The 72,089-nt window shown below is 32.5% G+C and overlaps 1 protein-coding gene and 1 long non-coding RNA gene across 6 annotated transcripts; both read right to left on the reverse strand.

The window, feature by feature from the left end:
* Nucleotides 1-20,779: 20,779 nt before the first annotated feature.
* On the reverse strand, nucleotides 20,780-47,058 carry LOC116110798. Of its 5 annotated transcripts, none has more exons than XR_004124965.1 (6): nucleotides 46,429-47,058; nucleotides 46,151-46,325; nucleotides 45,108-45,316; nucleotides 44,493-44,590; nucleotides 44,302-44,395; nucleotides 20,780-20,828 (listed from the first exon to the last, which is right to left on the reverse strand). It is a non-coding gene; the product is annotated as an uncharacterized LOC116110798 (long non-coding RNA). The 5 variants fall into 5 exon arrangements; XR_004124966.1 differs by lacking the exon at nucleotides 20,780-20,828 and adding an exon at nucleotides 29,171-29,467; XR_004124969.1 differs by lacking the exon at nucleotides 20,780-20,828 and adding an exon at nucleotides 29,171-29,467 and having other exon boundaries at nucleotides 44,473-44,590.
* A 13,036-nt stretch (nucleotides 47,059-60,094) lies between these two features.
* LOC116110815 (protein PHLOEM PROTEIN 2-LIKE A1-like) lies at nucleotides 60,095-61,289 on the reverse strand. Its single transcript, XM_031397034.1, has 2 exons — nucleotides 61,124-61,289; nucleotides 60,095-60,749 (listed from the first exon to the last, which is right to left on the reverse strand). Exons 1-2 carry the CDS (start codon nucleotides 61,247-61,249, stop codon nucleotides 60,291-60,293), a joined length of 585 nt encoding a protein of 194 aa, XP_031252894.1. The 5' UTR covers nucleotides 61,250-61,289; the 3' UTR covers nucleotides 60,095-60,290.
* Nucleotides 61,290-72,089: the final 10,800 nt, after the last annotated feature.

Below are 72,089 nucleotides of genomic sequence, written 5' to 3' on the forward strand. Positions count from 1 at the left end.
TGTTGTAATTCCTTTTTCGTTTACTGTAAAAGGGTAAATTTGAGTAATAAAGGGGGTACCTAATATAACATCTTGATTTAAGTCTTTTGCTAGAATAAAGGTATTTTTAATACAAAATTTTTGTATACATACATGAGCATTGGATAATTTATAATTAATGTTTAATTGTTGACCATTAGCTCCATGCAATATTTCTTTTGTTTTTTCATATTATTTTGTTGGAATTAATCCTTCTATCATACAATTTTGATTTGCTCCTATGTCTACTAAAACTTGTGTAATAATATCTAGCTCATGATTAATGTTGATTCCAATATAATCGTACCATTTTTGAAATTGAATTCTAGAGATTTCATTAATAAATGATTCTTCAGTTTCTTCAGCAATTTTTAATTCTGATTTTGATGGTTGTCCTATAGTTTCTTTAGAAGCTTTTAAACATAATAAATCTGTCTTAATTTCAAAATTATCTTTTTGTAATTCTTTAACTTGATTTGTTAGAATATTAATTTCTTCTTGCAAGTCACTTAGAGTAACTTGTGTGGGTTTGTCAAATCTTTTAATATGTCTTTTAAATTATAAGAATCTACGTCTTTTTGTTTTTCTTCAGATAAAGTTAATTCTTTAAGTTTTAATAAATATTCTCTCTTAATATCTTCATCATGAATTTTATCAATAATATCTAATAGAAATTCTTTTGATTTAGTGATAACATTTATTGACTTAGGTCTAGAGGTTGATATCATATTTATTGATTTCATTGCACAGTAGCAAGGCCCCATGTAATCATAATCTTCAGAATCTTGTGAAGACTCACTTAGGCTTCGTTTGGTTCGCTTTTGGGAATACTACTATTAGTATTCCCAAAAAAGTTAAACATTAAAATGTCATTATTCCCAAAATATTATTCTATATTTTTCAATTTCTTTTAAACCTCCTAAATTTTTTAATTTAACTAAACACCCCCAAATATTTTTTTTAGAAATTGTAAAAATACTCCGGCCACCCTCCGGCGGTGGTAGCCGGCTGTCCGTATTTAATGGGTGGGTTGAGGGTGTTTTTGTTAATTTTTAATATTTTATTATAGGAGTGTTTTGTAAATAAACAAACATAGGGGATATTTTTGTTAATTTCCAAATCCTGCATCGTAATATCCGCCCAATTTAACTTTTTTCAAAAGATTATTATAAAAACTATCAGAATAATGAACCAAACAGAGCCTTAGGCTTCGTTTGGTTGCATTTTGGGAATACTACTTTTAGTATTCCCAAAAAAACAGTAAAATACAAAAAAATTCACAATATTATTCAACTTTTTTTAAACCCCCTAAATTTGTTAATTTAATTAAATACCCCTAAATATATTTTTAAAAATTGTAAAAACACCTCAACAATCCACATTTACTAGATTCCGGCCCCCACTACCGAAAAATGGTCAGAATCTGGTAGGATGGCGCACTACCAGCTGAATCTGGTCAGTAGTGCACTGATCTAGCCTTTTCCGGCCAGATCCACCGTTGACGGCCAGATCTTTGGCCGTAACCAGTCGGTAACGACGGCCAACAAATGGTCGTCGTTGACCATCAACGATGACCGTTTATTGGCCATCGTTGACGAGCAATACGGCCAGATCTAGCCGTCAATGGCCAGATCTAGCCGTAGATCTGGCATTTGCCCTCCAGATCCACCGTGGATCTGGCTGGAAAAGGCCATATCGACGCACGACTGGTAAGATCCAGTCGGTCATGCGCCGATACGGCGACTCCGGCCACCTTCCAGCGGTGGTGGCCGACTGTCCGTATTTGAGGGTGGGTTGGAGGTGTTTTTTTTAACTTTTAATGTTTTATTATAGGGGGTATTTTGTTAAAAAACAAACATATGGGGTATTTTATTAATTTGTAAATCCTACATCGTAATACTCGCCCAATTCAACTTTTTTTTTTAACTTTTTTCAAAAAACTTTTCCCAAAAACACAAAATTGTGAACCAAACGGAGCCTTATTCTTTCAGAAGAGTTTTCTTGAATTTGATAAATCATATCTTCATTATCTGTATTATAACTAGATTCTTCTTCTGAGTCTGTTTGAATAATATTTAATAATTGCTGTTTTAATTTTGAATCTATTTCTAATTCTTTAATTTGATCTTTTATTGGACATTTGGTAGCATAATGACCTTGTTGTTTACATTTCCAGCATGTGATAGGTTTTTTAGATATTTTCTTATTGGAATGTTTTTTCTTTTTATAAGGCTTATCATAAGAATTTTGTTCATATTTATAATCTCTTTTGTAATAAGGTTTTCTATATTGCTTTTGTTGTATCTTTTTTATATTTAACAGAGGGAGGTAATATTTTTTCATAACCATATTGACTACAAAATCCACTTAATTCTGTTTTCTTATGTTTTAATTTATTTTTTAATTTAGCTTTTAATTTTAAATCAGTGCAAATTATTAAAGCTTCATTGTTAATAAAACTAATTAAATCTCCATATGTTAATTCTTTATAAGGTATATTTCCATCATATTTTCTATATAATGCATTTTTAACAGTTTGACTAAATAATCTAGGTAGACCGTCTAGGAACCTTTCTTTCCAATAGGGTTCCCTATAGTCTGTTCTTGTGAATACCTTTTGTAAAAACATATCCATATACCATCTAAAATCTGCCACAGTTGGACATCTTAAGTTTGATAATATTTCTTGTGATTTTTTCTGAAAGCTTGTTGGGTCTCCTACAAAGTTTTTGGTTATGGCATAGATTAATGTAGCTATAGCGTCTCGTTCTTCTTGTTCATACTCCATTTGACTAGTACCTTCTATTTTGACTTTCCTAATCTTTTTTGTTGAGTGTAATATGTGATATTTATGTGGCTCTGGTAAATCATTATCCCACCAATTTTTAAGCATTCATGTAAATCCTGAGACTAATATTTTTGCTATTTGATGATCAGTGCTGTCATGAGATTTATAAGCTAATGCTGACATGGTCATTTCTTGTAAAACGTTTAATATTTGGTGTTCAACTAATCCATCTATATTCCATTCATCTATTCCTGTTCCATTATCGGAAGATCTTGCCATTTGTGTTACATCTTCAAATTGCATATTTGGTAAGGAAGGTCTTGGGTAATAGTTTCGAGTTTTAGGATATTTCATATCATTTCTCAATAGATAAGTTTTGAAAATTTTGATTTAATTCTTCTATAGGTCGGATTCTGTAAGAGCATTAATGTTTGATTTTAAAGGTGCTAATTCATTAAGTTTTTTGCTAAATAATATTGTGATTATTAAATTTAACAATTTCTTCTTTTGGTATATCGAAGGGTTCAAAAAATGGTTTTACATATTTTTGTGAATAAAGGGGTGATGAATATATGGATGTTGAATTTCCTGTTTCTACTATTTCCTTCCCGGGGGTTTTTGAAAATTTTGTGATTATGTGTGTAGTGTTATCTTCTATTTTATTCATTTGCTGACTAATAGTGTGGAGAATTTGATTAGAGTAATTGTTTTGATGTTGAATATTTTTAATATCTCTTAAAGTTGATTGTTTTTTATCATCGTCAATTTTATTAATTTTTTTAAAGGGTGATGCTATTATTTCTGCTTGTTGATGTTCTATTTTAATTTCTTCTAAAGGTTGATGTATATATGTAATAGTTTTATTTGTTGATGTTTGCCAATTTTTTGTTGTATTAGTGGTTACAAAAATAGTTTTCTTTTCACTTAAATTTTGATCATATTTCCTATTTTCTAGCCAATTAAAGAAATAAATATTTTTATTTTAATTTTTCTTGTGTAATGTACCATTCAGATCTAAGGATATTTTGTTCTTTTGGTTTAAATGTTGTATAGAAAAATTTGTTTACAGATCTATTTTAGAAACTATTAGCAAAGTTATATTTTAGAAACTATTCATAATTTTTCATAATCTGTCTGCCTTATATTCCACAAAACACTATTGTGTGTGATAAACAGAAAGTATAAAACCAGACTTTTTCATAATCTTTGTATGAAAATTCTTGAGGAATAAAGGCTTGAGAAAATTGGCATTTTTTATAAATGCCAAGACACCAATCTTGTGGTCTCAAGACTTTTTTTATTTTGCTTTTTGAAAAAGTAATTTAATTTGGATCATTTTTATCTGGATTATGGGTAATTTCAACTAAAATAAATTCATAAAAGGTTCTTGTTTTTAATAGATCATTAGGAATAAAATAAAAATCTGGAGGGAAATTTTTTGATAAGGTTTCTTGGAAAGTTTGTCCCCAGAGTTCGGGTTCAATAATACAAATTGATTGGGTTGTTTCTTTTTCAATGTATTGAAAAGTTGGATTAATGTTAATAGGTTTTGATATAGAAGGTGAATGAGATGTTGGTATTGTAAGAGCTTGTTGGTAATTTTTTGGTGGTGATGAAGAAACAGATTCTTCATCTAGAAGAGTGAATCGGTTTGGTTGGGTAATAATGGTTTTCTGTTTATTGGGTTTTGAAGGTTTTGATTGTGCGGTAATAGGTTGTTGAGGTGGTAGGATCGCATACGATGCTTTTGATTTTGGATTATTTTGGGGTTTGATGGGAGTGCCCATCTTTTCCTCACTTTCTCTCAAAAACTTCTCGTCCTGAAAGTTNCTACTAAGATTCCAAATCTTATTTAAACTATTAAACTTAATCTGATAAGGTCAAGAAATCATATTTCTTTCTTGATAGGGATTATCTCCCGAAAAAGAGGACTCAATGTCCTACTAGGATTCCAACCCCTTGGGTTCACTATAAAAACAAAGGCTTGCCCTCTCATTAAGGGGAAATCTCTCATAGTTAATCTACACTACTCAAAACCATCTATTTGCTCCTAAAGTTCTTGCTCCCAAGAACCCGATGCCTCCGCCGTAGTCCTAGTTTCCGACAAGACTCGTGGTAATTCTTCATCTCTTTAATTCTTATCAAATAATCTCTTTCAGCCTTGCTGACTTGGGCGTCGGAGTACCTATGGCAAACACCACCCCGGTGTTTTCTGGAAGCTTCACGCTTGCCCTTTCATGTGTGAAGGTCTAGCGGATTGTCAGTGACCTCAACCTTACGAGATCAGACCCTATTTTCATGACGGTAGATTTTTTGCATCTACAGTTTGGCGCCCACCGTGGGGCCTTGACAATCATTGGCCAACGAGAACTTGCAACATGAGAGGAGACACAGAACTCCCTCTGACTGGCATCGTTAACCCGAAAATCTCATCACGATAACAAATTTTTTCGTTAATTTTCTTCATTTTAAATCCATTGAAAGTATCTAAGAATAATTCACATGTCATATTATGTCTATTAAGCATGAAATGTGATAACTTGAAGCATTAAAACACATCTTCCGTGTTCATAATTTGTTTATGCATTAGTTAGAATATTGCTCACTTTTCGTATGTGTTTAATTTCGTTTTGGAAGGCATTTCATGTCCTAAAAACTCTCACATCTCTTAGGCATGTTATCGAGTGTTTAAAAAAAAAAAAAAAAAATTCAATAGAAAGACAAAAATGTGATCCACCTCATTTAGGTCCATGAAGTAAGATATACTTAATTTTTACTTCTACGCGTTTTGCAATATCGAACATGAAAAAAAGCAATTGCCGTACTATTTACTGTTTACTTTGATCTGCAAAATATATGGCCAACATTTTGGGATTGATAATGAAGTACCTTTATCTTAGTTATAGATATATTGATACTCAAGACCATATACTTTTTGTTCAGAGTTGATCCTTTCTCCTCGTAGATCAAGTGTTTAACACCGTTATGTGCAGCTCTCTCTCTCTATCTCTCTCTGTCTCTCTCTCTCTGTCTCTCTGTCTCTGTCTCTGTCTCTGTCTCTCTCTGTGAGTGCATATGTGTGCCTATCTTGACACTTGTGTGTGTAATNCTAAAAGTTATTATGAGAGAGACTATTAGAGTAAAAACCTTTTGACTTTTGCATTTCATTGAAAACATAATTTTGAAACTTTTTAAGTTTTAATGCAAAAAGTTGAAAACACTTTTTTGTAATGTAAGCATCCAATATTTTTCTAGTATCGAGCCATTCTTTTGTGGGAACAATTTCTAGACTCTCTAATTTAATAATAGTATTTATCTTAGATATTGATATATTTTTTAAATTACTAATGTCTTTTACTAATGGCAGATTAACGAATTCAAATGTTATATCTTGTCCTAAAATATTTGTTGTAATTCCTTTATTGGTTATTGTAAAATGGTAGATTTGAGTAATAAAGGGGGTACCTAATATAATATCTTGATCTAAATCTTTTGCTAGAATAAAAGTATTTTTAATACAAAAATTTTGTATACATACATGAGCATTAGATATTTTATAATTAATGTTTAATTGTTGACCATTAGCTTAATGTAATATTTCTTTTGTTTTTTCATAATATTTTGTTGGAATTAATCATTCTCTCATACAATTTTGATATGCTCTTGTGTCTACTAAGGCTTGTGTAATAATATCTAGTTCATGATTAATATTGATCCTAATGTAAACATGCCATTTTTGAAATTGAATCCTAGATATTTCATTAATAAATGATTCTTCAGTTTCTTCAACAATTTTTAATTTAGATTTTGAAGTTGATGGTTGTTCTATAGTTTCCTTAGAGGTTTTTAAACATAATAAATCTGTCTTAATTTCAAAATTATATTTTTATATTCTTTAACTTGATTTTTCAGAATATTGATTTCTTCTTGTAAGTCACTAGAGCAACTTGTGTAGGTTTGTCAAATCTTTTTAATATATCTTTTAAATTATAAGAATCTACATCTTTTTGTTTTTCTTCAGATAAAATTAATTCTTTAAGTTTTAATAAATATTCTCTCTTAGTATCTTCATCCTGAATTTTATCAATAATATCTAATAAATATTCTTTTGATTTAGTGATAGCATTTATTGACTTAGGTCTAGAGGTTGACATCATATTTATTGATTTCACTGCACAGTAGCAAGGCCCTATGCAATCACAATCTTCAGATTCTTGTGAAGACTCACCTATTGTTTCAGAAGAATTTTCTTGAATTTGATAAATCATATCTTCATAATCTGTATTATAACTAGATTCTTTGTAACGCCCCACTTGAGGTACGTAGCTAATGTTTCTTCNTTGTCTTTTTCTTTCTCTATTTGGCTTATTATTTCATTTGGTTTATTACAAATGAACACCACGCATATTAGCTCTCCATTTGGCTCTTTGCTTAAAACATGCATGCCATGCAAGTCACTGCTCCAGCTTCAATCAAAAGGTTTCAACTACAAGTCGATCACGCGGACTCGACCGCAAGCTCCATACAAGATCTACTTGGCATACATTTTCGAATCGGCCTTGCCCGATTCATGGATTTACACCTTCGGATCGACCTTGTTCGATCCACGGATTTACACCTTCGAATCAACCCTACTCGATCCACAGATTTACACCTTTGGATCGACCCTGCCCAATCCACAGATATACACCTTTGGATCGACCCTGCTCGATCCACGGATTTACACCTTCGGATCGACCCTGCTCGATCCACGGATTTACACCTTCGGATCGACCCTGCTCGATCCATGGATTCACACCTTCGGATCGACCCTGCTTGATTCACGGATTTACACCTTCGGATCGACCTTATGCGATCCATGAATTTACACCTTCGGATCGACCCTGCTTGATCTATAGATTTACACCTTTGGATCGGCCCTGCTTGATCCACGGATTTACACCTTCGGATCGGCCCTGCTCGATTCATGGATTTACACCTTCACATCGACCCTGCTTGATCCATGGATTTACACCTTTGGATCGACCCTGCTCGATCTACGGAGTTACACCTTCGGATTGACCCTGCCTAATCCACGGATTTACACCTTCGGATCGGCCCTGCCTGATCCACGGATTTACACCTTCGAATCGGCCCTGCCCGATCCACAGATTTACACCTTCGGATCAACCCTGCTCGATCTGCGGATTTACACCTTCGGATTTACCCTGCCCGATCCGCGGATTTACACCTTCGGATCGACCCTACCCGATCCACGGATTTAGACCTTCGGATTGGCCCTGCCCGATCCATGGATTTACACCTTCGAATCGACCCTGCCCGATCCACAGATTTACACCTTCGAATCGACCCTGCTCGATCCACGGATTTACACCTTTGGATCGGCCCTGCTCGATCCACAGATTTACACCTTCGGATCGGCCCTGCTCGATTCACGGATTTACACCTTCGCATCGACCCTGCTTGATCCATGGATTTACACCTTTGGATCGACCCTGCTCGATCCACGGAGTTACACCTTCGGATTGGCCTTGCCCGATCCATGGATTTACACCATCGGATCGGCCCTGCCCGATTCACGAATTTACACCTTCGGATCGGCCATGCCCGATCCATGGATTTACACCTTCGATCGACCCTGTCCGATCCATGAATTTTACACCTTCGAATCAGCCCTGCCAGATCCATGAGTTTACACCTTCAAATCAGCCTTGCCCGATCCACAGATTTACACCTTCGGATCGGTCCTACTCGATCCACGGATTTACACCTTCGATTGGCCCTGCCCGATTCATGAGTCTACACCTTCGATCGGCCTAGACCGATTTATAGATTGACACATTCAATCAGCTCAGACCAATTAAAGGACTTGCACCTCAAATCGACGAGTCATCGACCTAATCCACACAACGATCGATCCGACCTAACGAGCTGCTATCACTAATCTGCTCGGTTTGCAGTTATTCGATTAAATTACTCTCTAAGCTAAATACTTTTTAACTTAAAGAGTGGGGGGCTAACTGTTAGGGCCAAAAATGATCTTGGGCTTGACGAGGGCCAATAACGAAATAAACATGTCTTGACCCAAGGCCTTAACTCAATCCCGATTGGGCCAACGCTTAAAATCACATTGCGAACTACCCACTCTATGAGTTGGGCTATCCTATAAGTTAAGCTAAATTGGGTTTCAGCCCATTAGCCTGCAACAGTTTATAAATAGGAAATCAGAATCCTATTCTATTTCCTCTTCTACTAAGATTCCAAATCTTACTCAAACTATTAAACTTAATCTGATAAGGTCAATCACTCAATCAAAGGTCAACCAAACAATGATACTAATAAACCAACTCAAATAAGAGCAAAAGAAGAAACGTTAGCTACGTACCTCAAGTGGGGCGTTACAAAATTAGTTCACTCTTCTTGATGATCACCACCAAAAAATTACCAACAAGCCCTTACAATACCAACATCTTATTCACCTTCTCCATCAAAACCTATTAACATTAATCCAACCTTTCAATACATTGAAAAAGAAACAACCCAATCAATTTGTAATGTTGAACCCGAATTCTGGGGACAAACTTTTCAAGAAACCTTATCACAAATTTTCCCTCTAGATTTTTATTTTATTCTTGATGATCTATTAAAAACAAGAACTTTTTATGAATTTATTTTAGTTGATACTGATTCAATTGAAATTACCCATAATCCACATAAAAATGATCCAAATAAAATTGCTTTTTCAAAATGCAAAATAAAAAAAGTCTTGAAACCACAAGATTGTCGTATTGGCATTTATAGAAAACGTTCATTTTCTCAAACCTTTATTCCTCCAAGAATTTTCACATAAAGATTATCAAAAACTCTAGTTTAATGCTTCCTGTTTATCACATACAACACATTATTAGTTTTTTATTAGTTTTTTATATTTGGCAAAAATTGTCCAAAAACTTTCCAAAATGGTTTCAACAATGGTTCAACTTTTTCGGTTTAAATAAAAAAATTCTTCCACCTTCAGTTTGGTAAGGATATCGATTATTTGCCAAAAACTTCAATAACAGTGAAGAACCTTTGCTACATTTTCCAACAATTTCTTAATTGCTTGGATAATAAGTTGGCAATTTTACATCACTACACATTCTCCTCCAAAATTGAAAGAGTTACAAAGAAAAATCTTTATTAAATGGTGGCCTAGCTTTTCCATCCAAAATGTTAGCCCACTAGCCGTGCAGATATGGAATTCTCAACACCCTCATTTATGTCAACCTCAACAATCAACATTTCTGACGCAAAAATTCAAAACTTCTGGCTGAGTTGGCTCAATGCCAAACCCTCAAGATATGGACAAAATAATTATGGCCATTGGATCTTCCTCATCTCAAAAAGCAGATTCGGACAATACCAAGTCACCAAGTGATCTAGATGAAGATGACTATTTTACAATGTTCCAAAATCAAATCAATTATGATTTCAATAAAGGACAATGACTCAGCACCACCTTTTCCTGATGTTCAAAATTTTCGACAGGTTTCAACATTTTCAAGATTCTCTTTACTTACTATATCACATGCCTTCTGCAGAAATTAAGACTTTCAAGATTTCCCTTATCAACAAGAAGTTTTTTCAAGATTCCCCTTATCAACAAATCGTTTTGTCGGCCAAGATCAAGACAAGTCCTCAATAATTCAAGATACATATCCAAGACAGCTCATCAAGTTATCAACTACTTTATTTTTATTTTGTATTGTAATTAAGAAGACATATTCAAATGTATTTGAAATCCTCTCCTTTGTAGTATGAATTTGTATCACTTAGATTGCAAGAGTAGAATGCAAAAATAGAGAGAAAAACAACAGCACAAAAAAAATGAGAGAGCAGAAATTTATAGTGTCCTTTGTAAACATTATCAAAGCAATAAAACATTTCTTCATCAAATTAGAACTTGTAAGTTTTTCTCATTATTCCTTTTCTTTTCACATTTATTACACTATTTACATTATTTGACTCCTTTTGACTTGACTTATCATTACAATAGCATTTGCTTTTCAATTTCCATAAACATCAATCATTTACTTTTCAAATACTTTATTTTTGTTACTTCCCTCAAGATTTTAACGATCCTGTTTTTTATGGTATCAGAACCAAGTAGTGTCAATAGAAGTAAGCAATTAGAAATTAAAAACTGCTGTACAAATTAACATCCATTACCGTAGTTACTGTAGCAAAACACTGTTCAAAAACACTGTTCACAATTACTGTTCATACTCTAATTGACTTGTACCTTATGTTTTAATTTTTCTAATCCTTTTTGTTGCATTTAATATTAATTTTCGATGAGCTTCTGTTAAATCATTATCCCACCAATTTTTTAACATTCCTGTGAATCCTGAAACTAATATTTTTGCTTTTTGGTGATTAGTATTTTCGTGGACTTCATGGGCTAATGTTGACATTGTCATTTCTTGTAAAACATTTTTTATTTGATGTTCAGCTTATCCACCTATATTCCATTCATTTATTCTTGTTCCATTCTAGGCAGATCTTGATATTTGAGTTACATCTTCAAATTGTATATCTAGAAAGGAAGGTCTTGGGTAAAAATTTCGAGTTTTAGGATATTTCGTATTAGTTCTCATTTTATTAATAGATAAGTAGTGTCAATAGAAGTAAGGAATTAGGAATTAAGGAATTAGGAATTAAAAACTGCACAAATTAACATCCATTACTGTAGTTACTATAGCAAAACACCATTCAAAATTATTGTTCACAATCACTGTTCATCACTATTTACTATTACTATTCACACACTAAAACAGTTTACTGTTCATCCGTAGCCTTGTTCATTTCTTGGTTGAATTAAGGATTAGATAAATCTAGAAGGTTTTAATCTAGAAGAACTCTAGAATTGGTTCTAGGTTGCGCTTGGTCAGCCTAGAGGGTACGCTTGGTCAGTCGTAACCATTGGTCAGCCATGTGTTAGGTGGTCCCAAAGATGGTCCGGTGATCTAGGAGAAAAACTGAAACTTTTAGGATAGAATTGTTTTAGAGATGTTTAATTTCTTAAGGAAATGAGGAAGTAGCAGTAGATGAAATGATGGTAGTAGCAGTAACGCTATTAGGATTAACAATCAATAACAAAGTACAAACAATAATTAAGAATTAATGAAATCTATTAACACTCAAGAAATTAATATGGCAAAAATCGATCAACACTTACATAACTGGAACATAACACTAGTTAAAAAAGACACAATATATCAAATAGGTAGTTTTGAATTTACGTCAGATTACTTTATTAAAACAACAGAAGACACAATAATGATAACCGAAGAAAGGGTTAAAGAAATTTGACTTCTTTCTGAAGAAGCAATACATAAACACAGACAAAACAATTATAAATTTTTACACATAGGATTAGTACAAGTAGTAGTAAAACCATTATTTAGATTAGGACAAAACATTCCAATATTAGTAATGTTAAGAGATGCAAGAAATTTAAATTTCAATAACTCTTTATTAGCAGTATTAAATTCTAATTTAGAAAGTGGTCCAGTATATTTTGATTGTTATCCAAACTTTACAATAGGTTTATATGATCCAATAATATTGTCTGCATTAACTATTAACTTAAAAGCTTCTAATCTTACTTATCAAGATAAAGTCTAACCAATAGCATTAATATATAGGATTTATTACAAAGTTATGAAAACCACAATTAGTCCAAGAGCCATTAGGATGTCCCCACCAGGACACACAGTTATTATGGAAGCCGATAAAACAAAACATAAAACTTTTACACCAAAAAGATTAGCTTGGGATGAAATTATCAAACAAACTGTAATATATTCTCTAGCTAATAATTCTTTGAAAAATATAAAATAAAACTCACTAAATATTTTTTTTTTAGAAAACATATATGTGTATGTAATATAAAGTCCAAAAACACTAACTTTAATTTATACATATATATCTCTACGTAAAACAACTAATTTACATAAATAAGTACAAAATATATTTGGACAGTGCTACCAAACTCCTCCGCTGATTGACGCATCACCCGATCGTATTTCATCTAATACATGCAAAACAGTAAAATTAACGGAGTGAACATTAATTGCTTAGTAAGTAAACCAACTACACTACTGTTCTTCCTCTGTTACTCATATTCTGGCTTTCTTTTCTCACATCAAGCTTTTCTATTATTCTCCGTTCTTTTCTAATATTCTAATTTGTTACTTATCGACGTGCAAGAATGATTAATAAAAACCGAAATGTCACTGAGCACATAAGAAATTATGGCTAGTGGAAGTACATAATACATATGCAAAAATAAATAAACTTTCTCTATTAAATAAATTTTCTTTTCTGCTTTCTATTTCTTATTCTGTTTCTGTTTCTGTTTCTTTTTCTTTATTCTATTTTGGTTTGCCGATTGGACTAGATTGAGGCATGAATTTGGAACCCTGGCCGTGTGAGTGTATTCTGAAATTCTTTCTGGGTATAGTCCTCATCCACATGCACTTCTAACGGACTATACATATTCTGTTTTTCTATTCTGAGGCCGCTCACTGATGACGACGTGCATGTAGGAAATTTTCTGCATCTCTGTCACTCACAGGCTCCCCATTGCCACAACCTTCTTACATAACATTTTATATCTCTGAGAAAGATTCTGTATAGAAGTCTAAATAAAGTCCAGGTTATAAGTATCCTTCAGTTGTATTCTTTAATAAATGAATCTACAAGAAATTTCTTTTCTTTCCTTCTCTCACTTTTTTGCTCACATTTTTCCTTAATATTCTCTACCATCAACAACACCATATCAAAGTAACAATCTAACATATTCATGCATGCAATTCTCTTTGAATTTTCATCAAATAATTTACATGCACATGCAAATACTAAATTGGCTACACTTCCACACATCTCTCCCAATCTACCAAAATTGGAGCAAAGACTCCCTAAAGCTAATCTCTAACCTGGCCGAAAATCAATACTCCACAATTCAACAATAATTCTTCCATATCTCATCCAAAACTCTATCAATTCACCACATACAAATGAACCACTTCTCATGGCTGGATTTTCACATCATTCAACAATAATTCTCACCATACAATCATATAAAAACATACAAAAATTACACTACACAATTATTGGTCAAATCAAAACTAAAGTTGGATTTACTTACCTTAAATTTGACCAACACTAGTAATATAACTCCCCTTTGTTAAAACTCTCTTCCTCTTGAACCTAAATCATATAAAACCCTAAGAGTTTAAAACTTTAAAGTTTAATCTCACATCTTGGTGTTAGAATCTTACCTATGGATGGTCTAGGATTGAAAATCTACAAAGATTAAGCCAAATCCTATGAACTTTCTTTGGAATTTGTTGAAGAAATTTGAGAGCACTTGGGTGAAGGTTGGCGTGTACAAGAGGTGGAATAACTAGGGTTTCATCTATTGAACCCTTAATATGACATAATTATAAATATATTCCCATTTTACCCTTGCACTTTCTAAGAAATCCCATCTATGTCCTTTAGTCAATTACATAATTACCCTCATTTCAATGATCATCTTCATATTATTATGTTTCCTTTCACTCCCCACTCTTTCATCTAATTATAAGTGAAATGATCATTTTACCCCTAATAAAGTTTTAAAGAATTTTCTTCACATTTGTCAAAGATAACTCCAACGAGATTCAATTAAAGTGATTCGGGCATAAATAAAATTACGTACCTTGATGTGAGTGTTACACAAACAGATTGGAAATTAGAAAAATTATGCCCTCAAAAACCTTTATATGACCAAAATGAATCTGAAATATAACAAATAATACAAGAATGAGATTGTACAATAAGATTAGAATTTAATGAAACTCCCTTAGAACAAAATCAACCCATAATTACTAGTAAAAATCATCACAACCCTAGAATTGAAGAAATTACTACACCTAGGCCCTCATCAGCAAGTTCGACAAGTAAATTATTCCATTCATGTACCAAAACCTGCATATGAAAACACATCAAGTCCACCTAGTTCACCAACACAATCAAAAGTATTAGGAAATTATAGTCAAATTAACACAATAAATAAACCTTTTGAAATTAGCAAAGAATTATTAAAACAAGAATTCTTACAAAACTATAATAAAGAAAAAAGACAAATTTTCTTTCCAACATTTAAACCAGAAGAACAAAATACCCTTAGATCTGAATGACCCTTAGATCTGAATGATACAATACATAAGAAAAATTAAAAGAAAATACTTTTTTCTTTAATTGGTTAGAAAATAGAAAAAATTATCAAAATTTAAGTGACAAGAAAACTATTTTGTAACCACTAATACAACAAAAAATTGGCAAACATCAACAAATAAAACTATTACATATGTACATCAACCTTTAGAAGAAATTAAAATAGAACATCAACAAGCATAAATAATAACATCACCCTTTAAACAAATTAATAAAATTGATGATGATAAAAAACAACCCACTTTAATAGACATTAAAAATATTCAACATCAAAACAATTACTCTAATCAAATTCTTTACACTATTAGTCAACAAATGAATAAGATAGAAGCTAACACTACATACATAATTACAAAAACTTCAAAAACCCCCAGGAAGGAGATCGTAGAAATAGGAAATTCAACATTAGGAAATTTAACATCTAATTCAATATCTCTTTATTCACAAAAATATGTAAAACCATTTTTTGAACCCTTCGATATACCAAAAGAAGAAATTGTTAAGTTTGATAATCACAATACTATTTTAGAAAAATATTAGTAAAAAAACTTAATGAATTAGCACCTTTAAAATCAAATATTAATGTCTTTTCAAAATGAACTCCAATCAAAGAATGGAAAAGAACATGTTCTTAATTATTACAATAATAAAAATAAAAGAAAAAAATGTTGGAAATGCAAACAAGAAGGACTCAATGCTCTCATGTGTCCAATATAAGACAAAAACAACAATCATTAAGCATAATTCAAGATAATTCTAACGAGGAATTCAATAATTCATTTGTAGAAAACTCTCCAGATATTAAAAGTAAATATCTACAAAATCCTAATAGTTTAATGAAATCAATAAATATGATATCAACATCTGGACCTAAGTCAATAAATGTTATCACTAAATCAAAAGAATTTCCATTAGATATTATTGATAAAATTCAAGATGAAGATATTAATAGAGAATATTTATTAAAACTTAAATAATTAATTTTATCTAAAAAAACCAAAAAATGTAGATTCTTATAATTTAAAAGATATATTAAAAAAATTTTACAAACCCACTCAAGTTTCTCTAAGTGACCTGCTAGAAGAAATCAATATTTTGAAAAATCAAGTTAAAGATCTATAAAAAGATAATTCTGAAATTAAAATAGATTTATTATGCTTAAAAGCCTTTAAAGAAATAATAGGACAACCATCAACCTCAAAATCAGAATTACAAATTATTGAAGAAACAGAAGAATCGTTTATCAATGAAATCTCTACAATTCAATTTCAAAAAGGGCATGCTTATATTAGGATTAATATTAATAATGAACTAGATATTATTACATAAGCCTCAGTAGACACAAGAGGATATCAAAATTGTATGAGAGAAGGATAATTTCAACAAAATATTATAAAAAAAAAAAAAAAAAAGATTATATGGAGCCAATGGTCAACAACTAAACATTAATTATAAATTTGGAGCCAATGGTCAACAACTAAACATTAATTATAAATTATCTAACGCTCACTTATGTATACACAATTTTCCTATTAAAAATACTTTTATTCTAGCAAAAGATTTAGATCAAGATTTTATATTAGATACCCCCCTTATTACTCAAATTTACCCTTTCAAGTAACCAATAAAGGAATTACAACAAAGATTTTAAGACAAAAAGTAACATTTGAATTTGTTAATCCGCTATTAGTAAAAGATATTAGTAATTTAAAAAATGTTTCAATAGCTAAGATAAATACTATTACCAAATTAGAGAGTCTAGAAATTGTCCCAACAAAAGAATAGTTCGATTATCACAAAATTTTGGATGCTTGCATTACAAAAATGTGTTTCCAACTTTTTGCAATAAGATTTAAAAAGTTTCAAAATTTTGTTTTCAATGAAATGCAAAAGTTAAAAAGTTTTTCTTCTAATAGTCTCTCTCCTCACAATAACTTTCAAGACACAAATTTTTTGAGAGAAAATGAGGAAAAGATGGGCACTCTCATGAAACCCCAAAATAATCCAAAATCAAAAGCATCGTATGCGATGCTATCACCTCAACAACCTATTACCCCACAATCAAAATCTTCAAAACCCAATAAATAGAAAACCATTATCACCCAACCAAATCGGTTCACTCTTCTTGATGAAGAATCTCTCTCTTCATCACCACCAAAAAATTACCAACAAGCCCTTATAATACCACCATCTTATTCACCTTCTCCATCAAAACCTATTAACATTAATCCGACTTTTCAATACATTGAAAAAGAAACAACATAATCAATTTGTATTGTTGAACCCGAATACTAGGGAAAAAATTTTCAGGAAACCTTATTAAATATTTTCCCTCTAGATTTTTATTTTATTCCGGATGATCTATTAAAAACAAGAACCTTTTATGAATTTATTTTAGTGGATACTAATTCAATAGAAATTACCCATAATCCAGATAAAAATGATCCAAACAGAATTGCTTTTTCAAAATGCAAAATCAAAAAAGTCTTAAGACCACAAGATTGGCGTATTGACATTTATAGAAAACACACATTCTATCAAATCTTTATTCCTCAAGATTTTTCATATAAAGATTATCAAAAAACCTGGTTTTATACTTTTTGTTTATCACATACAACACATTCTTGGTTTTTTATATTTGACAAAACTTGCCTAAAAACTTTTCCAAAATGATTTCAACAATGGTTCAATTTTTTTTGTTTGAATGAAAAAATCCTTTCACCTTCAGTTTGGGAAGGATATCAATTACTTGGCAAAAATTTCAATAATAGTGAAGATCATTTGCTAGCATTTTCTAGCATTTTCTTAATTGTTTGGATAATGAGTTAGCAATTTTATATCACAACACCTCCTTCTCCAAAATTCAGAGAATTACAAAGAAAATTCTTTATTAAATGGTGGCCTAGCTTTTCCATCCAAAATGTTAGCCCACCAGCTGTGCAGATATGAATTTCTCAACACCCTCATTTATGTCAGCCTCAACAACAATCAACATTTCTGACGCAAAAATCAAAACTTTTGGCTAAGTTGGCTCAATGCCAAACCCCTCAAGATATGGACAAAATTATTATGGCCCTTGATCTTCCTCATCTCAAAAAGCAGATTCGGACAATACCAAATCACCAAGTGATCAAGATGAGGATAACTATTTTGCAATGTTCTAAAACCAAATCACTTATGATTTCAATAAAGGACAATGACTCAACATCACCTCAATGATTCAGCATTACCTTTATCCCATATTCAAAGTTTTTGATGGATATCAAGACTTTTCAAGATCCTTATCAACAAAAAAATTTTCCCAGTTCCTCTTTATCACATGTCATCTGCAACAAGCAAAATTGTCAAGATTCCCTACAGAATTGAAGACTTTCAAGATTTCCCTTATCAATATTATTATTTTGTCGGCCAATATCAGAACAAGTCTTGAATAATTTAAGACACGTTTCCAAGACAACTCATCACCTTATCAATAACTTTATCTTTTATTCTGTATTGTAATAATGATAATCAAATGTTTTTGAAATGCGGTCTGTTGTAGTATAAATCTGTATCACTTTCTTTGTTAACGGTAGAGTTTGAAAGAAAGTTTCAAGAATAGAATTTTGTAAGCAAAAGTTCAAAACTTTGTGAGTAAGCAAAAATTTATAGTGTCCTTTGTAAAAGTCATCAAGCAATAAAACGTGTTTTCTTCATCATTCCTTTTCGTTTCACATTCATTACACTATTTGATTTCTTTTTACATTGACTTATTTCATAATATCTTTTGCTTTTAATTTTTCTAATACTTGACTTGGCTTACATTTCATTCATTTATTTGATTCATATTACATACTTTTATTATACTTGATTTGTCATTACATCTGTCAAGATTTTAACGATCCTGCTATAAATGGTATTTTCATTAATGAATGAATGATTGTTGACATAAAATTATGAACAATAAGACTGTAGGATGTAATGGTATAAAGTTCAAAAGACTATTTCAATAGAAGAAAGATTACATGGAGCTAATGGTCAACAACTAAACATTAATTATAAATTATCTAATGCTCATGTATGTATACGAAATTTTTGTATTAAAAGTACTTTTATTCTAATAAAAGATTTAGATGAAGATGTAATATTAGAAACCCCCTTTATTACTCAAATTTACCATTTCACAGTAACTGATAAAGGAATTACAATAAATATTTTAGGACAAGAATTAACATTTGAATTTGTTAATCTGCCATTAGTAAAAGATATTAGTAATTTAGGGTTTAGGGTTACATCTTCAAATTGTATTGTGATTATTGGATCACAATAATAACAATAGTATTGTGAATGAAATGTAAGTCAAGTCAAGTATTGGAAAAATTAAAAGAAAGCAAAAAATATTGTAAATTAAATCAATGTAAAAAGAAATCAAATAGTGTAATGAATGAAGAAAACTTATAAGTGATGAAGAACGTTTTATGAGTAATGCTAGCTTTACTCACTTCTCTTACCCACTATGTGGGAGCTCAATTTTCTTCCTATCAATTCATCTTCATGAGCTCTCACATAAGTAAGTGAGTAAGAGAAGTGAGTAAGGCTAGTATTACTCAAGTTTTATTGCTAGATAACTTTTACAAAGGACTATAAATTTTTGCTTACAAAATTCTATTTTTGAAACTCTCTTTCAAACTCTACCGTTAACAAAGAAAGTGATACAGATTTATACTACAACAGACCGGATTTCAAAAACATTTGAATCCGTCTTCATAATTACAATACTTAATAAAAGATAAAGTTATTGATAAGGTGATGAGCTGTCTTGGAAATGTATCTTGAATTATTCAGGACTTGTTCTAATATTGGCTGACAAAATAATATTATTTATAAGGGAAATCTTGAAAGTCTTCAACTCTGTAGGGAATCTTGACAATTTTGCTTATTGTAGACAACATGTGACAAAGAGGAATTGGGAAAATCTTCTTGTTGATAAAAATCTTGAAAAGTGTGTTGATAAAGATCTTGAAAAGTCTTGGACATTTATTGAAAGCTTTGAAAATGTGATAAAAGTGATGATGAGCCATCATCCTTTACTTAATAATCTTCAACTTAAGATCACCCAAAAGAAAATTATCTCTTCAGAGTTTTGGGAATTATCTAGTACTTAAGAATTTAATAAATCACCAGAAATATGGAATGATTCCAATTGTATATGTGTTGATTAATCAAAACCCTAGTAGAAACAAGACAATAATGTTATTGTTTCTAGAATAGTAGTGAATCAATTTGAATCAACATTAATTCTTGATTATTATAGTGTCCTTTGTAAAAATCATTAAGCAATAAAACGTTCATTCATCACTTGTAAGTTTTTTTTTATCATTCTTTTTCGTTTCACATTCATTATATATATATACATACCAAATGTAAACCCCCCTCCAGTCAGGTATCCTCTGAATATCCCTCAATGAGAATCTCGAGGATACATGTCTAGAGAACAAGTTGTATTTAGAAAAATCTGTGTGAGGATAATAATAATAATATCCAAAACATGCATATAAAATGTCACGCAGGATCCAAACTTAAAATTTCAAAACTTTAAGAATTTATCCATAAAATACACATTCGAAACATATTTACAGGGTAGACTATTCAAAAAGGTGTTTCACAAATATTTATCATTTATATTATTTACATCAAGATAAAAACATTGAGATGATAATAAATCATCTCCCCTCACGTGTAGCCCCGACGTCTCTAGCATCCCTTGCTTTTAGTCTACCTGCAAAGCAATCAACAATAAAAGGGTGAGCGCTAATCGCTCAGTAAGGAATGATCCGCTTCATTCTAAATGTGCTATTTGATCTTTATTTAAACATCTTTGTTAACACATCACTTATCTTTTACATTTAGGGATACTTCCCCTTTTATTTTTTATTTTTTTCTTTTTATTTCATATGTCTTTCATCATTTTATCCTATGGCTATATAACATCAATGTGTACACATACAAATAAGTATGTAAACATAGTACACGCACATCACATGTCATGACATAACATCTAAAATCATCTAACATGAGCATAAATTATCTCATTATGTAAATAACATCATAACTCATGTAATGCTACTAAACGCATATGAACCATTTAATGTCTAGCTGATCAGACTTTTCTTAGCATCTTAGGCACTTCATATCATTTAGCCTCGAATTCATCTAGAGCTCATATCATCGGGAGACGTGCTTACGCATTATTTAGCATTTAAAGCATATATTCATCTTTCCTCAACCCGTATACGAGGATATGCTTATGCGTTTCCCATCATGTTTATATGTATCGCTAACATCTTATGGCATGTAAATACATATTTTAGTGAGCCTAATACTTTTAATTAATTAATGGATTATCCATCCATTTACATTACCTCTTGCTCACATACATCATCTTAAAACATGTATTACATTGCATCTTCATACCATTTTATAACATTAATCATGCATTGACATTATGACCATGTATATCTTTCAAAGATCATCTAACTAATGGGTAAACATTAGTGCACGGCATAATTACAATAATACATTAATAATCAATTCATAATCATAAGAATTGATCATGTAAGATCTTAAACTTTAGTAACCAGTTTATACTTCAGGCCATTTTACATCCATTTATCAAACGAATTGACTCTTGGCATAAACATAAAAGTTATAAGGCTCTGTCTTAACTTTCTAATGCTTCAAGAATCATCTCATTTCGATTTTTATAACTCAAGTTATGGTTGAAATACTAAAGCATGTTTAACATAACCCATAAGCTTACTAAATCCGAATTTTTCATATTAACTATGCCACATCAATTCATATTGACAATTAACCAAGAGGTTAACTTATGAATCAAATAAACCTCCCTTTAATATAGTCTTTAACACCTTAAAGGAAGTGTAAAATCTCATTCCCATAATCATCCATTATTGCTATAACATTGTTAGCTAATGCAAACAATACATCAACACTTCTAATAGCAACCATTCAACACCATGTGGCCTCCAATACTACAATTTTTGCCACAATCAGTATCCACACTTCATTTTCTTCAATCAAACATAACAACTCATAAAACATAAAGAGCAATAACTTCATGTATAATGAATTCAAAGCAATAAGTAGAATAAATGAGTTCAACTACACTTTCCATCAACTAATTCTATGCCTTAAAGCCTTAATTTAAGGTTTTATAAAAATCTACAAACCCTAGCATAAACTCTAAAGTCATAGGTGTTTCTTCCTTACCTTTTTAAAGAGTTCCTCCAACAAATCCTTTGCCTTTGTCTTTTTTTACACCTTAATCCTACATATATAACATTATACCTCAACATCTACCTCAAATCTTCAAATCACATCAAAACTCAAGTTTTTAATCCTTACCTTAAACCCTTCAAATTGAAGATCCAAGGCTCCTATCTTGTTCTCCTTGAAAAATTAAGCAAAATTCCTTTAAAACTTAGAGAAAGAAAGCTTGTTTCATGAAAGATTTGAGAGAAAATGGAAGAAATGTTGAAGAAATGCCCTCCCTTAGCTTGAACGAATTTCATCTCATTTATAGGAAAATATTTCATTTATTTTCGAAAATTATGTTATTGGCCCAATTATTTTAATTGTATAACTCATAAGTCCTTAATTCTTCATATAAAGGCATTTTGGTCATTTCACAGTAGACATAATTATTACTTAATTAATGACATTAAATGCAATGAAGTCTATTCATCCTTGACTTTTTCAATGCTTATCCATAGGCAAAATAACCATTCTGTCCCTAAGCCTTTCTATGGATACTTGATTTATACCGTTCCAAATGAATCGACTATTTTGCCCTTAGTTAGATTTTATGCTTTTTAACATAAAATTAACATCTAAATGACTATTTTGAGTTAGGAACATACCTTTGACATCTTGGGTATTACATTTCCTCCCCCTTTACAATAATTTCGTCCTCGAAATTATAGAAACAGCTCCGGGTATCGACTTCTCATGTCTTGCTCCATTTCCCAAGTAGCTTCTTTTATCTTGTGAATCCTCCAAAGCACTTTAACTAGTGGAATTTGCTTATTTCTAAGCTCTTTTACCTTTCTGTTAAAGACTTGAACTGGCGTTCCTTATATGTCAAATTATCCTATAATTCTACTTCCTCCATCTAAAGCACATGTGAAGGATCACTAACATATTTATGCAACAAAGAGACATGGAAAACATTATGGACTCTTTCCATGACCCTTAGAGATTCCTAATGGAAATGGGAGGATATCTCAATGGACTTCATAGTGGGACTTCCTAAAGTTCAGCAAGGATATAATGCAATTTGGGTGGTGGTTGGTAGATTGACCAAGACAGCTCATTTTCTACCTATGATGGATAAGACAGATGCATTTCGATTGGGGCAATTATATGTCAGAGAGATTGTGAGATTACATGGAATACCCTAGATTATTGTATCAGACAGAGATACCAGGTTCATATTAGCTTTCTGGGTTGGAATGCAGAGAGCATTGGGTACAAAGTTAGCCTTCAGTACGGCTTATCATCCTCAAACTGATGGTCAAACTGAAAGGACCAACCAGGTGATTGAAGACATGCTGAGAGCTTGTTGCATGGATTGCGAGGCAAAATGGAGTGATGTACTTCCTCTAATAGAATTTGCCTATAACAACAGCTACCAATCCACTATCCAGATGGCCCCATATGAAGCATTATATGGAAGAAGGTGTAGATCCCCTTTGTACTGGGATGATATTGGAGAAAAAGACTCCTTGATTCAAGCAGTTGGACTAGAGATGATCCAGAAAATGATTGAAGATGTTAAGCTTATTAGAGAAAGAATGAAGCAAGCCCAAGATCGACAAAAGAGCTATGCCGACCTAAAAAGAAAGGAAGTGGAATTCCAAGTGGGTGACAAAGTTTTTGCATTTCTTCAACATTTCTTCCATTTTCTCTCAAATCTTCCATGAAACAAGCTTTCTTTCTCTAAATTTTAAAGGAGTTTTACTTAATTTTTCAAGGAGAACAAGATAGGAGCCTTGGATCTTCAATTTAAATGGTTTAAGGTAAGGATTAAAAACTTTAGTTTTGAGGTGATTTGAAGATTTGAAGTAGATGTTAAGGTATAATATTATATATATAGGATTAAGGTGTAAAAGAAGACAAAGGCAAATGATTTGTTGGAGGAACTCTTTAAAAAGGTAAGGAAGAACCTCCCATGACTTTAGGGTTTATGCTAGGGTTTGTAAATTCTTATGAAACCTTAAATTAAGGTTTTAAGGCATAGAATAGTTGATGACAAGTGTAGTTGAACTTATTTATTCTACTTATTGCCTTGAATTCATTATCCATGAAGTTATTACTATTTATGTTTTATAAGTTGTTATGTTTGAATGAAGAAAATGAAGTGAGGATGTTGATTGTGCAAAACTTATAGTATTAGATGTCACATGGTGTTGAATGGTTGCTATTAAAAGTGTTGATGTGTTGTTTGCATTAGTTTACAATGTTATAGCAATAATGGATGATTATGGGAATGAGGTTTTACACTTCCTTTAAGATGTTAAAGACTATATGAAGGGGAGGTTTATTTGATCCATAAGTTGACCTATTAGTTAATTGTCAATAAGAATTGATGTGGCATAGTTAATATGAAAAATTCAGATTTAGTAACCTTAGAGATTATGTTAAACATGTTTCAGTATTTCGACCATAACTTGAGTTATAAAAATCTAAATGAGATGATTCTTGAAACATTAGAAAGATAAGACATAGTCCTATAACTTTTATGTTTATGCCAAAAGCCAATTCATTTGATAAATGGATGTAAAATGGCCTGAAGTATAAACTGGTGATTAAAGTTTAAGATCTAACATGATCAATTCTTATAATTATGAATTGATTATTAATGTATTATTGTAATTATGTCATGTACTAATGTTTACCCATTAGTTAGATGATCTTTGAAAGATATACATGGTCATGATGTCAATGCATGATTAATGTTATGAAATGGTATGAAGTTGCAATGTAATACATGTTTTAAGATGATATATGTGAGCAAGAGGTAATGTAAATGGATTAATAATCTATAGATGAATTAAAAGTATTAAGCTCACCAAAATATATATTTACATGCCATAAGATGTTAGAGATGCAAATAGACATGATATAGATGCATATAGACATGATGGAAAACGCGTAAGCATATCCTTGTATACCGGTTGAGGAAAGATGAATATATGCTTTAGATACTAAATAACATGTAAGCACGCCTCCTGATGATATGAGCTCTAGATGAATGTGAGGCTAGATGATATGAAGTGCTTAAGATGCTAAGAAAAGTCTGATCGGCTACACGTTAAATGTTTCATATGCATTTAGTTGTAATTTTATTCCTTAGTTCATCATCTTAAGGCACACATATTCTATCTCTAAACATCAGTGCCCCATTGACTATTTTAAAGTCTGTCTCTTTACCCTCTATTATCCGTTGGCAGATTATCTTGCAGGTATCATCTTTACCCTGTTTCATCTTGATCTCCTCCACCAAAGTGGGTTTGATCTCCATTTGGGCCAATCCTCCTTTGATCACAATTTCAATTCCTTCTTGGAGGATCTCCTGCTGTAATTGTCCCTGTACAGTGATTTGAGATAAAGAGACTTTTCTACTAAGGGCATCTGCTACTACATTAGCTTTCCCTGGATGGTATCTGATGTCACAGTCATAGTCTGTCACCAATTCTAACCATCTCCTCTGTCTCATATTCAACTCTTTCTGAGTGAAGAAATACTTCAAACTCTTATGGTCAGTGTATATGTTGCATTTCACTCCATACAAGTAGTGTCGCCATATCTTCAAAGCAAAAACCACTGCTGCTAATTCCAAGTCATGGGTAGGATATCTGCTCTCATAGTCTTTCAATTGTCTAGAGGCATAAGCAATGACTTTCCCTTGCTGCATCAACACTGCTCCTAAACCATTGTGGGAGGCATCAACGTAAATATCATAATCAATGCCTTCTTCTGGCAATGTAAGAATTGGAGCTGTAGTTAATCTTTTCTTCAACTCCTGAAAGCTTTGCTCGCATGCCTCAGTCCATTCAAATGGTACTTCTTTCTTGGTGAGAGTTGTAAGTGGTCTGGCTATCTTTGCAAAGCCTTCCACGAACTTCCTATAGTACCCTGCTAAGCCTAGAAAACTTCTAACCTCTTTCACTGTCTTTGGCCTCTGCCACTCGAGCACTGCTTCTACTTTACTAGGATCCACTGATACACCGTCTTTAGAGATCACATGACCCAAAAAGGTAACCCGATCCAACCAAAACTCACATTTTGAAAATTTGGCATACAGCTGTTTCTCTCGCAATCTTTGTAACACAAATCTCAAGTGCCCGGCATGTTCTTCTAAAGTCTTGGAATAAACTAGGATATCATCAATAAACACCACTATGAACTTGTCAAGGACATCATGAAAAACTCTGTTCATCAAGTCCATAAAAATTGCAGGTGGATTAGTCAATCCGAATGGCATCACAACAAATTCATAATGCCCATACCTTGTTCGAAAAGCCGTTTTCGGTATATCTTCCTTAGCCACTCTAACTTGATGGCACCTTTCAATTGGTCAAACAAATCATCTATCCTAGGCAATGGGCACTTATTCTTTACCGTTACTTTATTCAATTCATGGCAATCTATACACGTCCTCATAGACCCATCCTTCTTTTTCACAAATAGAATTGGAGCACCCCATGGGGAATGACTCGGCCTGATAAAGCCCTTGTCTAACAACTCTTGTAATTGCTTCTTCAATTCTTGGAGCTCAGCTGGGGCCATGCGATAAGGAGCCTTTGAAATAGGGCCTATACCGAGGGCTAGTTCTATACTAAACTGCACTTCCCTCTCTGGAGGTAAACCTGCCAATTCATCTAGAAACACATCAATAAATTCATTTACCACAGGTACCTCATGTACACTTGAGCTCGAACTCTCTCCCTTATTTACTACATGTGCAATGTACCCAGAACACCCATTTTTCAACATCTTCCTAGCTTTTGCTGCACTAATCATCATGCTAGTTAGGTGTCCTTCTCCAAAAATGAAGTTATCCCCATAGTCTAGATTAAACTTGACTTTTTTCCTACGACATTCTATCTCTGCTCTATATCTACTAAGAAAGTCCATCCCAAGAATGATGTCAAAGTCTGGCATATTGAAGACAATCAAATCTACCATCATATCTCGACCTTTAATAGTCACTAACTCCCCCATTAAGACTTCACTGGTCACTACACCCTCACCATTAAGCAATTCAATCCTAATGGCTTGTTCTACTATATATATGTGTGTGTGTGTGTGTGTGTGTGTGTGTGTGTGTGTATATGTATATGTATATACATATATATGTGTGTGTATATATCTATATAGATTATTTAGTCAAACTGTCAAGAATGCATTATACAAAAAATATGATGGAAATATACCTTATAAAGAATTAACATATAGAGATTTAATTAGTTTTATAAACAACGAAGCTTTAATAATTTGCACTTATTTAAAATTAAAAGCTAAATTAAAAAATGAATTAAAACATAAGAAAACAGAATTAAGTGGATTTTGTAGTCAATACGGTTATGAAAAAATATTACCTCCCTCTATTTAGTACAAAAAAGATAAAAAAACAAAAACAATATAGAAAACCTTATTACAAAAAAGATTATAAATATGAACAAAAATCTTATGATAAACCTTATAAAAAGAAAAAATCTTCTAATAAAGAAATATCTAAAAAACCTATCACATGTTGGAAATGTAAACAACAAGGTCATTATACAACTAAATGTCCTATGAAAAATTAAATCAAAAAATTAGAAATAGATTCAGAATTAAAACAACAATTATTAAAAATTATTCAAACAGACTCTGAAGAAGAATCTAGTTACAATACAGATAATGAAGACATGATTTATCAAATTCAAGAAAATTCTTCTGAATCAATGAGTGAGTCGTCACAAGATTCTGATTGCATGGGGCCTTGCTACTGTGCAATGAAATCAATAAATATGATATCAATATCTAGACCTAAGTCAATAAATGTTATCACCAAATCAAAAGAATTTTTATTAGATATTATTGACAAAATTCAGGATGAAGACATCAAAATATAATATTTATTAAAACTTAAAGAATTAATTTTATCAGATGAAAAACAAAATGATGTAGATTCTTATTACTTAAAAGACATATTAAAAAGATTTGACAAACCACACAAGTTACTTTAAGTGATTTGCAAGAAGAAATCAATATTATGAAAAATCAAGTTAAAGAATTACAAAACAATAATATAGAAATTAAGACATATTTATTATGTTTAAAAGTCTCGAAAGAAACTATAGGACAACCATCAACCTCAAAATTACAGATTAAAGAAACTGAAGAAGCATTTATTAATGAAATCTCTAGAATTCAATTTCAAAAATGGCATGTTTACATTAGGATCAATATTAATCATGAATTAGATATTATTACACAAGCCTTAGTAGACACTGGAGCAGATCAAAATTGTATAAGAGAATGATTAATTCCAACAAAATACTATGAAAAAACAAAAGAAAGATTATATGGAGCAAATGGTCAACAATTAAATATTAATTATAAATTATCTAATGCACATGTATGTATACAAAATTTTTGTATTAAAAGTACATTTATTCTAACAAAAGACTTAAATCAAGATGTTATATTAGGTGCTCCTTTTATCACTCAAATTTACCCTTTTAGTGTAACTAATAAAGGGATTACAATCAATATTTTAGAACAAGATGTTATATTTGAATTCATTAATCCACCATCAATAAAAGATATTAATAATTTAAAACATATTTCAATATCTAAGATAAACACTATTACCAAATTAGAGAGTCTAGAAAATGTCTCTACAAAAGAATGGCTCGATTATCACAAAGTTTGGGATGCTTGCATTACAAAAATGTGTTTCCAACTTTTTGCAATAAGATTTAAAAAGTTTCAAAATTTTGTTTTTAATAAAAGGCAAAAGTCAAAATGTTTTTCTAATAGTCTCTCTCATCACAACAACTTTCAGGACACAGATTTATTGAGAGAAAGTGAGGAAAAGATGGGCACTCCCATCAAACCTAAAAACAATCCAAAATCAAAAGCATCGTATGCGATGCTACTACTTCAACAACCTATTACCCCAAAAATAAAACTTTCACAATCAAAACCCAATAAACAGAAAAAATATTATCACCCAACCAAACAGGTTCACTCTTCTTGATGAAGAATCTGTTTCTTCATCTCCACCAAGAAATTACCAACAAGCTCTTACAATACCACCATCCTATACACCTTCCACATCAAAACCTGTCAACATCAATCCCACATTTCAATACATTGAGAAAGATATAACCCAATCAATTTGTATTATTGAACCTGAATATTGGGGACAAACTATGCAAGAAACTTTATCAAAAAATTTTATTTTATTCTTGATGATTTATTAAAAACAAGAACATTTTATGAATTTATTTTAGTTGATACCGATTCAATAGAAATTACCCATAATCCAGACAGAAATGATCCCAATAGAATAGCTTTTTCTAAATGCAAAATCAAAAAAGTTTTGAGACCACAAGATTGACGTATTGGAATTTACCAAAAACACCAATTTTCTCAAAATTTTATTTCTGAAGAATTTTCTTATAAAGATTATCAAAAAGTCTGGTTTCATGCTTTTTGTCTAACACATACAACACACTCTTTGTTTTTTATATTGGAGAAAACTTGTCCAAAAACTTTTCCAAAATGGTTTCAACAATGGTTTAATTTTTTTGATTTAAATGAAAAAATCCTTCCACCTTCGGTCTTGGAAGGATATCTCTTATTTGCCAAGAATTTCAACAATAGTAAAGATCATTTGCTAGCATTCTCCAGCAATTTTTTAATTGTCTAGATAATGAGCTGGCAATTTCACATCACTACTCCTCCAAAATTCTGAGAATTACAAAGAAATTTTCTTATTAAATGGTGGCTTAGTTTTTCTATCCAAAATGTTAATCCACCACAGTGTAGGTATGGATTTCTCAACACCCTCAGTTATGTTAGCCTCAACAACAATCAATATTTTTGACACAAAATTCAAGACTTCTAACTGAACTGGTTCAATGCTAAACCTCTCCAGATATGGAAAAAATTATTATGGCCATCAAATCTTCCTCTTCTCAAAAGGAAGATCTGATGGCCTAGTTTTTCTATCTAAAATGTTAATCCACCACTGTGCAGGTATGGATTTCTCAACACTCTCAGTTATGTCAGCCTCAATAACAATCAACATTTTTTACACAAAAATCAAGACTTCTAGCTAAGCTGGCTCAATGCTAAACCCCTCAAGATATGAATAAAATTATTATGCCCATCAGATCTTCCTCTTCTCAAAAGGCAGATTCGGACAACACCAAATCTCCAAGTGATAAAGATGAAGATGATTATTTTGTCATGTTCCAAAACCAGATTAATTATGACTTCAATAAAGGACAATAACTCAGCACCGCCTTTATCCAATTTTCAAAATTTGCAAAATAATGATCAAAAGACTTTTTCAAGTTTGTCTAAGCTTTCATCACGTGGCTTCTGCAACATTCACAAATCTCAAGGCACAAGTTAAAAATATTCAAGATTTTCTTCAAGATTCTTATCTAGCCAACTTTATCACTTGTCAGAAGCAAAAAGCAAAATTGTCAAATTCATCTCTGAAAGAATTCAAGACATCAAGACAGAATTATCTTTTTGCAAAATTGTCAAGCTCCCCTGACAACAAGCAAGACTTTTCAAGAGTTCATTTATAAACGATTATCCTTTTGTCGGCCAATATCAGAACAAGTAATCAATAATTCAAGACACGTATCCAAGACAGCTCATCACCTTATCAACAACATTTGAATCCGTTACGTGTCTCTGAAAGAATTCAAGACACGTAACGGATTCAAATGTTTTTGAAATCCGGTCTGTTGTAGTATAAGTATGGATCACTTCCATTGTAAACATTAAGTTTCTAAGTTTTTTACAATTCAAGAAAAACATTTTTGAGAGTTTAAGGCTCCGTTTGGTTCACATTTTTGTGTTTTGGGAAAAGTTTTTGCAAAAAAGTTGAATTGCACGAGTGTTACGATGTAGAATTTACAGATTAATAAAATACCGCTTATGTTTGTTTATTTACAAAACACCCCTATAATAAAACATTGAAAGTTAACAAAAACACTCCCAACCCACCCTCAAATACGGACAGTTGGCCACCACCGTCAGAGGGTGGCCGGAGTCGCCGTATCAACGCATGACCGGCTGGATCTTGCCAGTCATGCGTCGATATGGCCTTTTCCGGCCAGATCCACCAGCCAGATCTACTGCGCCGATATGGCCTTTTTCGGCCAGATCCACCGGCCAGATCTACGACTAGATCTGGCCATTGACAACCAGATCTGGCCATATTTGCTCGTCAACGTCAACGACGACCGTTTGTTGGTCGTCGTTACCGACTGGTTACGGCCAAAGATCTGATTCAGCCGGTAGTGCGCTATCCTACCAGATTCCGGCCATTTTCAAGCAGTGGTGGCCGAAATCTGGTAAATGCAGATTGCTGGGGTGTTTTTGCAATTTTTAAAATAAATATTTAAGGGTATTTAATTAAATTAATTAATTTAGGGGGTTTAAAAAAATTTGAATAATATTGAATAATATTGTGAGTTTTTGGGTATTTTACTGTTTAACTTTTTTTGGAATACTAATAGTAGTATTCCCAAAAACCAATCAAATGGAGCCTAAGACTTTAGACTTTAGATTTTAAAGTTTGAGAGAGAAAGTTTCTTCTCAAAACTTTCGTGTATAAAATATTATCAAGCAATAAATCACTTGTAGGTTTTTCTTCATTACATTCATTATATTATTTGACTTAGTTTACATTCATTTGACTTGACTTCAATTCATTTACAATATTTTCATTCAATTACTTTGATTTTTACGATCCTGCTTTATATAGTATCCGAGCCAAGTAGAGTCAATAAAAGTAGTGACTAAGAATTAAATCGCACAAATTAACACCCATAATCGTAGTTACTGTAGCGATTACTGTAATTCTGTTCATCACTATTTATGCACTGCAGCAGTTTACTGTAATTTACTATTCATCTGTGCACTGTTTATTTCTAGATTGAATTAAGGGAGTAGTATTATCTTCTATCCTATTCATTTGTTGGCTAATGGTGTGGAGAATTTAATTAGAGTAATTATTTTGATGTTGAATATTTTTAGCATCTCTTAAAATTGGTTGTTTTTTGTCATCATCAATTCTATTAATTTTTTTAAATGGTGATACTATTATTTTTACTTGTTGATGTTCTATTTTAATTTCTTCTAAAGGTGGATAGACAAATGTAATAGTTTTATTTGTTGATGTTTGCCAATTTTTCGTTGCATTAGTAGTAACAAAAATAGTTTTCTTTTCAGTTAAATCTTGATAACATTTTCTATTTCTAACCAATTAAAGAAATAAATATTTTGTTTTAATTTTTCTTGTGTACTGTACCATTCAGATCTAATGGTATTTTGTTCTTCAGGATTAAATTTTGTAAAGAATATTTGTCGTTTTTCTTTATTATAATTTTGCAGGAATTCTTGTTTTAATAATTCTTTGTTAATTTCAAAGGGTTTTGTTATTGTGTTAATTTGACTATAATTTCCTAATACTTCTGATTGTGTTAGTGAACTAGGTGGACTTGATGTGTTTTCTTACGCTAGTTTTGGTACAGGAGGGGAATAATTTACTCCTACTAATTTACTTGTTGAAGTTGCTGACGAAGGCCTAGGTGTTGTAATTTCTTCAATCCTAGGGTTTTGATGATCTTTGTTAGTAATGATAGGTTGATTTTGTTCTAAGAGAGTTTTTCTAAATTTTAATCTTATTTTATTATCTGGTTCTTGTATTATTTGTTGTATCTCATATTCATTTTGATCATGTAAAGTTTTAGGAGAGCATAATTTTTCTAATTTCCAATCAGTTTGTTTAATAATTTCATCCCAAACTAATCTTTTTGGTGTAAAAGTTTTATATTTTGTTTTATCGGCTTCCATTATAACTGTGTGTCCTAGTGGGGACATCCTAATGGCTCTTGGACTAATTATTGTATTCATAACTTTGTAATAAATTCTATATATTAAGGCTACTGGTTGGGCTTTAACTTGATAAGTAAGATTAGAAGTTTTTAAATTAATAGTTAATGCAGACAGTATTGTTGAATTATGTAAACATACTGTAAAGTTTGGATAACAATCAAAATGTAATGGACCATTTTCTAAATTAGAATTTAATACTACTAATAAAGAGTTATTGAAGTTTAAATTTTTTGTATCTCTTAATATTACTAATATTGGAATGTTTTGTCCTAAACTAAATAATGGTTTTACTGCTACTTGTATTAATTCTATATGTAAAAATTTATAGTTGTTTTGTCTGTGTTTGTGTATTGTTTCTTCAGAAAGAAGTTGAATTTCTTCAACCCTTTCTTTGATTATCATTATTGTGTCTGTTTGAATAATTTTTAACAATTGTTGTTTTAATTCTAAATCTATTTCTAATTTTTTGATTTGATTTTTCATAAGACACTTAGTTGCATAATGACCTTGTTGTTTACATTTTCAACATGTGATAAGTTTTTGGGATATTTTCTTATTAGAGGATTTTTTTTTCTTTTTATAAGGTTTATCATAAGATTTTTGTTTATATTTATAATCTTTTTTGTAATAAGGTTTTTTATATTGTTTTTGTTTTTTTATCTTTTTTGTACTTAACAGAGGGAGGTAATATTTTTTCATAACCATGTTGACTACAAAATCCACTTAATTCCATTTTCTTATGTTTTAATTCATTTTTAATTTAGCTTTTAATTTTAAATCAGTGCAAATTATTAAAGTTTCGTTGTTAATAAAACTAATTAAATCTCTATATGTTAATTCTTCATAAGGTATATTTCCATCATATTTTTTGTATAATGCATTCTTGACAGTTTGACTAAATAATCTAGATAGACCATCTATGAACCTTTCTTTCCAATAAGATTTCCTATAGTTTGTTCTTGTGAATACTTTTTGTAAAAACATATCCTTATACCATCTAAAATCTATCATGGTTAGACATCTTAAGTTTGATAATATTTCTTGTGATTTTTTCTAAAAACTTGCTGGGTCTCCTACAAAGTTTTTGGTTATTGCATAAATTAATGTGGCTACAGCGTCTCCTTCCTCATGTTCATATTCTATTTGACTAGTACCTTCTATTTTGACTTTCTTAGTCTTTTTTGTTGCGTGTAATATGTGATATTTATGTGATTCTGGTAAATCATTATCCCACCAATTTTTTAACATTCTTGTAAATCCTGAGACTAATATTTTTGCTATTTGATGATCAGTGTTGTCATGTGATTTATGAGCTAATGCTAACATAGTCATTTCTTGTAAAATATTTAATATTTGATGTTCAGCTAATTTGTCTATATTCCATTCATCTATTCTTGTTCCAGTATAGGAAGATCTTGCTATTTGTGTTACATCTTCAAATTGCATATCTGGTAAAGAAGGTCTTGGGTAATAGTTTCGAGTTTTAGGGTATTTTATGTTACTTCTCATTTTATTAATATATAAGTTTTGAAAATTTTGATTTAATTCTTCTATTGGGTCGGATTATAAAAGCACATTAATGTTTGATTTAAATGATGATAATTCACTAAGTTTTTTACTAATATTTTCTAAAATAGTGTCGTGATTATTAAGTTTAATAATTTCTTCTTTTGGAATGCCAAATGGTTTAACATATTTTTGTGAATAAAGGGGTGTTGAATTTGATGTTAAAGTTGATGATGAATTTCGTAAAGGTGTGGAATTTTCTACTATCTCCTTCTCGGGGGCTTTTGAAATCTCGGTGATTATGTAGGTAGTATTATCTTCTATCATATTCATTTGTTGGCTAATGGTGTGGAGAATTTGATCAGAGTAATTATTTTGATGTTGAATATTTTTAATATCTCTTAAAGTTAGTTGTTTTTTATCATCATCAATTCTATTAATTTTTTTAAATAGTGATGCTATTATTTCTACTTGTTGATGTTATATTTTAATTTCTTCTAAAGGTGGATGGACAGATGTAATAGTTTTATTTGTTGACGTTTGCCAATTTTTTGTCGCATTAGTGATAACAAAAATAGTTTTCTTTTCAGTTAAATCTTGATAACATTTTCTATTTTCTAACCAATTAAAAAAATAAATATTTTGTTTTAATTTTTCTTGTGTATTGTACCATTCAGATCTAAAGGTACTTTGTTCTTCTAAATTAAATTTTGTAAAGAATATTTGTCATTTTTCTTTATTATAATTTTGTAGGAATTCTTGTTTTAATAATTCTTTGTTAATTTCAAAAGGTTTTGTTATTGTGTTAATTTGACTATAATTTCCTAATACTTCTAATTGTATTGGTGAACTAGGTGGATTTGATGTGTTTTCATACCATGGTTTTGGTACAGGAGGGGAATAATTTACTCCTACTAATTTACTTGTTGAAGTTGCTGACGAAGGCCTAAGTGTTGTAATTTCTTCTATCCTAGGGTTTTGATGATCTTTGTTAGTAATGATAGGTTGATTTTGTTCTAAGAGAGTTTCTCTAAATTTTAATCTTATTGTACCATCTGGTTCTTGTATTATTTGTTGTATCTCATATTCATTTTGATCATGTAAAGTTTTTGGAGGGCATAATTTTTCTACTTTCCAATCTGTTTGTTTAATAATTTCATCCCAAGCTAATCTTTTTTATGTAAAAGTTTTATGTTTTGTTTTATCGGCTTCCATTATAACTGCATGTCCTGGTAAGGACATCCGAATGGCTCTTGGACTAATTATTGTATTCATAACTTTATAATAAATTCTATATATTAAGGGTACTGGTTGGGCTTTAGCTTGATAAGTAAGATTAGAAGCTTTTAAATTAATAGTTAATGCAGACAGTATTGTTGGATCATGTAGACATACTGTAAAGTTTGGGTAACAATCAAAGTATACTGAACCGCTTTCTAAATTGGAATTTAATACTGCTAATAAAGAGTTATTAAAGTTTAAATTTCGTGCGTCTCTTAATATTACTAATATTGTAATGTTTTGTCTTAATATAAATAATGGTTTTACTGCTACTTGTACTAATCCTATGTGTAAAAATTTATAATTGTTTTGTTTGTGTCTGTGTATTGCTTCTTCAGAAAGAAGTTGAATTTCTTCAACCCTTTCTTTGGTTATCATTATTGTGTCTTCTATTGTTTTAATAAAATAATCTAACATAAATTCAAAACTACATATTTGATATATTGTGTCTTTTTTAACTGGTGGTATGTTCCAATTATGTAAGTGTTGATCTATTTTTGTCATATTAATTTTTTGAGTGTTAATAGATTTCATTAATTCTTGTTTATTATTTGTGTTTTGTTGTTGATTATTAATTCGAATAGCGTTACTGCTACTACTATCATCTCGTTTACTGCTACTTCCTAATCTCCTTAAAAAATTAGACATCTCTAAAATAATTCTAACCTAAAAGTTCCAGTTTTCCTCCTAGATCACAGGACCACCAAAGTACGGAACCACCTCCGGGACCACCTAACACGGCTGACCAACGCACCCTCCAGGTTGACCAAGCACAACCTAGAATCAATTCTAGAGATCTTCTAGATTTATCTAATCCTTAATTTAATCTAGAAATGAACAGTGCACGGATGAACAGTAAGCTACAGTAACTGCTACGGTACATAAATAGTGATGAACAGTAATATTCTGTGAACATTAAATTTGCTACAGTAATCGCTACAATAACTACGATTATGGGTGTTTTGTGCGGTTTAATTCTTAATCACTACTTCTATTGACTCTATTTGGCTCTGATATCATATAGAGCAGGATCGTAAAAATCAAAGTACTTGAATGAAAATATTGTAAATGAATTGAAGTCAAGTCAAATGAATGTAAACTAAGTCAAATAATATAATAAATGTAATGAAGAAAAACTTACAAGTCATTTATTGCTTGATAATATTTTGTACACAAAAGTTTTGAGAAGAAATTCTCTCTCAAACTTTAAAATCTAAAGTCTAAAGTCTTGAACTCTCAAAAGTGTTTTTCTTGAATTGTAAAAAACTTAAAAATTTGATGCTTACAATGGAAGTGATCCATACTTATACTACAATAGATCGAATTTCAAAAACATTTGAATCTGTTACATTATTATAATACAGACTGAAAGATAAAGTTGTTGATAAGGTGATGAGCTGTCTTGGATACATGTCTTGAATTACTGAAGACTTGTTCTGATATTGGCTGACAAAAGGATAATCGTTCATAAATGAACTCTTGAAAAGTCTTGCTTGTTGTTAGGGGAGCTTGACAATTTTGCAAAAAGATAAGTCTGTCTTGATGTCTTGAATTCTTGCAGAGATGAATTTGACAATTTTGCTGTTTGCTTCTGACAAGCGATAAAGTTGGCTAGATAAGAATCTTGAAAAAAATCTTGAATATTTTTAACTTGTGCCTTGAGATTTGTGAATGTTACAGAAGCCACGTGATGAAAGCTTGGACAAACTTGAAAAAGTCTTTGATCATTATTCTGCAAATTTTGAAAATTGGATAAAGGCGATGCTGAGTCATTGTCCTTTATTGAAGTCATAATTGATCTGGTTTTGGAACATGACAAAATGGTCATCTTCATTTTGATCACTTGGAGATTTGGTGTTGTTCGAATCTACCTTTTGAGAAGAGAAAGAACTGATGGCCATAATAATTTTATCTATATCTTGAGGGGTTTAGCATTGAGCCAACTCAGCTAGAAGTCTTGATTTTTATGTCAAAAATGTTGATTGTTGTTGAGGCTGACATAACTGAGAGTGTTGAAAAATCCATACCGGCGCAGCTAGTGGACTAACATTTTGGACGGAAAAACTAGGCCATCATTTAATAAGAAATTTTCTTTGTAATTCTCGAAATTTTGGAGGAGGAGGAGGAGGAGTGATTTGAAATTGCCAACTCATTATCCAGGCAATTAAGAAATTGTTGGAGAATGCTAGCAAAGGATCTTCACTGTTGTTGAAATTCTTGGCAAATAAGAGATATCCTTCCAAGATCGAAGGTGGAAGGATTTTTCCATTTAAACAAAAAAAATTAAACCATTGTTGAAACCATTTTGGAAAAGTTTTTGAACAAATTTTCTCAAATATAAAAACCAAGAGTTTGTTGTATGTGTTAGACAGAAAGCATGAAACCAGCCTTTTTGATAATTTTTATCAATGTTGTGAAAACCGGACCGGACAATGACCCGTTCAAGAGTTTGATTTTTGGTTTGACCGGTTTGACCGGTGAGATCGGTCAGTTGGACAGTATTTTATAAAATTACATTTTAGTCCCTAAAGGTTTGAAATTTATCAAAAACACCCCTATAATACTCCCTTAAGGTTTGAAATATGTCTAAAACACCCCTGTCGCGCAAAGATACTGATGAGTGGTGGCGGCAGCGACGATCGACGGCCTATCGAAGCTGGAATCTTGGGGCTTTTGATGTGTAGGTGCCGACGAATCTGATAGTGGTGCTAGGGAGTTCCATCGGCGTAGGAACTCACCGGAATCAACAAAAGAAATCCAACGTCGCATAAACTTTAGGTGGACGGTGAGCGACGAAGGCTAGACGACAGCCATTGAAAATGGATGGGTTTGATCGTGGAGATGCCGTCACGTCGAATGGCGGTGTTTTCTCCGTCGAACAATGCAGGAATCCAACGGGATTGAGTTGCGATTGGACCGTGACTCGACAGTATTCCGACGGTCCAATTGCGGCTCAATTCGGTTTAATGGTAAATACCGGTTTTTATAATATACCGGATAGGAAATACCATCAGTTGCCGATCGAACCGGAAGGTCCGATCCGATTTTCAAAACATTGATCTTTATAAGAAAATTCTTGAGGAATAAAATTTTGAGAAAATGAGTGTTTTTAGTAAATTCCAATACGCCAATCTTGCGGTCTCAAGACCTTTTTGATTTTGCATTTAGAAAAAACTATTCTATTGGGATCATTTCTATCTGCATTATAGGTAATTTCTATTGAATCAGTATCAACTAAAATAAATTCATCAAATGCTCTTGTTTTTAATAAATTATCAGAAATAAAATAAAAATCTGGAAGGAAATTTTTTGGTAAAGTTTCTTGCATAGTTTGTTCCCAATATTCGGGTTCAATAACACAAATTGATTGAGTTATATCTTTCTCAATGTATTGAAATGTGGGATTGATGTTGACAGGTTTTGATGTGGAAGGTGTATAAGATGGTGGTATTGTAAGAGCTTGTTAGTAATTTCTTGGTGGAGATGAAGAAACAGATTCTTCATCAAGAAGAGTGAACCTGTTTGGTTGGGTGATAATGTTTTTTCTGTTTATTGGGTTTTGATTGTGAAAGTTTTATTTTTGGGGTAATAGGTTGTTGAGGTAGTAGCATCGCATACGATGCTTTTGATTTTGGATTGTTTTTAGGTTTGATGGGAGTGCCCATCTTTTCCTCACTTTCTCTCAATAAATCTGCGTCCTGAAAGTTGTTGTGATGAGAGAGACTATTAGAAAAACATTTTGACTTTTGCCTTTTATTAAAAACAAAATTTTGAAACTTTTTAAATCTTATTGCAAAAAGTTGGAAACACATTTTTGTAATGCAAGCATCCCAAATTTTGTGATAATCGAGCCATTCTTTTGTAGGGACGTTTTCTAGACTCTCTAATTTGGTAATCGTGTTTATCTTAGATATTGAAATATGTTTTAAATTACTAATATCTTTTATTGATGGTGGATTAACGAATTCAAATGTAATATCTTGTCCTAAAATATTGGTTGTAATCCCTTTATTGGTTACACTAAAAAAGTAAATTTAAGTGATAAAAGAAGCACCTAATATAACATCTTGATCTAAGTCTTTTGCTAGAATAAAGGTACTTTTAATACAAAAATTTTGTATACATACATGTGCATTAAATAATTTATAATTAATATTTAATTGTTAACCATTTACTCTATATAATCTTTCTTTTGTTTTTTCATAATATTTTGTTAAAATTAATCATTCTCTTATACAATTTTGATCTGCTCTAGTGTCTATTAAGGCTTGTGTAATAATATCTAATTCATAATCAATATTGATCTTAATGTAAACATGCCATTTTTGAAATTGAATTCTAGAGATTTCATTAATAAATGTTTCTTCAGTTTCTTTAATCAGTAAATCGGATTTTGAGGTTGATGATTGTCCTATAGTTTCTTTTGAGGCTTTTAAACATAATAAATCTGTCTTAATTTCAATATTATCGTTTTGTAATTCTTTAACTTGATTTTTCATAATATTGATTTCTTCTTACATCACTTAAAGTAACTTGTGTGAGTTTGTCAAATCTTTTTAATATGTCTTTTAAGTTATAAGAATCTACATCTTTTTGTTTTTCTTCTGATAAAATTAATTCTTTTAAGTTTTAATAAATATTCTCCTTTAATGTCTTCATCCTGAATTTTATCAATAATATCTAATAAAAATTCTTTTGATTTGATGATAACATTTATTGACTTAGGTCTAGATGTTTATATCAAATTTATTGATTTTATTGCACAGTAGCATGGCCCCTTGCAATCACAATCATCCGAATCTTGCGATGACTCACTCATTGATTCAAAAGAATTTTCTTGAATTTGATAAATCATGTCTTCATTATCTGTATTATAACTAGATTCTTCTTCAGAGTCTGTTTGAATAATTTTTAATAATTGTTGTTTTAGTTCTGAATCTATTTCTAATTTTTTTATTTGATTTTTCATAGAACACTTAATTGCATAATGACCTTGTTGTTTACATTTCCAACATGCGATAGGTTTTTTTGGATATTTTCTTATTAGAGGATTTTTTCTTTTTATAAGGTTTATCATAAGATTTTTGTCCATATTTATAATCTTTTTTATAATAAGATTTTTTATATTGTTTTTGTTTTTTATCTTTTTTGTACCTAACAAAGGGAGGTAATATTTTTTCATAACCGTATTGACTACAAAATTTACTTAATTCCGTTTTCTTATGTTTTAATTCATTTTTTTAATTTAGCTTTTAATTTTAAATAAGTGCAAATTATTAAAGCTTCGTTGTTAATAAAACTAATTAAATTTCCATATGTTAATTCTTCATACAGTATATTTCCATCATATTTTTTGTATAATGCATTCTAGACAGTTTGACTAAATAATCTAGGTAGACCATCTAAGAACCTTTCTTTCCAATAGGGTTTCCTACAGTCTGTTCTTGTGAATACTTTTTGTAAAAACATATCCTTATACCATCTAAAATCTGTCATGGTTGGACATCTTAAGTTTGATAATATTTCTTGTGATTTTTTCTGAAACCTTGTTGGATCTCCTACAAAGTTTTTGGTTATTGCATAAATTAATGTGGCTACGTCTTCTTCCTCATGTTCATATTCTATTTGACTAATACCTTCTATTTTGACTTTCTTAGTCTTTTTTGTTGCGTATAATATGTGATATTTATGTGATTCTTGTAAATCATTATCCCACCAATTTTTTAACATTCCTGTAAATCTTGAGACTAATATTTTTGCTATTTGATGATCAGTGTTGTCATGTGATTTATGAGCTAATGCTAACATAGTCATTTCTTGTAAAATATTTAATATTTGATGTTCAACTAATCCGTTTATATTCCATGCATCTATTCCTGTTCCAATATAGAAAGATCTTGCTATTTGTGTTACATCTTCAAACTGCATATCTGGTAAAGAAGGTCTTGGTTAATAGTTTCAAGTTTTAAGGTATTTTATATTATTTCTCATTTTATTAATAGATAAGTTTTGAAAATTTTGATTTAATTCTTCTATTGGGTTGGATTCTGTAAGAACATTAATGTTTGATTTAAAGGATGATAATTCACTAAGTTTTTTACTAATATTTTCTAAAATAGTGTTGTGATTATTAAATTTAATAATTTCTTCTTTTGGAATGTCAAATGATTCAAAGAATGGTTTAACATATTTTTGGGAATAAAGGCGTGTTTAGGGTATTTAGTAAATAAACAAATATAAGGGGTATTTTTGTTAATTTTCAAATTCTACATCGTAATACCCGTCTAATTTAACTTTTTTCAAAAGATTATTCTAAAAACTATCCAATAATGAACCAAACGGAGCCTAAGATTTTATCCCACCAATTTTTTAGCATTCTTGTGAATCCTAAAACTAATATTTTTGCTATTTGATGATCAGTATTTTCGTGGACTTTATGGGGCTAGTGCTGACATTGTCATTTCTTGTAAAACACTTAATATTTGATGTTCGACTAATCCGTCTATATTCCATTCATCTATTCCTGTTCCATTATAGATAGATCTTGACATTTGTGTAGCATCTTCAAATTGTATATCTCGAAAGGAAGGTCTTGAGTAATAATTTCGAGTTTTAGGATACTTCATATTAATTCTCATTTTATTAATAGATAAGTTTTGGAAATTTTGATTTAATTCTTCTATAGGATAAGAACAATAAATTAATACAAGTCAAATATATATATTTTAAATCGTGTATATAAATATATACAATTTTGTATGTATATATCTTGATTATTATAGTGTCCTTTGTAAAATCATGCTATTATTTCTACTTGTTGATATTCTATTTTAATTTATTCTAAAGGTGGATGTACAGATGTAATAGTTTTATTTGTTGATGTTTGCCAATTTTTTGTTCTATTAGTAGTTACAAAAATAGTTTTATTTTCACTTAAATTTTGATAATATTTTCTATTTTCTAACAAATTAAAGAAATAAATATTTTGTTTTAATTTTTCTTGTGTATTGTACGATTCAAATCTAAGGGTATTTTGTTCTTCTGGTTTAAATGTTGTGAAGAAATTTTTTATTTTTTTTTTTTTTTTTTATTATAGTTTTGTAGGAATTCTTGTTTTAATAATTCTTTGTTAATTTCAAAAGGTTTTGTTATTGTGTTGATTTGACTATAATTCCCTAATACTTCTGATTGTCTTGGTGAACTAGGTGAATTTGATGTTTTTTCATGTGCAGGTTTTGATACAAGAGGGGAATAATTTACTCCTACTAATTTACTTGATGAAGTTGCTAACGAAGGCCTAGGCGTAGTGATTTCTTCAATTCTAGGGTTGTGATGATTTTTATTAGTAATTATGGGTTGATTTTGTTGTAAGGGAGATTCTGTAAATTTTAATCTTATTGTATCATCTAGTTCTTGTATTATTTGTTGTATTTCAGATTCATTTTGATCATGTAAAGGTTTTGGAGGACATAATTTTTCTAATTTCCAATCTGTTTGTTTAATAATTTCATCCCAAGCTACTTTTTTTGGTGTAAAAGTTTTATCTTTTATTCTATCGGCTTCCATAATAACTGTGTGTCCTGGCGGGGACATCCTAATGGCTCTTGGACTAATTGTTATATTTATAACTTTGTAATAAATCCTATATATTAATGCTACTGGTTGGGCTTTATCTTGATAGGTAAAATTAGAAGCTTTTAAATTAATAGTTAATGTAGACAATATTGTTGGATTATGTAATCCTACTGTAAAGTTTGGATAACAATCAAAATATACTGGGCCACTTTCTAAATTAGAATTTGATACTACTAATAAAGAGTTATTGAAGTTTAAATTTCTTGCGTCTCTTAACATTACTAATATTGGAATGTTTTGTCCTAATCTAAATAATGGTTTTACTGCTACTTGTACTAATCCTATGTGTAAAAATTTATAGTTGTTTTGTCTGTGTTTGTGTATTGCTTCTTCAGAAAGAAGTTGAATTTTTTCAACCCTTTCTTCGGTTATCATTATGCAGTTTTTAATTCCTAATTCCTTGCGTACCCAACACAACAACCACAAAGAAACAATAGAATAATTTAATCAGCCTAAAACAAACCAATAAAACTATAAATTGAATAAATATTAAGGGCAGCCTTTATCCTGTGCACCCCTAACTTAGATGTCGACTATAACCACTGCCTGGTATTTCAATATGAGTTCATAATATTGCTGTCCATAAAAGAGAGAGAAAGTTTTATACTTACAGTCATTACTCCTATTGCTGCACTGACACTAGCCTCACCAAATAAAGTTGTTGTTACCTCTGTGACCAATGCAGTGGTTCCAATATTTGCCACACTGAATAGGTAAATAGAATCTATAAAAGAATTAATTTTCAAACTCAATATGAAAAGAAAAGAATTAGTTACACTAACATTAAGGGGGAGGGTAATACGTTGTGCCAATGAGAATAGTAGTTAAAAACCGAGTAACATCACAGCGAAGCATTTTAAAGACACCATTATCAGGCTCTTTTTCTGCCAATTCCCGCACCTGAATCAAAATAATATCAAATGGCCAATTAGAACAAATAAAACTATTTGAAGAGATGGATAAAGTACCATATGATGTTTCAGTTAATATTTTTTACGCTGAAACAGGTAATATGGTTTGGAATTCAAAGAGCTTGGGCGTATTTTATTAGTCCACATATTCTCATTCGGTTATCCCTCAACTTCAGCCAACTAAAACCCAAAAAAGAAATAGCATTCACAACACCTCAACGGAACACGGTCTAATATTATACCCAACATAATATAATTGGACTTTATAAGTACATTTGGTAAAGTAGCACCAGAACAAATAAAATTAAATAATCTGCTTTTCCAAATAATAACACAATGTGCAATAAATTGTTGTAGACTCCATAAACCACCAACATCAAAATGACACCAAACTAAGCTAATACACTTCCAAGACCAGAATAATAACAAACACTTAAATGCATATTTTGTGACAACACAATTACACAAACATTAAACAAACACAAACTAGCTCAAGAACTTTATACCTTCCAAGGCCAAAGAACGCAGACAACCCCGAAAGTGCAGCCAAAACCATTTTGCTCAAGCTCATTTAATAATCATTTTGCACAGTCTTGAATTGCTTGTTACCAACCCTAAGTGTTCCCCGAGATATGTAATACACCTTTCCCAATTGGAACCTGTCATAGAATTTCCTTGCAGCTTCATTGAACATTGTTGCTTGTAATTGTGTGCCCTGCACCAAACAAATCAATTTTAACCATTCATCACTAACATGTTAAAAGATAATAGTTTAATTAAAGAATAAAAAAAAAATACAACATATCGCCAACCCCTTGACAAGCCAAAGAGCTACAGAACAACCAAAAAAGGGTCACAAAGAAAGACATCCAAACCTGGTGCCCAGCAGCAAAGCAAAAAGCACTCTAGATTGCTTTAAAAAAAAAAAAAAGCAGCAGACCCTTTACACGGACAGCAGTATCCACAAAAGCAGCAAAAAGCATCTGCCCCCTGAACTCAGCACTACAAAAATATTCGATAAAACCCAGCAATCTCAAGACAAAAAATAAATTCCCGCTATATAAGCTTTTAGCACTATTATCACAAGCAAAAGCAGGGGAAAAACATATAAGCAATGATCCATTCTGTTGCACTCCCAGCCCTATACAATGACAGCAAAAATCAAAATATAAACAGCCACATACAACTGCTGTCCATTCTAACCAGTGCAACAAAACCCCAGTAAATTTCAGGTCTACATAATCACCAAAATAACCATCTAGAATACAAAAGAAAAAAGTATCAAGCAGACCACTATACTGCCCTTTACATATACAGATTCTGACTGCAATTGCACTAGATAACACAATATTTGGTAACTCCCAGCAGCTATTAACCATCCCAACACAATCACCAAACCCATCAGCCCCACCAATCCTTATATTACGACTACAAATAGGCAACCCATACATCTCCTGCCTACGAGAAACACCCCTAACATTATTATAATTTCACATATACGTGACCCTAAAGGAAAAATTGTGTACGCAGATTAACTTTTTTGACTTACATCTTGATCTGTTAACTCCACATTGAAGACACGCCCTTCTCCTCTTGCATTCTTGTAAGTACGCATGTTCCCTTTGCTTGTAACACGAACTTTTATCGTCTAATTGCCTTGGTAGATTCAAGGAAAAAGAGGATGAACTATTCTGGTCATAGTCATTCGGGCAGCGGGAGCTATACTGAGATTTAGCAAATAAAACATCAACATTTAATTACCTATGCCGAAACCCAACAAAATACACAACATTTGGGTTCCATTAAACAAAAAGGAAAAATACTCACTTTCCATGCTGTTCATGAACTATTTGAGTAGTAGATTTAGCAGCTATTTCTTGTCTAGGCTTCACGAAGCAGCAGGCACAAACTGCCAGTACACAAGATAAACAACGAGCTCCAAATCTCAGCTCACCTTCTCTCTTAGCAAAATAACACCATCAATCATGTCCGTCACTGTCACCATCTTCCGGTATCTTTAACTGCGGAAATGCTACGAAGTCTCAGATCTCGTCGCCGGCCCCGTCACAAGTGTGTGCCGTTATCGCCGCGCTCCTCCTCCTTCTCTCAGTCTCTCCCCTCCACGCGCATCTCTATCAACCGCAACACCTCCTTGACCGCCCCAACCCTCTGCTAAATGACGGTGACTCCGATTCTGAGGGCTTCAGTTCCTCCATCGAGGACAAGATCGACGAACTCGAAAACGTCAATGAAGGACAAGAAAACGACGCCGTGGATGTCGATACTCAAGATCAAGTTCACAACCAGCGTAAGGTTTCTTCATCTGGCTATTATTTCGATCACGTGATTGGATGAATCAAGCGTGCGTTTAATAAAAGATCAATTGATGAGTGGGATTTTGATCAGTGGAAGAGCGAGAAAGAGAGATTTTGGGCGGAAGAGAGGGAAAATTTTCTAGTTTTTGTGCGGAAGAAATGGGTTTTTGGGCGCATGAATTTTTATTTTAATATTTTATAACCCTACACCAGCTTTGATTCAACGGAAAAAGGGTAGGACAATTTGCCTTAATGAAAAGTTGAACTCTGTTTGTTTTATTATTTTGGATAAGATTTTTAATATTTTTAAAGTTTGATGGGAATAACAAGATAAGATTTAAAAATTAATAAAAATATTTCTCATTATTGTTAAATAACCGAATACCCCAATAATAAAATATTAAAATTATAAAAACACCTTCACTCACCCATTAAATTCTGACAGTTGGTCATCACCGCTAGAGGGTGGCTAGAGTCACTGTATCAGCACACAATCGATTGGATCTGACCAATCATGTGCTGAGATGGCTTTTTCTAATTAGATCCACTGTGGATCTAATCACAAAAGGTTAGATCTACAACTAGATCTGGCCGTTGATGGTCAACAATGACCATATCTTCGTCGTCATTGATGACCAGTTATGGCAAAAGATCTAGTCATCAACAGCTAGATCTTTAGCCGTGGATCTGGCTGGAAAATGATAGATCGGTGTACTATTGACAAGATCCAGTTGGTAGTGTGTCATTATACTAGATTTCGGCCACTTTTCGACGGCGGAATTTGGCAAATGTGGGTGGGTGGGGGTATTTTTGTTAATTTTTAAACTTTTTTGGGGGGTGATTAATTAAATTAGTAAACTTAAGGGGTATAAAAGCAATTGAATAAAATATAATAGTATTTCCTAAATAATGAAACAAACAGTTATTTTGATAATAGGATTGGAAATCGGGTAGAAAATATTCTACCAAACAGACCTGAAAATTTTGAGGTGGGAAACTTTGCCTTAGTGCAATTTTTGTTTTGTTTCTTTCTTTTTTTTTTTTTTTTTTTTTTAAGTTAATCCTTCACAGTTAACAACTGTCAAGGATTGAGACTATAATAGTCAAGAAAAAAATTTGTACAATTTTTTTTTTACAAAATCCTTGATAATTAATAACTGTCAATGATTTTATAAAACGATCAAGGATAATTTCAAATTCTTGATAGTTCATAAACTGTCAAGAATTTGTCAAGGATTAAATTTCTTGACCCTTTTTTAGAACAATCAAGAAATTTTGTCAAGGAAAGCCTTTTTTCTTGTAGTATGGTATTCACAGTTTGAAAATCTTTTTTGCTTCCAAATTTCACATGAAAGACTTAGGCTCTTTAAAGTATTTTTTGGGAGTTGAGCTTTCTTGAAGTAGGAGAGGGATTGTCTTGTCTTAAAGCAAGTATGTGTTAAATTTGTTGATTGAAACAGGTCTAACTGGAGCCAAGGATACTCTTATGCTTCCTAATGTAAAATTGAATGCTGAGGATGGAGAGGTGTTTGATGATCCAAAGCAATACAGATGAATAGTTGGGAAGTTGAATTATCTTATAGTAACTCGTCCAGATATAACTTTCTCAGTGAGTGTGGTAAGTCCGTTTATGTCATCTCTTAGGACACCTCATTGGGATGCAGTTCTTCATATTTTTGAAATATCTCATGGGGGCTCTCAGACTCGGGATCCTTTATAGTAATCATGGCCACAATAAAGTAGAAGAATTTTTAGATGCAGATTAAACGAGATCATCTATAGACAGGCGTTTTGTGATCGGATTTTGTGTTTTTCTTGGAGGGAATATTATTTCTTGGAAAAGTAAGAGACAACCTATCGTAGCTAGATCAAGTGCAGAATCTGAGTATCGAGCTATGCACAATTAACTTGTGAGCTTATATGGACAAGATATCTCCTTGGAGGAGTTGGAATTGGTGATCCAGGGATTATGGACTTGTGGTGTGATAACCAAGCAGCCATATATATAGCCAACCATCTGGTTTTTTCAAGAGTGGACAAAGCATATAGAAGTCGATTGTCATTTTGTGTGGGAGAAACTTAAACATAAATTAATTTCCACTAAGCATGTTAGAACAGGGGAACAACTAGTTGATTTCTTTACTAAATCTCTAGTTGGAATAAGGGGTAACCTACATTTGTATCAAGTTAGGCATGATAGATATATATGCTCCAGCTTGAGGGGGAGTGATAGAAGTTATGTATAGAGTTAGGGGTATATGTGTAAATGTAAGGTAGTGAAAATATATACAGGGTATAATATTATTTTATTATTTTATTAAATAAACTATAGTAGAATATTTTATCACAATCATCATCAACATAAACAAATCATCCATGGCAAAAAGTAAAGCACAACAACACATTCTTACATGGTTTGGCATTTTGCCTATATCTATAGGACTAAGTTCAAACGAAGCTAATCCACTATGATAAACTTTTAATGTTCAAATACAAAGCTAAAGATAAGCATCAGTTTCAAAACACTCCCTGTTTATGACAACACTTCAATCTTCACTCTTTCGTTGAACGTCAAGCCATCATAGCTAACTTCACACATGAGACCACCTGGTCAGCATTAAGCTTCTCTCAAGGTTCATCACTAAAGATGCACTTCAGCTCCAAAAGCTTGAAACTCGATCAAGTGTCACCACTGGAACAATGTTCCAGCCATAAACAAACAAAGCATAACAAAAATATTTGTAAGCCTACCTAAGCATATGAAACCCAAAGGAAAACAAAGGAAACCTTAAGGAATATGCAGAGAACTATTAGAGGTATATTTAGGCTTAAAATAAAATGCATTGGAGAAGATGAATATAAAGAAACTTGCTCACCAATGCAAGGGGACAACCAGCTAACATATTGTTTTGTGTTTAGCCATTTTGGGAAAGATTTTACCAAACTTTCTAGGGACCACTATAAAGTAAAACAAATTTTTTGGTGCAGCTAATGAGCTAATTACACATGTACATAGACCACTTACACATGTCTTAGATAAGGATAAAATCCTAGCATATCAAATGGAGATGCAACATGTGCTCATAGAATCTGGCTGGACGAGCGTCATCACATGGACATTGATATGCCCACATGACATGCATGAAAACAAACTTAACTAGGTGTTGAAGAGATTCTACTGGAATCTAAAAAGAAAAATCACACACGCAAGAGAGGAGTAGAAGTTAGTTACATGAGCTGAAAAATTTTAAGGGAGTAGTTATGTGTTTCATTAATTCAGCTCATACAAAGAATAAGCTCTTTTATACTGGAAATATAGCTCTGAAACACAGCGTATAAAACTACTAAAACTACTAATTTCTAAACAATCCCAGTTATTTTAATTGTTACAAAAATGACCCAAGTTCTTTGCCTCTTTACCTTAATATTCTCCCTTAAATCAAACTCCCTTGACTAGGGTAACAATTGCTGCTTTCATTTATTTACTTCAATATACTCTCGTAGAGTGGACTCTTTTACTTTCTATAAATTTTCGTGATTGTTCAAACTTCATTTCTGTTCGACAATATCCTCTTGTAAAATGAACTTATGTTTACTCCCTTGACTAAAGTAGTAACTCCCTTAACTAAGATGATGTCTACTCTCTTACTTCCTAAACTAAAAAATGTTAGCTCTTAACTTTATTGAACTGTTTCCAGCATTCAACACATCCACTTCACTCAGGTAAGACAGAGGACACATTTAGTTTCTCCTGCAATGTATTGAATCTGCTGCCTGATAAAGCTTTGGTCATGATATCAGCTTTTTGAAATTCGGTGGAGACATGTTGAACAGCCAAGTTTTTCTCTACAACTAGCTCTCTAACGTAATGTACATCTATCTCTATATGTTTGGTTCGAGTATGAAAGACGGGATTGGAAGATAAGGCCCCAGCACTCTTTGATCACACCAAATGATGGAAGTCTTTTTCAATTCAATTCCGAGTTCCTTAAAGAGGTGTTGGACCCAAACCACGTCAGTTGTAGCCTGACTTAAGGATCTATACTCAACTTCTGTAGATGATAGGGAAACCACCTTTTGCTTCTTTGAGCTCCACTGAACCAAGTTGTCCCAAGGAATACTGCATAACCACTAGTTGATCGATGATCATTAACATTGCTAGCCCAATCAGCGTCAGCATAAGCTTCAAGATTAAAATGATTATGTTTCTTAAACACAAGGCCATATTGAAGGGTGCCTTTAATATATCGTAACACTCTTTTACAAGCTGTCCAATGCACTGCCGTGGGACTCTGAAGAAATTGGCTGAGTTTGTTAATTGTAAACGCAATATCGGGCCTGGACAATGTAAGGTACTATAAGCCTCCAATGATACTCGGATAGAGTGTTGGATTTTCAAATAAATTTTCATCTTCTTTCACCAATTTTGTCCCAATAGTCATACGAGTGAGACATGGTTTACATTCTCCCATATTAGCTTTATCTAAAAGCTCTTAAGCATACTTTGTTTGTGTGAGTAACAAACTAGCATTGTCCCTACAGACTTCAAACCCTAAGAAGTAGCTCATTTCTCCCATAATTTTGAGAGCAAATTGATCATTGAGGTCTCTAACCACTTGAACAATAAGCTGAGAATTATTATCGGTCACCAAAATATCATCTACATAGACTAATAGATAGATCACATCATCACTTTTTTTGTAATAAAAGAGACTGGCATCAGAATTGGAATTCATGAAATCCTATGCCACAAGTGCCACTTTCAACTTATCCAACCAGGCTCGTGAAGTCTACTTAAGACTATACAAGGCCTTATTCAACTTGCAAACCTGTTGTGGACTAGCATAATCTGAGAAACCATCAGGTGGCATCATGTAAACTTTCTGGTAAGCTTTCTATTCAAGAAGGCATTGTTAACGTCAAGTTGTTGAACTTGCCAACTCCTATGAATAGCCAAAGACAAAATTATATGTATTGTAGTTGCTTTAGCAATCGGAGAGAAGTTATCAAAGTAATCCAAGCAAAGGGTCTGCTGAAAACCCTTGGCAACTAATCTAGCTTTGTATTTTTGAAGAGTCCCATTAGAATTAAGCTTGGTTTTGAACACCTATTTACAACCAACCACATGCATACTAGGTTCATAAGTTACCAACTCCCGAATTTTACTATTTAGCAAAGCTCGATACTCTACTTCCACAGCTATTTTCCATTTGAGAATACTTAGAGCTTCCTTGATAGATTTTGGCTCTTGAAGAATAACATGAGTGGAAAGTGAAGCTTGAGCTGGCAGAACAATTCTATGATTGACTTTAGAGCAACCTGTTTTTGAATATGTAAGCATGGGGTGTACATTATGAGTTGAGTTGGAATTATAACCAGGTGGAACACTAGAATCTACTAATGGTAGAACAACCTCTAATTGAATACGAGGAGAAAAAGATAAGTGTGAAGAGGAGGTTGATTCAGAGTTTGAATTTAGACTAGTTAACTCATAAGGTGTTGCTATCAATGGATCAACCACAAGTGGATTATGCTGGTTAGACTGAGTTGAATAATCAACATTAGGTGCTACAAAAGATGGACTAATTTCGAGTTGAGTATGTTGGTGAAGCTGAGCTAAAGAATCAACAGTGGCGGAATGTGCTTCTACAAACTCATGGCTATCCTTAGGCTTGACTATTGTTGGGACAGAGTGAGACTGTGAGAAAGTGGTGTTTTGTAAATCAGAACCATTACTTGAGGAAGTGAGAACAGGAGATACATATGAGGAAGGTAGAAACCAGGAACAAATTCTTGAGGATGTGATGGAAAAGATCTGACATGGAATATTTGGGATATTGTTGAAAACCATGTTTGAAAGGAAACTCATCGTCACAAAATCTAACTTGCTTGACTACATAAACTCTATCAAATGAATACATGCATTTTTACCCTTTGTGAGTTAAGCTATAGCGAAGGAAAACACATTTTTTAGTGTGGAAAGAGAGCTTTTATAGTGATAAGAGCTTGAAAATACACATTTAGTTAGTGGTTTATGGGGATTAATTGTGAGAAATTAGGCTTAATTTGGTAAAGTTGCTTAATATTTTCATAATTGCCTTTTACGGGATCATGGGTGTTTTTGAGTGTTTTTTAGGCTACTAGTGCTTAAATATTACGCTCGGATGAAGAATCATGTCGGCAATGGAATGATTGACGAGTGGAAATAAATGGATCACGAATCGGAGTTGAATTGAAGAAGTTATGGAAGTTGAAGTAAAGAGAAGATTCTAGATTACGTTCCAGCTTGAGCATGCCTTGGTATTTTGAGAATATATTGAGATGTAGAACTCGTATTAAGACAATTCTTGGACCGTTGGAAAGCTGATTCAACGGGATACATTTCATATGTTTACCACTTTTCCAAATTTCATTGTTATCGAGTTCAAAAATCACCATCTCTAAAGAATAGTGGAATGAACGGGAAGAAGGGCAGCAGCTACTGTGCCGCAGCACACTTTTTCCAGTACCTATTGTGCTGCAGCACAGTGCCACGGCACAGTCACGAAAGTCACTAACTTGTTATCCGTTTTTAGGTAGGAGAATAGGGTTAAGGATGCTAAATCAAATAGAATTAAGGAAAAACAAAACCCTAACCCTGGTGGGATATAAACAGAAGTCTTTTAGTATTATTTAGGGGAATTCTTGGGTGAGAAGAAAGGGAGAAAAATCTGCAGAGAAGAGAAGTAACAGAAATTCTGGAGCTTTGATTCACAATATAGAGAAGTTTTCCATGTCCTTTTCTTATAAACTCATGATGAATGTTTTAATAAAGATGATTATTTCTTTCATGTTTATTATGAACTAAATTTATTCTCTAGGGCTAAGATGTAGCCCAATCTCTTAATTATGTATTGATTTTTTATTGTTAATTTTTATTAAGAATTCTCCCTAAGTTTTACTATTATTCCTAATGCTTTTGATTCTTAAGGGCCCAAGAATTGAATGAACTAATAGACTAGGTTGAGATCAGGAGATGATACTTAGTTGGTCTACGGTAGTAAAACCATAGGTTGAGTGAATGCTAGAGATAGGTTACCGCGACTTGTGAGGTTTTGGTAAACTCCATAGAGCGTAATGATCTCCAATTGCTTCAATCTGATTAGAGTAATTCGGGTTAGTAATTAGGGGTTAATTTGATAATTGTTCGAGAGAAAGTTATTGAAAATTTAGGGAGTTTGACCTGTAGGAAGAGCTTAATAAATTTAGCATAAGTGGTCAATACATATGAATAAGAGTTGGTGTGAAATCTATGCCCTAGGTCTAGTCATCTTGTTTTTACCCAAAGATTTATTTTAATTGTTCTTTTTTTAATTTCAATTGTTAATTTTGTTTAATTTAGGTTTTTCTTGATACAATTTGGATTGATCAAATAGTAATATGATAGTTTAATTAGTAATTGATAATAGTAATTCCCTTGGGTTCGATATCCGTACTTATACACTTTATTACTTGTATGATTTCGTACACTTGCGAAAATCTACAACACTTGTGATAGGGTCTGAGGTAGGGAAAACAACTACACCCAAATACCTTTAACTCATTATACCGAGGTTCTTGATTAAACAACAACTTAAAAGGTGAGAAATTTCCAAGACAGAAGAAGACAGTCTATTGAGTAAGTAGATTCCTGTCATGAAGGCTGACCACCAAAACTTCAAAGGCATAGATGCATGAGCCAATAGAGAGAGGCCAAATTCAGTAATGGACTTATGCCTGCTCTCTACTCTGCAATTTTGTTGATGTAGGTAGGGGCAAGGATGCCTAAACATGATTCCATGCTCTTGTAGATACTTAGAGAAAGCTCTAAACTCTCTTCCCTAATCAGTTTGCAAACACTTAAGGCGAGTACTTAATTAATTTTCAACAAATTTATGAAACTGAACAAACACTCCATAGGCTTTAGATTTCAATTTCAAGGGGTATATCCATGTGTATCGACTATAGTCATCAACAAAAATAATATAGTATCTAAACCCTTCAGTGGATAACACAGGGGCTGGCCCCACAAATCAGAGTATACCAACTCTAAAGGGGCTTGTGCTCTTGAACTAGAAGAAGGGAAACTACATTGCGACAATTTGCCACAAGCATAGGCTTCACATACAAAATTTTTATTATCATCAGTAGTAAATCTCACATTAAGCTTATTTAGTACATAATGAAGTGCTTTAGTACTAGGGTGTCCTAGTCTAGCATGCCTAAGTGAGGTAGTACTTGATAGTGTAGATGATAAACAGAAACATTATTGCAAACAGTAGTGTTTAAGCATTGTGAATTAGCTAAAGATTTATTAGGAACTTTATATGAACTTGAAGAGGTCATTGGTGATGAATGAAGTGATGCAGAATTATCTGAAGTAGCAATAGTGTCAACTAAAGTAACAACAAGGAAAACAGCAGTGAATGGAAGATCCAACCGATAAAGACCATCTTTGACAGTCCCTTGCAGCAGTATAGCTTTGCTACCTCTATCCTTTACCAAACAATGGTCAAAATAGAATTCAACACTCACATTATTATCTTTTGTGGTTTGGGAAATGCTTAACAAATTTTTTGCAATCTTAGGCACACAAAGAATATTCCTGAGATATAAAATCCTATGACAATCATTACCATACCTATGTGAGTTATTGGCAAGGACTCACCATTCCCAACTTGCACCTTAGAGCCACCTGAGTATCTTGATATCACTAGCATAGTATTAGTGTTTATAATCATATGGTTGGAAGCTCTTGAGTCCATGTACCAGCATGTCCTACGAGTGAGATAACATCTAGTTTGGTGGAAGGACCAGAAGTGCTCTGTGGAAGCTGAAGGGATGCTTGCATGGTGAAGGCTAGACCAAGAGCAAGTTGATGCATTGCTGGAGCTCCAATAGTTGAGTAATCATGAAACTGTTCAACATGATTATTGTGGTATTGGACTAGTACAGTAGTTCCAGCATACATGGCTCGAGGAGTTTCATTTGGAGAAGTTGAATAAACATGTTTTACAGTTGGCAAAACATGTTGATTTTCTCTAGTATGATTGACATAGGATTGCTGCCCTGGATTTCCATAATTTGCAATTGCAAAACCTTGATAGTCTTGATCAAATCTATGATAACAACGAAGAGCTGAATGGCTTGGTTTGCTACAAACTTGGCACATCAGTCTTGGCTTAGAGTAGCCTCTTCCTCGACCTCTACCTTTATTAAAAAGGAAAAACCACCAGCAAATACTTGTGAATTCACAGGATACGAATTATCTCTCTTGTTTCCAGATTGTCCTATAAACATAGGTGCTTCTCCATAACGAGGAATGCTTGGGTTTCCTAAAAACATGTTCTGAGTTTGCTGAGGCATATTTCCATATTCTTGAATATTTGATAGTGGTAGACTGATGCGTTGTAACTACAACATGCAATGAATAGCAAGTGCACTAGTCGCATAAAGTAATAAAGTGATGAGTGAGTATCGTTCCCATGAGGATAGTGTTACTAAATACTGATTTCTCTAGTTTAAGTCCTAATTGAAGCAACAATAAATTGGATTGATGGAAAATTAACAAAATATAAATGAATGATAATGAAATTAAAGCAAAACCCAACAACTTAACTAATTAAACAATGCTAACAAATGCTAGGGTGTTGATTTCACCTAGATACGCTAACCGAATTCATAGAATCTATTACCCAAGTTCTAATTCCTTGATTGAAAATCGAATTTCGTAAGTTGTAAAACATACCTTCTCAGGCTACTTATCCCTATTAAGCTTCCGCACCCAACAAAATTAAGATTAATAGTTCAAAGTCTTTTAAGCTTTATGGAATTCTATCTAGATTTCATAGATTGCTAAACCTATCTCTAGCGTTTGCTTAATCTACGGTATTTATCTTAAGAGGCACAATTACAAATCACTTCTCAGTCTCATTGTGAACAACACACATTTGAATGGTGATCAAGCATCCAAAAATCATTAAGCAAAGAGATAAACACTCAATCATGAAATTAAAACTCAAAGTAAATCAATTCATATAAATTTGAATCATTGTATCAAGGTTACATCAAACCCTAGCTAAACAACTCAGTTCATACTCAAAAACAAAATAAAATAACAAAAACAAACTGAATCAAGATTCATCATTGAAAAACAAGCAAAAGATGGAGAAATCTTCTCTAATTTGAAGCCCAAATCTTTAATCATCTTCTCCTTCCATAAGCTGCCTCCCAAATGACGAACCAAGCCCCTTTTTCTTTCCTTTTCATCCTAATTTATACTCTCTCACTTAAGGACCAAGCCCTAGCAAGCCAAAATGCGTCGTTTTATTTTTACAGCTGATGCATGTTTCGCCGCGGCGAAACTTTTTCCTTGCCATGGCGAGGACTTTCAGGCCAAATTTGAGCATGATAGAGTCTGAATCTGAAAACGTGTTAAACATATGAATTGTAACCCTTTCAATTATCTTTCTAGTCGTTCATGAATCAGCACAATCTGAGTTCTACAACTCAAGTTATGGCAGCAACACTGAAGCACATCCAAAGACATTTTTTATTTAGTTCCCAGCGTCCTTTTCACGAGTTCAAGCCAAGTTTTCACCCTTGTCCAGTCCTAATTAGGAAAAACCCAAAACATGAAAGTTGTTCTTAGCTTTCCAAAGCTTCTAAATTCAGGTCATTCTGAGTTTTCAAGCTCAAGTTACACAATTTACGCTCAAAACTATTATTTATGCTCAAAATCATCGTTTAGGCCTGTAAAGACAAATTAATAGAATTAGGTAACAATTATGACCCAAATTGTATGAAAAGTATCCTAAATCCTATCAAAATTCAATGTTGTGATGGTATTCTAGGTGGAACATGAGACAAAGATGTAGTTCCTTCAAAAGTGTTAGTCTTAGTTGCCATCAATGCAGAAGATATCTGCTCATGAAAGGTCAATAATGCATTATTCTGTTTCTCTAACCTCAATTCATGTTTGTGTAATAGGAATAGAGCTTCCTAAAAGGTAGTTTGACTCACATTTGATGTAAGGTTAGCTACTACAGCATCGTATTTGGATCCCAAGCCATCCAGAATTACATTAACAATTCTTCATCTTTTATGTGAACACCACTAACATTAAATTCTTCACAAATTCTTTCATACGTAACACATAGTCATTCATACTTTGAGACTCCTTTTTAGCTGTATTCAACATATTTCATAGGTACATAGTTCTTGCTTTAGAAAATGATTGAAAGTGTAATTCCAATGGTTCCATAACTCATAGGCGCTACTACATTTAGACACATGGCTGAACATGGACTTTGAAATTGACGAAAACAACCAATTGACTAGGAATTGTTCTATCTTCTTCTAGCTTAGATACTTAGGGTTTGGACGTTTAAGCAACTTCTCACTCTCTTCTAATTTCTCCATTACAACATAGGAGGACAAGAGTTCATACCTGTGATGTATCCATCTGATTCGTGAGAAGCTAATGTTAGTAAGACTTGTGAGCGTTAGTAATTGTAGTTTCTTTCAATCAATTTCACTGTCAAATTCGAAAGGCTTGAGTGAGCTATAGAGTTTTGAACATTTGCACTGTTTGATTGTTCAGCATCCATTGTAGAATCACTTGATTGTAGAGCTTTGTTCGATTAAGAGGATTGATTTCAAGATCTGCCTTCGACGTTGGTCTAGGGCTCTAATACCATGAAGAGATTCTACTAGAATCTAAGAAGAAAAATCCCACATGCAAGAGATGAGGAGAAGTTAATTAAACGAACTAAAAATTTTTAAGGGAGTAGTTATGTGTTTCATTAATTGAGCTCATACAAAGAAGGAGCTCCTTTATACTGAAGATACAGCTCTGAAACGCAGCATATAAGATTGCTAATAACTACTAATTTCTAAACAGTCCTAGTTATTTTAATTGTTACAAAAGTGACCCCAGTTCTTTGTCTCTTTATCTCAATATTCTCCCTTAAATCTAACTCCCCTTGACTAGGCTAACAGTTGCTACTTTCATTTCTTTACTTCAATATGGTCACATCGACATAGAGAGTCATGACACTGGAATAAAAACAAAAATGATAGTGCGAATATAATATGAAGTCCCCACATCTAAATTAGTGTTACCACACTAAATTCACAAGTTGACAAAAATACTTACACAGATAATAGATACAAAATTTTATTTGGCAGATAAGTATAAATACTTGTTAGGTTCCAATTCAAGAACATGATTTTAAATGTTTTACTTCCTCTATGCTCTCTCATTTTATGCGTCTGCTTATGCTCACAATATATGAACATAATTTCATAAGTTTAATTAACTGAAGGTTGATTCCACGTTATCATGAAATGAAAAAAAAAAAAAAAAAAATACATCAAATTTATCAGGATAATACAATGCTGTGCTTCTAGCTAGCTCAGATCAAGTTCACACTTCAAAGTAGAATTAATGGAAAAAGTAGAATGCGGGAAATTATTTTTATGAAGCAATCTCATATTACTGCTGTTATTCATTATCACATATATCTCCCACATTTTTATTGATTACAACATGAGACGCAAGCCAACTACATTATTTAGTATCTAGGAACTTTTAGTTCTGCAAACGCCTCATCGTTGATTATACTCTTGCTTAGTCCTCGGACGAACTGGCGAATGATGATTTTTCGCAGTTAGAAAGGTGATTTTCTAGAAGGTTTTGTAACTACCCAAAAAGGATATACACATGAGATTCTTTTTCGTCACCCGCGTATTTTATATACAATTGACGGTGCAAATATTTTATTACCTCAACCGTCTTAAGTTGCTATTGTACCTTAAAAAACTTAAGCTAGTAGTTAGGGACTAGACCTTTTCACATGAAACTTGGATTATGTTTGTTGTCCAATTAAAAATGTGAGGATTTGAACTTTTGGCCTTTGGCTCAACATTAATATTTGGGATTGATAAGCTGCTTGATGGGATCATATTTGCTTGGATGTAACAGCAAATTTACGGTTTACAGTTTTGACAAGCTTAGATTTCAAAAGGAGAATGAGAAAGTTGGGATTGATAAGCTGCTTGAGGGGATGATATTTGCTTTGATGCAACAGCAAATTTACGGTTTACAGTTTTGACAAGCTTAGATTTCAAAAGGAGAATGAGAAAGTAGAGCATATATATATATATAAACTGAGACTCTTGATTACTCCATAGATTATTACACAAAAGTCCCATACATTTTTATTTATTTCGCAGTCATAGAGACCGCTACTTGTACTACTAATATATGACGCATGAGAACTAAATTATTTTATTCATTATATACCTACAAACTTAGTTCTAAAAACGTCCTTTCTTCGATCATCCTCATGCTTATTACTTGGCAGTAATGTCGATTTCCCTGATAACGAGTCTGGTCTTCTCTTGAGCATCCGGTGAAGACAAAGAGATCTTCATATCACCAGACATACCAGAACTGGTACTGTTGAATTCTCCAATTGTGAGTTGTATCCAAACATTGGTTTCTAGATCACTTAGATCTTCGGTGGTTTGTTCAGTTTCTCCATTTGGCAGTTGAAATTTCAGGGTGACGGGTTTATCCCATCCCTTGGCTCTGTCCTTCATCATTATAAGGAAAGAAACTTCATAGGTTTTGTCTGGAGATAGTTTACGTGTCTTGAAATTCGTTTTTACCTCGATGCTCTTTCCACTTATTAGTTCATTCACTTCCACGCCCTTTATTTTGCACCTTTTCCAGTCTCCCCCATGGTATGTGAGACCCTTTGAAAAAAGCCTAAAGTCGATGGCATCGGAGTCCTCGTTATGCTTACACAGCTGCAATAATAATATGAAAATATTAGAAAAATAAGAAAAAATTACATGGGACATTCTTACCAAGTCACTTGGTTGATGTGACATGAGACCGTCCAATGATATAATGATAGATATTGCTATGTATATGCTGATTTTTCTCATTCATCAATAACTATGCTCTACCATTCATCAATAACTACCATTATGATTGTTGACTATTGGAGGGTCTTACCACGTCGCCCAGATGACATGGTAAGACTGTACCTTGGAAATATTTCTCTAAATATTAAGTACTTACCTTGAAGTTAAAACTTAGTTATATATTACTAAACTGTGAGAAGAGTAACTACGAATATAATATGATACTAATACAATTTGTGAGATGAGGCCTTTACCTGTGTGTTCTGATTCAAGAGAACTCCATTCTGGAGCTGTTTAAACACCTTCTGCGGAGAGGAGGTGTCAATCTGTGAGTCTGCATCGTTAATAATGTCATGTAAGTTGTGTGGAAGTTGAGCCATTTCGTGACCTGTTTGTACTGTATACTCTTAATTTCCTTAACTCCTGATGATCCTTCTCAAGCAGTCCTGTATTTATAGCATGCATCAGAGAATATTTAAAATTATTCTTTCAACCGAATGAAAAGATTTTCCTATCATGATAATTAAGCATCTTGAATCACTTTACTCCCAAGGATGAATCAGATTCTCAACCCACCGGAGAGGCCGTATTCGGTAAGTTTTCCTAATAATATCATATGTATTTCTTCTTTCGTTGTATACCAAATTCGGGCACTACAAGATATTTATTCATGATTCTAATCCACTATTTATTACCACCTTTCCAGATGTACTTCATAACGTAATTGGACGGCATATATATTGAGACATAGAACAAATCCGTCTCCAATCTTTCCAGGTGTTTTGAAGAGTGCTATCCATTGACAATTTGGCTCTTAACTTTTAATTTCAACCGTCCATCTACCCCAGTTTCTTTTCATTTTTCTTATTCTAACTTTTTTTTTCTTTCTTTCTGAGAGAGCTACGCATTTGTTGCTGGATTTATCGGATGGGAGTGTAAATCATTTGGACTAAGCATATATATTATATAATGTTTAATTGTAACTTTTTCTAAAGTTGATTAATTAAATTGTAAAACAGTAAGCGATGACGCAACATTATATTTGAATCTTGATTTTTTTTTCCTTTTTCTTTATTCTGAATGTGGGGATTCTGGCTTTAGACATTTGATCCTAGTACTATGTTAAGTTATTATTCCATCTAAAAGCTTGAGGTAGTAGTGAGTTGTTGATTTTCCTCATCCTAGTTTCTCGGTTGAATAACATTCTTTTGATGGCAAGTCCCTATATAGAGCTTCCGTATAACACTGTAGAATATTGGTCTTATGGTCCTTAACATTTATGGTATTATAGAGGTATCACATCATTTGCACCGTCAACCAATACATTGTTGTCATATAAGTTTTCAAAAGAAATGCTATAATATAATGGTGATACCACAAGCCACTTAAAAGTTGACATGTGTCAGTCCATTAAACATTAATTAAGACTAATTTCTCTGATTTCTCACACTTGCCGTTGTTCCTTCCACGAAAGCTTGCTAACTCAAATATACTCAAACCATGAAAATTTATAGTAATTTAATGCAAAATTGAAACAAAGTCATTATTGTTATATACCTAACAAATCTAAGTAATTGAAAAACAAGTTGAAACAGAGGACTTGTTGTTTGTGTTCTTGTATTGTGCAAATATTTTTTGGTGGTGGCTTTAGACAGTGACAGAGCCAGAAGTTTTGCCAAGGAGGGGCCTCCATGGCTCCGTCATTGTTTGTCAAACAATTAGTTAAAATTTAAAAAAAATCAACAAACCTTAAGCAAAAAAAATAATATAATATCAATAGTCTGAAAGAAAATAATGCAACAATATGATACTTTACCACTTGAATAAATCTATGAGAAGCAAAACCTTGAGGGTCTACCTGGGAGTTTTATGGTAGCGGTTATAAGGGTAAACCATCGTAGCGGTTTTGAGGGTAAACCACCGTGGCGGTTTTGAGGAGTTTTTAGTAGCGATTTTTAAAGCACCCAACCTGTGCTTGGGAGTTTATTTTCCAACGATTCTGACAATTTTTTTAAATGATAAATTTACATATATGCCCATAAAGTTAAAACACTCTCTCTTTTGTTGAATTAACTTTGATAAATATAGATAATGCCTACATTATTTATGGTGCTTGAAATTATGTATGGTAGTAGCTATACAATAAATGGTGCTTGAGACGGACACAGACTGGTCCATGGTAAAGTGAGGGGCGGGATTATGGTGCTTGAAATTATGTATGGTAGTAGCTGTACATATTTGAGGCAAACATGTATGAGCAGCTCGTGAGCTACCATTCATATATATATTTAAGGGTGTTGGGCTTCCTATAAATATTTTACTCAGTAGCAGTTTTATGTAGTACACCATATTCTATTTGTGTTGAAATAGAAACAAGACCTCATTGTTTTAATTAAACTGCCAATGATTTCTCTATCAACGCAAGCTGGAGAAGGAATAATCAAACGAAGAGGCTCTGTGACTTTTTTTTTTAGGATGTCGAAAACTTTGGGAACAAAATGTTCAAAACACCATTCATCTTTCACAATCAGTTACAAATTTACAATAAAAATGAAAAATTTGAGAATGCACAATCATAAAATCTTCAAGCTTATAATTCACCGCAAACAAGATCAACAAATGAAAATGGCAAACAATCAACAAAGCTTCGTCTATAATACAAACCCAAAATGCTGAAAGTGAGGAGAATCTAATACAATAAACTAGTTATATAGAAAGAAACAAATAAAGAAGACAAGAAAACGAAACTTACTCTTTTGTGAATTAGCGATTGCAAATAGCAACTCTGTTCGAACTATCAGAAACCAAAATTCCTAATTTTAAGTTGACGCTGCTTCTTGACTATCATTAAAAAAGAAAATAAAGCAAATAAACTCACAAATATAAGCCACTATCACAAATTAAAACCATTCACTCACTTCGTAAGAGAGAGAAATCAATAGCGGCAAGAGATTTGTGTGCAGCAAAGGGATTATTAGTGGAAAGGGGTTTTTTTGAGATAAAATTTTTAAACTAGTCAAAACACCCCTATTTGGGGTGTTTTATAAACCCCTCAAAAATATACTATACTGATTTTGGGGGTTTTTAAACTAGTCAAAACTAGTCCATTAAAAATCTGACAAGTAATGGTTTTTAAACACCTCAAACCAGTCTAACTAAAAACCCCCAAAAACCAATGAAAACAAAAAAACTCCCAAGCAGACCCTGAGTAAATTATGTTGAAAATAACATTCAATTCACGAGGAAACACAAGAAATTTTTTACATGGAAAAACCTCTTCAATTAAAAAAAGTAATAGACCATGAGAATCTAACGATCCACTTAAATCCAATATAATTAACAGAGTTTACAACAATCACAATCCACAAAAAATGTTCTACTCAAATTTCTTATTTCTTTTTTTTGGCTTTCAAAGATTATAATATAAATTTTCATGATTTTGATCAGGCCTAGCCTAAGCTAAAATCAACCAAAACTTAAAGTAAGTCAACGTTGCCTTGACTTTTAATATGAATTAATAAAAAAGGGAAAACTTTCTTATTATAAATATAGATAATAACTTAGATTTCTCTAATAATTTTGGGCCGCTAAACGGTGACGTTTGAAATATAGGAAAGTGGTGGGTGAAGGGTGAAGAATAACGTTCAGTAAAATATAGTTAAGGTTTAATTTGAGAAAGCAGGAATATTCTTGAACACAAAACACAAATCCATGCCTTTTTCCATCAAATTAGAATAAAAAACCTCCAAAAAATAAGCATGATTCAACTCTAAAATAAACTAAAATGAAATGAGCAATACACATACCTAAAATTGAGAAAACGGAAAACGAAGTTAATTGTGGCACCTTAATGAGTGAAACTTTTAACAATTTCAATCTTCAAAAGTTTTAAGAATGAATAACATAAAGAAGTGAAAGAGAGAATGAGAGAATGAGAGAATAAAGAATTTTAGAGATAAAATCATAAAAAACATATGGACATAGAAAAGAGTGGAGAGAGTTTTAATACTTTTAATATGATGTAGGTGTGGAATATATATATTAATAGCATGTTTTTATGAGTTTGGATATATGTATAATATTTCTTATTTTTTTTTTTTAAATTTAAAGATATGTCTAGATATATATTTATTAATAGAATTTTTTTATGTGACTATATAAATAATTTTTTTTCCAAGGGGCTGGGTCCGCCCCTGGCTGTAGAAATTATGGTAGAACATTTATTATGGATTAGAGTAGGAAGGATATGTGATACATAAAGTCCATCAAAAAACTCTTAACTAATACGATGGTTTATAATTTTTTCATTACTTTATAAACACAAAAATAAAAAGATAAATAACAACTATTGAGTAAAACGTTTCTTTACGCTCATGATATGAGAATTAATATAATGTAATTTCAAAATTTTAACTAAAGGGTGGTTTTGATTGAATTGAAGAGTTGTATGTTTTCAATTAATTGATATTTTAGTAAGAGTTACATTCTTTATATATGGAGTGTTAATTTGGGAGAAAAGAAAAATAGAACTGCAAATGAGTAATGCCTTTTTCATTAATTGATTAACTTTGATTACAGAAGCTACTTTTATACAAAAGAGAAGAATAGAGTGAGTAGAAAGAGCAACTAACAAAGTCAGTTGAATATCGTTTTAGAAACATTTAGAAACATATTCAAAATGGCATCGTTTGAGGAAATTACAATTGAGTTCTTCATACTTTGAGAATGCACTTTGAACCATATCACTTTGGTTAACATTTCCCTTTAAACTGAGCTGCTTCTATTCTCTAACATTTCCCCTTAAACTGAGCTACTTCTATTCTCTAACATTTCCCGTTAAACTAAGCTACTTGTATTCTCCAACTTTTCCCCTTAAATTGAGCTGCTTTTACTCTCCAATTCTTCCCTTAGAATTGAGCTGCTTCTTTTAGCTGAAGTTATTTTTTGCTCTTGTTTGACTAATGCCTCAAACCTATGTACTAACAAAAAGAAACTGAGCAACTGTATTAGCTTGGACTGTTGAGCTTATAGAGAAACTCTTGTCGTTGCCCTACTGAAGCTTCTTTATTAAATCTTAATAGCCAGAACAAAAACTGAACTAAATTGATCATGAATTGAACTGAACTACATCCAATATGATCTGTTAAAATTGTTTCAAAAAAAAAAAAAAAATTCACTTCATTATTGCTTCATTGAGCTAAGTAACTCAATTGCAACATTAAACTCCAAATCCATACAAGAGGAGCTAACTGGCAGGGGATTTCATTCAACCATTGCTTTGCTAAGTACGGTGACTTAGTTGCATAACCAAAACTTCTACAAAATGGCAAGAGAAGTTACAAATAAGTTTTACTCAGGAACTATAGATTCTGATTCAGAACTGAGTACAACAACAACATCCAATTTTTGTGTAAGTTCTTAAAATTGAGCCATTGATAAGGCCTCGGTTAACACATCTGCAATCTGTAGTTGAGAAGGCACATACTGCACCACAATCTTCTTTGCCAGCACCTAATCTTTGATGTAATGAACATCAATTACAATGTGATTGGTGTGTGCATGGAAGATAGGATTTACAGCAAGGGCACCGACACTTACATTATCGCACCAGATTATAAGAGGAGATTTCAAACTTAAGCCTAATTTAGAGAACATGCTTTGTAGCCATGCAATTTCAGTTGCTATGTGAGCTAAAGCTTTATATTCAGCCTTGGTTGATGAAAGAGCAACAACCTTATACTTTCTTAAACTTCATTGAATGAGATTAGGACCTAGGAACACACAATACCCACTTGTAGACCGCCTGTCATCTAAACTACTGCCCCAATCAGCATCAGCATAACATTCAATGTTGAGGGATGCTGTTGGCTTGAAGATTAACCCATGACATTGAGTGCCTTTGATGTATCTTAACACCCGTTTGCAAGTCTGCCACTATAGCTTAGTAGGAGCTTGAAGGTATTGACTAAGTTTATTTACTATAAAACTCATGTTAGGTCTACTGAGTGAGTGTAAGGATTGGAGAGCTCCTATAGTACTCCTATAAAGACTAGGATCTTTGAATAAGTCATTATTTGTAGAGACAAGTTTTGTCCCAACAGCCATCGGGGTGGAACAGGCATGAGCATCCAACATTTGTGTCTTTACAGGCAACAAGGTACTTGGATTGCTTTAGATGAACACCAGCAGGTGTCCTTGTAGCTTTTAACCCCAAAAAATACATAATAGTACCAAGTGTTTTTAAAGCAAATTGGTCATTCATGTCTTGGACAAGTTGATGTATTGATGAAGAACTTGATCCAGTGACAAAGATGTCATCCACATAAATGAGAATGTAGAGAATATGGGCAAAAGTTTTGCAAATAAATAAGCTTGAGTCAGAAACAAAATTATGAAATCCTCTAGCAAAGTAATGCAAACTTGAGCTTGTCAAACCAGGCTCTATGGGACTATTTTAAGCCATAAAGTGTCTTGTTTAATTTACAAACATAAGAAGGACCAGCTGAGCTTTCAAACCCTTTAGGTTGCTGCATGTAGACCGTTTCATTCAAAGTGCCATTGTGAAAGGCATTGTTAACATCCACTTGTTAGATGTCCTGGCCATTGGTTATAGCAAGGGTGAGGGTAATTATAATGGTGGAAGGTTTTGCTATAGGACTAAAGGTTTCAAAATAGTCCAAACCAGGAGTTTGTTGGAACCTTTTCGCAACCAACCTAGCTTTGTACTTTGCATAGAGTCATCCGGATGAAATTTTGTCCTAAACACCCATTTATTGCCAACCACATGCATATCACAGGTTCTTGGTACCAAAATCCAAGTATTGTTTTTGACTAAGGCATCAAACTCTAATTGCATAGCTTCTTTCCACTCTGTACTAGCTAGAGCTTCTTTCATAGAGCAAGGTTCAGGGAGAACAAGTTGATTATTGGAGAGAATTTGTGCAGTTTTTCCTAGAATATTGGTTTTTGACCTTGTTGTCATGGGATGGGTGTTAAGAGATGGTGGATAATTAGCTCAAGAAGAACATAATTGTAAGAGTGTTAGATCAACTACAAGAGGATAGTGAGCAAGCTCTTGATCAAAGGTGGTTAGATGATTAATTGAGGAATGACGGTATGAATAAGAGGTTAAATCAATTGCAAATATATATATGGTTGGATGATTTGGGATCAGGCTTTATAGAGATATGAGGTAGTTCTTCAGATGAGGTAAGGAAAGGATAGATTGAAAGAGATACTTGGTAAAAGAGCAGAACAGGGACTGGTTAAAGGAAGGTCAGGAGAGGAATTAGAAGTTGGACTTGGATTAGTATTAGGAACAAGAATGGATTTGGAGGATGGTAATGTTGAAAAGGAACTTTGTGCACTATTTACTGGAGAAAGACTAACTTGAGAGCTTCCAACTGTAGGAGAAACTTTTCTTTTGGACACAACTAGTGATGAGACTTTAGTGTACTTAAAACTAGTATTTGAGACATTAGAACTAGACTCTGGAGAAGTAGGAACAATAGTTTGGCAAAAACCAGATTGAAAAGGAAAGTCCTCTTCATGAAACTTAATATTAGGAGTAATGAAAATTTTCCCTTTAGAATTAGGACACCTATAACCTTTGTGGATTAAACTATACCCCACAAATACACATTTTGAAGAATGAAAGTTAAGTTTGTGTTTGTTATAGTCTCTCAAGTGAGGGAAGCGAGCACATCCAAAGACTTTTAAAGAGATGTACAAGGGTGGTCTGTTAAACAATAATTGATAAGGTGAAACAAAGTCCAAAATAGTATATGGCATTCTATTTACTAGAAAAGCAGTAGTGTCAAAAGCAAGCCACCAGAAATGCATAGGCATGAATGCATGTGCAAGCAAAGTTAGACAAGTTTCAATAATATGCCTATGATTTCTTTCACTACATCCATTTTTTTGATGAACATGTGCACAAGAATATCGAAATTGAATACCTGACTTAGCTAAATAAGGAACTAAACCCCTATACTCACCCCCTTGATCAGATTATAGGCAAAGAAGTTTATGATTGAATTGCCTTTTGGCTAAGTGGTGAAATTTAACAAAAGCGGACTAAACTTTAGCTTTAGTTCTTAAGGGAAATAGCTAGGTAAATCGGCTATAGTCATCTAGGAAATGCATATAGTATTTGAATCCTTCTAGGGAGGCAATTTGAGTAGGGCCCCATACGTCACCATGGATTAGTTCTAGGGGTTTAGTAGCTCTGGTATGTGAAATGGGAAAATGGTTTCCATGCATCTTACCAAGGTGGCAGGCAACACAAAAAGGCAGAGCTAGAACCAACCTTGGTAAGTCAAAATGATTTTTTTGCATGATTTTGTTAAAGACTATTGAATGATGGTGACTTAACCTGTTGTGCCACGGTAAGGACATGGCTTCTTTATGATTTATAGCTTGCAAGGCTAAGGGTGAAAAATATTGTGAACAACTATTGATGCTATATGCAGTATTGATAGGAGTAGTACCTATAGCATTAATGGAACTGACTTTATGTAATGAAGAATTAATATCAATGTCAACATTAGTGGTCCTAAAATAGGATTGCTATGAGCAGAATTAACATGTGTAGTGTGCAATGGAATAGAAACGGCAGAAACGTCAATAACATTAATGTCATTGGCTTTAAGCAATTAACAAGCAATGCTTGTTTTATTATCAGTGATGCTAAAGGTAGAATTGTTGGAGCAGAACAACATTCGTAGTGTGCAATGTACCAGTAACAACAGAAACATTAGAAGAAACAAAATTATTATTATTGACAGAGCAAGATGGCAAAATAGAATCAACACGTTTATTGGAAACATGATCATTACAAGTATTCAAAATAGACTTAGTAAGCCTGTTATTGGAACTACCTATAGGACAATATGTAGTCTTATTCTTGGATAGGGCACAAAGTTATTACAAGTATGGTAATCACCACAACTTAAGAGTTTAGTATAGCTATTCATAGTACAATTTACAGACTTATTCTGGACAACAAATTCAGTAGGACTAATCTTAGAGGGCTGAGGTTCAATAGAGGAAACAAACTCTTAGAATTGAAGGAGATAGTGGAGTGACCAAAAGGAGGTAAGGAACTAGTAGAAGGGAGTCTTAATTAATAGAGTCCAGCAACAAGTTCTTCCTACAGTAATAGTGCCTTGGAAAGTTTATCCTTGACAATGCAACAATCAGAGTTAAATTCCACAACAACATTATTGTCCTTAGTGAAGTTAGATATACTAAGAAGGTTTTTAGTTATTCTAAGGACACACATTCCTTAAGTGTAAGCATTTAGATTGTAAAGAACTAGGTAAAGAAGTAAATCCAATATAGGAGATATCGAGGAACTCACCACTGCCCACTTGTAACTAATCAACTCCATCATAGTTTCTACTAATAGCCAACTGATTAAGGTCAGAGGTAACATGGTCTATAGCTCCAAAGTCCATGTACCAGGCAAGATCTTAAGAAGATGCAGAGGCAATGGATGCTACAGGTACAGAGGATGAGTTTTGTGAGTTGAGTATAGGTTGTTTGGAAGCAAAATAGGCTTGAGTAGGAACTGAATTCTATTGGCTTGGGACATTAAAACCTTGTTGCTATGCTTGTTACTATGGAATGAAATGTTGTGACTGTTGAGTAGGACCAGGATAGGCACCATGTGACTATCCTGTATTAAAAAGAATAGCTTCAGGCTGAAAAGGTTGAGTAGGTTGTTGTGCAAGAGTCTGATTGCTCTGACTGGCTAGATTAGTAAATGAAACATAACCAAATAAGTTTCTAGAAGAGATAAAGTCGTGTTGGCCATTAGGATTAAGAGGTCCAACACCAATGGAATGATTAGTGGTGCTGAATTGAGAAGGAACACCACTTCTAGCACCTATAGGATGATTACTGGAGTTGAACTGAGAAGAAGCACCATTGTGGTTGGAATTATATCTAACTTTACTGCATAATTGAAAAATTGACTTGCCTTTACCATTTCCTCTGCCACGATCTCATCCAAAATTGATATGACCAACAGGTTGATATGGAGTGACTGTAGCACCAAAGGTATTATGAGGTGCTAAGTGAAAAAATTGACTAGGTTGCATAGAAGGCACTAGAGTAGGTAAAAGATGTTAGTAAACGGTCCCGTATACGCAGCGGAAACAAGAAAAATATAATATAAGGGTCGTTTACATGAGCCAAGATCAAGGGTATAATTTTACAATTCATATTAAAGTAAAATCTGCAGAAAAATAAATCTGAGTTTAAAGAAAACAAACGCACGTTGGAGGCTCCTCCAAATTTGTCAACGAATGTTTTGCTATTGTTCTAAGTGTAGGATCGAACCCACGTAGTCCACACGAAGACAATCTCAAAAGAACCAAAGAGGGATTTGCTAGATCCTCTTTGGCTTCAAGATTAAGAAGAAAAGAAATCAAAATGAATTGATTTAGGCAAAAATATGTTTCTGCTGTGGGAGAAGAAAAATGGGGCTGCTGTGTATTTTGGTTTCACAAAGAAAAACAACTAAATGAAAAACTTCACATTTTTACATTTAACCTTTTTCTTTTATAGTAAAACCTTAATGCCCTATTCCCATATGGAATAGGTTTGGGCTCCAACCCAAACACCCCCTAATTAGATATTTTATTAATTTCATCATTATTTCAATTAAACTCAATTAATATATATTTAATATATATATTAACATTTAACAATAATGATGATTTAATTAAATATATGTGAACACATATTTAAACATAATTGCACTTATTTAATTTTTCTAATAAATTAAATAAAGGCTACGACCTCAGCAAATTTAATTGCACTGTGAAATTACCAAAATACCCTTTCCCCTAAAAAGACGAAAACGCCCTTCTTTCTTCTTGGATCTTAAATTATCTTCTATGTGTGTGACCCATAGGCTCCTCATCATATCGACAGTGTATAGTATCGCGATTAACACCAATTAATCATCTCACTAATACACAGACCAAGATTGGCCCCTAGCAAGGCATCATGGCCACTCGATAAATTTGGATTCAGCAAAGTAGCTACCTGTCAACGATATGGTTACCATGCAATTCGATCCTTTCATCATACGTTATCTCGACGAGACGAAGGCATAGAAATAGTGTCAACCTTCGGTTACTCTCGATATTATGTATTCAATTTCTGGACCAATGACCCGTATTATAAACTGGATAGAGCAACAACTCAATC

The sequence above is a fragment of the Pistacia vera genome, unplaced genomic scaffold (assembly GCF_008641045.1).
Source record: "Pistacia vera cultivar Batoury unplaced genomic scaffold, PisVer_v2 Contig614, whole genome shotgun sequence".
Classification (NCBI taxonomy): Eukaryota; Viridiplantae; Streptophyta; class Magnoliopsida; order Sapindales; family Anacardiaceae; genus Pistacia; species Pistacia vera.

Coding starts and splice junctions, on each gene's coding strand:
- LOC116110815 (XM_031397034.1), bottom strand. CDS start 61,249: ATGGCTCAACTTCCACACAACTTACATGACATTATTAACGATGCAGAC. Junction 60,750..61,123: donor TCTTGAATCAGAACACACAG/GTAAAGGCCTCA, acceptor TTATTATTGCAG/CTGTGTAAGCATAACGAGGA.